The 59015-nt window shown below is 31.9% G+C and overlaps 6 protein-coding genes across 9 annotated transcripts in view; 4 read left to right on the top strand and 2 right to left on the bottom strand.

Moving 5' to 3' along the window:
- Positions 1–9187: 9187 nt before the first annotated feature.
- Positions 9188–15159, top strand: LOC146940395 (nucleobase-ascorbate transporter 6). Of its 3 annotated transcripts, none has more exons than XM_085754100.1 (15): positions 9188–9405; positions 9669–9788; positions 10747–10844; positions 10937–11113; positions 11393–11493; positions 11723–11798; positions 11885–11944; positions 12090–12274; positions 12816–12912; positions 13559–13645; positions 13805–13863; positions 13960–14051; positions 14158–14235; positions 14342–14502; positions 14713–15159. In XM_085754100.1, the coding sequence occupies exons 2-15, from the start codon at positions 9680–9682 to the stop codon at positions 14929–14931; spliced, it is 1599 nt and encodes a 532-aa protein (XP_085610226.1). In that variant the 5' UTR covers positions 9188–9405; positions 9669–9679; the 3' UTR covers positions 14932–15159. The 3 variants fall into 3 exon arrangements, with proteins under 3 accessions (XP_085610226.1, XP_085610225.1, XP_085610224.1); XM_085754099.1 differs by lacking the exon at positions 9188–9405 and adding an exon at positions 9483–9554; XM_085754098.1 differs by lacking the exon at positions 9188–9405 and adding an exon at positions 9483–9553 and having other exon boundaries at positions 9659–9788.
- Positions 15160–22572: 7413 nt separating this feature from the next.
- Positions 22573–23901, top strand: LOC146940396 (uncharacterized). Its single transcript, XM_085754086.1, has 3 exons — positions 22573–22973; positions 23066–23202; positions 23539–23901. The coding sequence occupies exons 1-3, from the start codon at positions 22667–22669 to the stop codon at positions 23656–23658; spliced, it is 564 nt and encodes a 187-aa protein (XP_085610212.1). The 5' UTR covers positions 22573–22666; the 3' UTR covers positions 23659–23901.
- A 1410-nt stretch (positions 23902–25311) lies between these two features.
- LOC146940397 (protein FAR1-RELATED SEQUENCE 5-like) lies at positions 25312–29232 on the top strand. Its single transcript, XM_085754101.1, has 3 exons — positions 25312–25747; positions 26524–28885; positions 28978–29232. Exon 2 carries the CDS (start codon positions 26527–26529, stop codon positions 28879–28881), a length of 2355 nt encoding a protein of 784 aa, XP_085610227.1. The 5' UTR covers positions 25312–25747; positions 26524–26526; the 3' UTR covers positions 28882–28885; positions 28978–29232.
- Positions 29233–45045: 15813 nt separating this feature from the next.
- Positions 45046–47757, bottom strand: LOC146940398 (succinate dehydrogenase subunit 7B, mitochondrial-like). The gene is made up of 4 exons (XM_085754102.1): positions 47584–47757; positions 47397–47465; positions 46787–46889; positions 45046–45307 (listed from the first exon to the last, which is right to left on the bottom strand). Exons 1-4 carry the CDS (start codon positions 47638–47640, stop codon positions 45249–45251), a joined length of 288 nt encoding a protein of 95 aa, XP_085610228.1. The 5' UTR covers positions 47641–47757; the 3' UTR covers positions 45046–45248.
- A 2797-nt stretch (positions 47758–50554) lies between these two features.
- On the top strand, positions 50555–54105 carry LOC146940399 (Putative thiol-disulfide oxidoreductase DCC). 2 transcript variants are annotated; one of them, XR_015031995.1, is made up of 9 exons: positions 50555–50736; positions 51075–51217; positions 51369–51476; positions 51750–51806; positions 52249–52314; positions 52430–52490; positions 52909–52952; positions 53508–53635; positions 53987–54105. XR_015031995.1 is itself a non-coding variant. In XM_085754103.1 (8 exons), the coding sequence occupies exons 1-8, from the start codon at positions 50577–50579 to the stop codon at positions 53544–53546; spliced, it is 678 nt and encodes a 225-aa protein (XP_085610229.1). In that variant the 5' UTR covers positions 50555–50576; the 3' UTR covers positions 53547–53909. The 2 variants fall into 2 exon arrangements, 1 of the variants encoding a protein (XP_085610229.1); XM_085754103.1 differs by lacking the exon at positions 53987–54105 and having other exon boundaries at positions 53508–53909.
- A 4533-nt stretch (positions 54106–58638) lies between these two features.
- The window catches only part of LOC146940400 (U-box domain-containing protein 38-like), a 2265-nt gene continuing 1888 nt past the window's right edge, over positions 58639–59015 (bottom strand). The window contains exon 1 of the mRNA XM_085754105.1: positions 58639–59015. This exon is cut by the window's right edge and continues 1888 nt beyond it. Coding sequence (XP_085610231.1) covers positions 58913–59015 — 103 coding nt within the window. The 3' untranslated portion in view covers positions 58639–58912.

Here is a 59015-nt window from a genome sequence, read left to right on the forward strand (position 1 = left end):
TCAGCAGTAGCTCGAGGAGTAGAAGTTATAAGGTAGTTTGATGGAGTAGAAGTTATAAGGTAGTTCGATTTGATCGTCATCCACTAGGATAGTAACACTTAACAAACTATAGGGTTGGTTTTTTTTCTTCTTCAATTTAATCCTTGATGGAACAGTACACTTGCACAGTTTAACAGCCCAGTTAAAAATTTCTGTTCCAGCGTCTCAATCACAGAGCAAGGACGATTGTTTACTCCCAGTTATTAGCATGAAGCGAAAATGAAAAGTACACTCTAGTACATTCTTAGAGTACATTCAATAGAAATAACATTAAAGGTGGCAAAACTGATTATATAAATGACAAATTGTGGCTTGAACCGTTCTCACGAGTTTAGTTCAGTTGGTAGAGATATTGCATTATATATGTAAGGATCGGGATTCGAACCCGAATTCTCCACTTATTACCTTAGGAGGTGAATTTCTAGTCACTAGGCTACTTGACCAAAAATAAATATGGCTTGAACAAGTGTAGAAGCCACGATGATAGGCAAAAAGAATTCAGGAAAAAAAATGACAATGAACTCTGGTTGGCAAACCAGTCAGTATTTCCAAGGTAGCCATAGAATCAAAGTTGCTGGCTTTGTTATATGGAGGACCAGGACTTTTTTCATATCTTAAAATGAATACACATATTAAGATAAACAATTAAACCCTTTAGCAAACACATGCTACGATAGTTAAAAGACTAAATATGAAGTAAAACTGGGACATTGCATATTATAGTATCGGGTAACCATGTCATACATATAGTTTATGCCGCCCATATATGTTTCCATATATTACATCAACTATGAGAGAAGAAAACTCTCAGCTGCCAAATCTTGTTGGTCGCTCAGCTAGTGTGCATTATTTATATATGTGAGCAATAGCAAAAGGAAATTTACATAGCATTTTAAGTTTTGACAAAGAAAAGAACATTATTATGCTCAGAAAATTGCAAATTGCTCAGACACCAAAAATTATCCAAAATACCGTCTGGGGTGTTTCTTTAAATCATTAGACCGATTTGAAAAGTGAATTAACCAATTTAAAAAGTGTCGAACAATATTTAACCACTGTTTTGCATCGAACAATAGTTAATTGTCGTTGAGTAAGTGCTTATGAACAATTGTTAGGTGTTTAAAGAGCAACCCCCTTATACTTAAGGCAATTCTACAATACCGTCCTACTGCTACATGATAAGAGAGCCAAGACTAGGAAGTTTTTGGTCCACCGCAGACACGAAACATGGATCCATATATATTTGAGAATTTCTTTTCCCACTGTGCTTACTTCTCGCACGCTCTCCAAATTCTCAATTTTGTCCTGTTCGGATTATATAATTTGAAACAATTTTTTATATATATAATTTTAGATTATATAATCTGAAAGCCCAGAAGACAATTTGTTTTGCCAGTGAATCACTGTAATCATGTTTAATAACCTTTCAACAAATAGAATTTGAAAACAATCTCCATATTTCGATTTGTATAATCTGAAATGTGTCAAACCTAAATCTGACCAGCTTTTAACAACAACGACAATCATTATATTGACACATTTCGAGTTGTGTAATTTTAATACTTATTTAATTTTTTATTAGATATAATGCAAAATACTATTTTTATTTTTTATTTTTAATAATTCTACATTTTAATACTTATTTAATTTATTAGATTAGTTTAATCTACATTTTTACTATAACATACGAGCGTTCAGACGGGCACTCCGTGCCCGTTGTCTGATTTTTTATTATGCTAATGCATGTAAATTATAAGCAATGTTTTTATTTATTTTTTATGGAAATTTGATTTTGGTTAAAATTATATGAATAGATGTTTGTGACTTTTAAATAGTAACAAAATAAGTTTATCTTTTATCAATAATATAACAAATATAATAAAAATTCTTATCTTTTTCAATAACATCAACAATATAACATTTTAAAAGCAATTTTTTTTAAAGGTATAATTGAAATAATGAAAAAATTCAAGCGAAAAAATATGTATTTTCCTTTATATATTGTTATAGATATTACATATTTAGTCATCGTGAGCTTAACTCAGTTGGTAGGGACAATGCATAATATAATATAATAATATAATATATGCAAGGTCCGGGGTTCGAACCCCGGACACCACTAAATTCTTTCTTAAAATAGTAGTTCACAACTCTTTTTACATATTTAAATAGTAGTTCACAGCCCTTTTTTTTGAGTTTGAACTATCTCATTCAAAATGCAGAAATGTCCTCTGGGAGGAGTATCGTTTGTCATAAATGAAACATTTCAGTATTCAATCAAAAATTCCAAAAGCTTTATGTGCCATGAAGCAGTTTGCAGAAATTTTAAACTTGACATAAGATCATTTAGTTGGAGTTTGTAGTATAGTATATAGCATTATAGCTACTATTTTCAATTTTAGTTTCTTGATAGGTTTATATGGCTTGAGGAGTTATCTCATGAAGAAATGACACAATTTGTTGACCAGCTACAATTTCGTTTGCATGTAATAGAATTACCATGTACATACAATTTAGCAATTGTTTGGTCCAGCCAGCCAGTCTAATATAATGCAAGCTTTTCAATTTAAACTTTCTTCAACCATTTGTTCTCTAGATGAGGATTGCCCCACTTGTAAACACTTGTTCAAGCTATCCCTCATTGTTTAATATGAGACTCGTAACAATATGATAGACTCCCATTACATGACGGTGTAAAAATATTTTACATTGTTTGTGTATAGCCATTAAAACTTTTTTTACTTTAATGTTGAGTTTTAATATAGTTGAAGACCCGATGGAATATTTACTACTGTGTGACACAGCAAATCTCTATTTGTAGTTTTTTGATAAAGCACAACAAATCCATATCGATTGAGTGACATTGCAAATCCATACTATTTCTTTATCTTTTGATAAAGCACAAAAAATCTATATCGATTGCATATGTTCTCCCTCAGCACATGGTGAGCACCAACAACCATATGTCCTTTCTCCAAAGACTGTAAGGTCACACACTCACATTGGCTTTGTGACTCGTGACCCTTCATTTTATATGGCCAAACCCATGTAGATGATTATCACGGACCTCTATTTTTTATTGCTCACAATGTTCTTTGTCATTTGTTTTGTTTTGTATACTACTAGTAACTAGTAAACTACTAACCAATTGGATGCTTCCACACCATATTTTTTTTGAAACATTAGTCTATTCGTTAGTTGGATCTAAATATGGTTGATGATAAAACACTACGGTGTAATTTGATGCCGACCTCGGTTAGTGGGATAAGATTTAATTGTTGTTGTATTTGTATGCTCATTACGTTTTAATTTGGTTGTTTTAGTGACTATTTTATCATGCTAAATAATTTCTATCTTTTATGATTATCTAATTAGAAATGTAATTCTCCAACCTATATGATTTTGACATGTCTTTAAGTGCAAGAGAAAGGTGATATAGACATATAAATATTGCTACGATAAGGACAATATGTTAGGCATCTCAAATTCCTATTAACTCGCTCTCAAACTTCAAATCAAATGCAAACCCCTTTTTACTTTTGTCTAATAGAGACAAGTTGTCAGGGGACCAAATCAATATATCCAACTAATCTTTCAACCTGGTATAATTGAGACAATCATGTGGGAAAAGAAATTAGTAAAATTAAAATTTCAAAAGAGTAGATGATTAGTCCCATGTGGAAGAGGTAACTATGAATTTTTGATTAATTGATTTTAATATTTTTTTGCAAATATAGCACAATCGATGCAAGAATATACAGATTTATGTTGAAGAGGGTTTGCAGCAGCAATCGCTCTATGTAAGATGCTAGCTTGGGTCGGTCTATTTAGCCCGAGTCTATGTCGGTCATTTCTACACAACAAACAATAATTAATGAAAATTTTATGAATTCTGCTATTCTCATAGCACAAAACATTCGCGACCAACTGAAATTACCAATTTACCCATGCGCTACTTAAGTAACGCAGCGTGGGTTAATTCACGCAAGATTTAATTCCAGTTTTATGAATTCTGCTATTCTCGTAGCACAAAACATTCGCGACCAACTGAAATTACCAATTTACCCATGCGCTACTTAAGTAACGCAGCGTGGGTTAACTCACGCAAGATTTAATTCCAGTGTGAGTTAACTCACACAAGTGTTAATTTCCAGCGTGACTTAATTCAGACAAGTGTTAATTCCAGCGTGAGTTAAGTTGCGCAGCGCATATTAAGATGCGCAGATTTAAACACTTACGTTACTTAACTAATGCAGTGGTATTTTCAGTATTTCAGTTGGGCGCGAGCAAAATGTGCTAGGAGAAGAGCAGAATTCAAATTTTATTGAGGCATTTATTTAATCAAATACTTGAAGCACAACTATGACGGACCTTTTCCTCAAAAAAAAAAAACTATGACGGACCTCTTCAAGACAGGCAAGCCTAATTTTTATTTATTTTTATCAATATTGCCCACATTTTCTTTCCTAATTTTCCTTAAAACATAGGAAAATTTACCTCACACCCCAACAATTGTACTCTACCCCTACAAATTATAAATAAAAAAAAATACCAATTTTAAACATTTTCAAGATCACACCAATTCACCCATCACTCATCAACTTCAATTGGCACTTGTTACATGTGTTAAGTCTCATACAAATGTTAGTGGGTTTTTTTTCCTTCCGGTAAGGTCAATATGGTTGTTAATTTCGTCCAATCATCTAAGTTTGGTTGTTACAACTATTTTTAATATAACTTATTACATTTAATATTATTTAATTATTTAACAAAAAATTGTAGTCTAACTGATATTGTGAGTCTAAGCCTGCCCCTGAGCACAACAAAAACAGACAATGTTCATAGTGTCATTTCTTATATTAAACTACCCACAATGCACAATACACTTATAATAAATCATCAACTACATTTACGGTAAAAACAACAATGTGATTTATCAAGAACTACCCAAAAAACACATCAATTTCATAACAGAAAACCCTAACATACGAGCAATTAAAAAAAAAATTAACCCAACCATAAAAAAAAAACTAACAATGTATATGATTTATTAGAGTAAATTATACTAGAGTAAAAAGATAGAAGACTATTGACAAAAAAAAAAGGATAGAAGACTTATAAACTAAAATAAAAATTCATTTTTAGCTTGCTTCTCTAAATATTTTATATATTATCACATCACATTATTATAAAAGTAAAGTTAATGAAAGTAAATTTTGACATAGAAGGTACATGAATTTCCTTTCTGTGACACTACAGAAAGTAAATTTTGACATAGAAGACACATGAATTTCCAACACTTATTGTTTGCTCAAAAAACTCTTAAAACAATTGTTTTATAAAAAAAATTAAAAGTAAATGTTTTTTTAAACTAATGTGGTGTTGATCAATTGGAAATAACCTCTTCTTTATGGAGGAAGACCTAAGAATGAGTGGGTGTATTTGAGATGAGGTTTTGGAGGGGAGGATTTTAGATGGCCAAATCTTTACTTTGAAATACATATCATATTTAAAAAATAATAATATCATAATAAATGATTATATAATGATTCAATGATTTTTATTTAATTTAAAAAAATGTTATAGTATTCATAATCTCCTTCTAAACCTTCTATCCAAAGAGACCCTAAGAGATAGAATAAAAAAAAAGTTTATCAAAAACAGTTGAAATTAGAGTAAATTACACTCTCCTCCCCTCAAAGATGCTTGAATTACACTCCTCTCCCCCCTTATATTAAAATATACACTCCCCTCCCCTCTTATTCAAAATATATTAGAAAATATTTCACTCCCCTCCCCTAAGAGAAACATGAATTACATTCATCTCCCCTCTTATGTTAAAATCTACACTTTACTCCCTCATTATATTTTTTTTTATTTCTAATAATCTAGCAAAATAATAATAATCTAACACACTTCGGAAAAAAAAATAGTATTTCGGGTCAATTTTAATATAATCAAAATTTAAATACATATTTTTTGCTATTTTTTATTCAAAATTTCATTAACATATAGTTTTAACCCCAATTATAAAATATGAAACAACCCAAAATAAAATTAAAATATGTGAAAAATTAAGACAATAAGTTATGGTTATCTTAAAGTTGATTTTATGTTCTAAATTATAAAATTAATAGCAAAATATTTAAATTTAATTATCATTGACATTTTAATTATAAAGAAATGAATTTATTTTTCTTAAATGGTGGTTCAAAATTAGTATATATCATAAAAATATGTATTTATTTTAAAATAGATTAAAGTGTAGTTCATATTTATTATTAAGGGATGAAGTTGTAATTCAAGCATCTTAGAGGGGAGAGGAGAATATATTTTAATTTTTAAGGGAGGGGAGTGTATATTTTAATATAAGAGGAGAGAGAAAAGTAATTCAAGCATCTTTGAGGGGAGTGTAATTTACTCTTGAAATTAATCAGATAATCGGTCTAATTAAATTGTGTTAAAAAACAAAACAAAAAATTGTTAAAATAACTGTTTGAGAGAATAAGCCGAAAAGGACTTCTAAATTAGTCTTTTTGCAGTTTAATATATTTGATAAATAATAGTCTTTTTGTCAAATTCCTCACTCCTTTCCGTCTTTGTCATAATCATGCTAACCAGCTAAATTACTAGTATACTGTTCTTTTAGGCTCTGGCTGAAATATAAAACATATATAATTATAAATCGTAAGTTGATACTCTAATCATATTATAGTACCTCATATGATTGTGAAATTTATTACAAGAGCACGTTCAATGGTGTACATTTGCTTAACTCATATTTTTGAGGATCCAATCATGCCAAATAAAGTTTGATAAATGTAAATGTTTGTATTTTAATGGTGCAAATTTGCAACCATGAAATGACTAAAATGGGCCCAACATATTAATTCTTACCTTTTAAAAAATATAAACTAAAACAATCATTCTTTTTTTTTTGACAAATAAAACAATCATTCTTGTAAAGAAAGTTATATATTTTCTCCTGACCTATTTATAAGAGAAAGTTGAATTAAGAAAAATTGATGTATGAAGTTTAAAACTCGACCAAATGCAACAATTTTTGTCGATCATAATTTTTCTTATCAATAGGACTGAGAAAACATTTTTTTTTGTGTGAAAATTTGTGGAAAAAAAAAAAGATTTACAGAAACCAGTTTTGTTGGGATGAGTTTGGTAACAGCTCTGCAAATTGCAATGGCAAATGTCGTACCATTGGAAGTGGCGGTTCTTGGCATCCCTGTCAGACAATAGTTTGTTTTGTTATTAACAACACAAATTTGGTTCTTAGTTCTGCTCCTAAAGCTAGCTCATAGTGTTTGGGACCATTACACTAGTCAGTGGACCGTCTAATTTTTTTATCGGTTACTTAATAGTTAATATAGCTAGTTCACTTAAAAGGATATCTTTGAATGAAGGTGCATAAAGTTATATAAGATTTGTTGAATTCAATTTTGTTTCCATGAGATACCAATGTTGAGTTAACAATGAAGATCGAGTCTTGGACGTTCTTTAAGACGAGATGTGGTCTGTTGATAAGTTCTTTCGTCGGAGTTGAAGATTGTGTTGAAAGTTGACATCCTATGTTGAACCATATTCATATTGTTCTTGTTTTTTTTTTATTTTTTTGCTGTCATTCTACCAAAAAAAAAAAAAACAAACGATGGAGGTTGAGATTTATGGAATGAGTTAGACTCCCACAACATTAGAATCAACCAAAAGTAAGACCATAAAGACAATCACCTCATTACTCGATAGATATAGAAATTTTACTTTTCTGTTTTGTTTTGAAGAGATCGATGATATTTTTACGAATATTTTCAATCATCGGATGTAAAAAATTCAAGCAACAAAGATCCCCTCCAATAAACAAACTTAGATGAACGAAATAGATTTGACCAATTTTACAAGTCAAAAATACGACCAATTTGACAATAGTTGTGCTTTTCTTTTGTTGTGACTTTGGCTATAGAGGGTTGGATGTTTTGTGATTTTATCATTGAAAAATCATTGTGTATTAGGTAGTTTTTATTTACATTTTTTGCACCTAATTCCATCGTAACTTCGCAGGAAAACGTGTTAGGACGAATGTAGTACTAATCTCTTGAAAAATCATTGTCGGTTTAATAGGATAAAATTTGATTGTTATTCTCTTAAAAATATTTACTAATATTCTTTTATTCTATTTCAGTACTTTTCTTTCTTATCCACCGAAATGAAACATATTGAACATGAACGTTCTTGAGTAGCTGTCTTTATTCCTTAGTAAGTGTACTAGTAGCTTACAATACAAACAATATACTACACCGCAATACCACGGGCTTGTCCTCGTCTGTATTAGACACAATTTATACACACACATTTGTGTTGCATTACATTAAAATTAAAATACTTTATACTATATAATATAATGGCTTAATGATGTCTTTAGTCCTTGCAAATAGGCGCCATTTAAAAATTGGTCCCTGTAATTGCTAATCCTGGCATTTTACCCCTGCAATTGTTTATCATTTAAAATTTGGTCCTTTGACCAACTTAATCAATGCCACATCACCAGATTAGCAAAAATGGCATGGGAATTGACGAAATTACCCCTGGTTTATTTTTTTTTCCTTAAAAAAAAAATCAGTTTTTTCCCGAATTTTTTTTACGATTTTTTCCCGAAAATTTTTCAGTTTTAATTTTAACAGTTTTTTTCCGAATTTTTTTTTGACTTTTAATTATTTTTTTCAGATTTTTTTAATTTAAAAAAGAATTTTCAAAATTTTGAAATTTTTTTTTTTTTGAAGGAAAAAAAAAATTAGACCAGGGGTATTTTGGTCAATTCCCATGCCATTTTTGCTAATCTGGTGACGTGGCAGTGATTAAGTTGGTCAAAGGACCAAATTTTAAATGATTAACAATTGCAGGGGTAAAATGCCAGGATTAGCGATTACAGGGACCAATTTTTAAACGCCGCCTATTTGCAGGGGTGAAACACACCATTAAGCCTTAAGCCTAATATAATTATACACATTTTATTTGTGATGTAGTACGTACTCATAACACATGGGTATGGTATGAGAATTGGAGCCTACCAAAACTAAACATTCCTACTACACAACAATATTTCACAGATGATAAAAAGCACAACACGGTACATAACATTAAATGTGACTAATGTTTGTTGGAAAAAGCAAATTTATAAGCCTAGAGAGAGAATCTCCATTCATTTCTTGCTTGTTTCTTTCTCTATACACACCCCATTGGAGTCTCCTTTACTCCACACAAATAACAAACACCTCCATTTCTTTCAGGGTGGTGTTTATGTGGGGCACTTCATTTTATTTTTGACTTTATTAAACTTGATTCATTTTTCTTAAAAAGGTACTTTTTTTTCTACTTTTTAATTAAATTATTCAATTATTATTATAACTATCACTTTTTTCACTCTCTTTAAACTCAACTCTTTCTAACTACACTATCATTTTCTTTTCTTTCTTTTTTTCAACACTAGTCATTCTCATTCATTATTTGTAAGGAGCCTAGTAACTATTATCTTCTTCATTAAGGATCTAGCTTGTTCTCAGATTTGAGTTTTATAGATAGATAGATTCATTGTAACATTCTTGTTTCTTCATTGTTTTTAGATTAAGAAGCTATGGCAGGAGGAGGAGGAGCTCCAGCAAAATCAGATGAACCACAACCACATCCACCAAAGGATCAACTACCAAATATTTCTTACTGCATTACTAGTCCTCCTCCATGGCGTTAGTCTCTTTTTTTTCTCTCTTAGATTCTGGAAAATTATTTTATCAAATATAGTATCTCTCATTATTCTTAATCTGGTTGATTAAAATAAAATAAAGGGTACAAGAACATTATCTGTTTGGTTTTGTATATTTTTAGTATTTTTTACTTTATGTCATTGGACCTAATTTGAGATTCTATTTGCATTTGACTGAGATTTTTTTTTTCTAAATATATATTTTTTGTTGTAATTAATTAATTAATTAAGCATTGATATTAAGGTTCTTCCCAGTTTTTTCTAGATCTAGATTGGAAACATTTTGATTGCTACTTCCAAATTTGTTTTATGATATAATCTAAGTGTGTGTTTGGTTCGGACAAAAATTGATTTTGAGTGAATTGATTGCAACTAAAAGTGAGTTGAAGTTAAAGTGACCTATGTTTGGATACATTCATGTTAAATGAGCTCAACAATAAATTTGAGTGTTAAATCAATTCTAGAATCAAAAGCTCTAATTTCTAGCTTAAGTATAATCAATTATGGAGGCAGATTTGATTCTATTCGAGAGCAACCAAACATGTGAGAATCAATTTTACACCTCTAGAATCAATTTTGATCCCTCCATAAATGAGACCAAACATACACTAATTTTTAATATTTTAATAGCTAGTGATAAGTTCTTTTAAATTAAAAAGTATTTTTTTTTTATTCAGGTTGTTTTATTTTTGGGGTGTTATGTAACATCAGTAAGGGAATAAAGTCAAGAATTTATGTTTGAACAATGTTGTAAAGGAATTTTGAGTAATTGGAATATTTTACCAATTTAAATGACATATTCCTTTATTTTTTGTAGTTTGTGCTGAAATTTTTAAGAATCTCCCAGCCTCTCCTTTTCCTTAAGATTGATTCACTTTGTTTTTTTGTTTTTATTTTTTCAACTTTTTTGATGAGAAATTTGGGGACATTTTTTGATGCAGCCGAGGCCATACTTCTTGGATTTCAACATTTTCTTGTAATGCTTGGCACAACTGTGCTCATTCCCACTGCTCTTGTTCCCCAGATGGGAGGTGGAAATGTAAGGACTAGCAAATTTTGATACGGAAGTGGAACATTATGAAAATTCACCCAGTTAAGCTGTATTAAAAATATTCCATTTGTTGCTTGCAGGCGGAGAAGGCCAAAGTAATTGAAACTCTGCTTTTTGTTGCTGGTATTAACACGTTGGTGCAAACACTCTTTGGATCACGATTACCTGCTGTAATTGGAGGGTCTTATACCTATGTGCCAACGACAATCTCAATTATTCTCGCTGGCCGATTCAGTAATGAACCAGATCCGATTGAGGTCTTATCAGAATAACTAACTATACTAAATGATGTGTGGTTGATATGCTTATTGTATTACTTGCTTTGTAATCAAACAACATTTACCAAAATAGACTAAGATTTGCAATCATGCTGTATACCATTTTTTTATTGTGTCTCCAAAAGCTAACAATCACACACTGCATGCATAACTTTAAATGCCACAATAAGACCTTAAATTTGTAGTTATTTGATTGGAACTGCTAGGTAACTTTTTTTCAACTCCTTTTTTTTTTTGCTTTATTTTCGATCCATTCAGAAATTCAAGAAGATAATGAGGGCAGTCCAGGGTGCTCTTATTGTTGCTTCAACTCTTCAAATAGTACTAGGCTTTAGTGGCCTTTGGCGTAATGTTGCAAGGTTGGTCTCACATTCTTACTAAGTGGCAGTATACTTTCTGCTAAGAGTTGTTATTCCTTCCGACTATTTGTGCAAATTTGCAACTTTTATAGAAGATTTTTCTATATATAATGCATATTTGTTTTGTCCATGATATTCGCCAAAAAAATTGTATTCAGTAAAATTCCTTTTTCAAATCTTTGGATTAGCCAAATGTTCCAATCTGATGTAAGTTTGATTTTTTCTGCAGGTTCTTAAGTCCACTTTCAGCTGTTCCATTGGTTTCTCTTGTTGGTTTTGGGTTGTACGAATTAGGTTTTCCTGGGGTAATCCTTCAACTACATGTTTACGGTTGTCATATTTAACAATAACTAACTAAAATTCTCAACATCGATGCTTGTGTTGGGTGTAGGTTGCTAAATGTGTAGAGATCGGACTGCCAGAGCTTATATTGCTGGTATTCGTTTCACAGGTAAAGTTCTTTAAAGTTGCATACACCTAGTGTCTTTTAATGTTTCTAAATCTTGCCTTGTGATTTTAGTTCATGGATTCTTTGTTCTTTTAATATTATGGTTTCTATAAATATAAGTGTTAACTAGTTAGTTGTCGTCATGCAGTATGTGCCACATGTGTTGCATTCGGGGAAAAATATCTTCGACCGTTTTTCTGTTTTATTCACAATTGCAATTGTGTGGATATATGCTGTTCTACTCACTGTTGGAGGGGCCTATAACGGTTCTCCACCGAAAACACAGACATCCTGCCGCACTGATCGTGCTGGACTTATAGATGCTGCTCCTTGGTTAGTTGTGTGATTTCATTAAATTTAACCCTTGATGGCATTTTGTCTATTGCAACTGCGTAGACTCTTTTAGTTTTACCATGCTTGTATATTTGATCTTGCGATTTAAAAGCTTCTGGTTGGTCCCCTGCCATGATAAGGACCCAATTAAAAACTTATTTAAAAATGAATAAATTTAAAGCTTGGTATTCTGTGTGTTCATTAGCAAATGAGACCAATTTTCTCTTTTTTCAAATCCATTCTTGTTATTTCATGTCAAGTATGCAATATATACTATTTTCACTAGAGTGATTTTTTTTTTGCCTTTATTGGGGAGATTTTGCTCACTGAAGTGGATATGTGTAACATCTATCACTCTTCAATCTTTTCTAACACTAGAACTTTTATAAACCTTAGAGCACAAACATAATAGATATTTCTCAAGAAAGATTCAGTTGGATCCTTGAGATATTGGTTTTCTTGATGGCAATCTACTTTCTAGGCTTAGCTTTGTCAGTTGAAACTTATTGAGAAAAATTTCTCTTGTATTTTGAGTTTGTAGGATCAGAGTTCCATATCCCTTTCAATGGGGAGCACCTACATTTGATGCAGGTGAAGCGTTTGCCATGATGATGGCATCTTTCGTTGCTCTTGTAGAGGTTATATTTTCCTTATGATTTTCTCTTTTTTAAATTGGAATAAGTTTTTGTTTCTGTTTAATTGTTATTCTCTCTCTTTAAAATTATTTTCATATATTGTATTATTCTGTCTTTGTTTTTCTGGAACTGGGTTTTATCAGTGCATTGAAGCTGGAGATCTAAGAACAACATATCATTGTTACATGTTAGATACATCTTTTTGTGCCAGCTGAACTTCAATGAAACTATCCCTCTTATAAAAATAATCAATCACAATAGCAGCTTAGTATCATGAATGAGTTTTAAAAATTACTGGTAAGGAAACTAAGTTTTAATCCTGAAAAAACTTTTGGTAATTGTTGGGCGTTTGTCATAAATGGTTGATTCTTTTCCTCAAGAGAGATAGAAACAGTTTGTGACGTATAATATATATAATAGTACTGTAAGGAAAGTTATTTTTATTTTATTTTATGTTCTATTCAATTGGCAGGGGCGGGGGATTGGTCAAATAATACCTTTTCAAGTTATTTAGTTAAAACTTAGCCTACACATAATGGTGTCACTATGTGCTCAACATCGTTGTTCTGATCGTCTGACTTTTCTACTTGATCTCGTAATTTGGTTACATAGTTGCTAATTTGGATTATATGTTTCTTTTTGTACACAGTCCACTGGAGCTTTCATTGCTGTATATAGGTTTGCAAGTGCAACCCCATTGCCACCTTCTATTCTTAGTCGGGGTATTGGTTGGCAGGTACGAAAATGACTAAATCTCGCGTGTATAAATGATAATCATAATAATGGTAAAAGTCACATGAATGATTTGATTGTAATGATGATTTTTCACCTATAAATCAAGTAAAACTTTTACTTTCAAGTATAATTCCTCATGCATCTGATTTATGCTTGTTAGGGGGTCGGCATTCTTCTATCTGGATTGTTTGGAACAATTAGCGGATCGTCCGTGTCTGTGTAAGACTGAAACTATTATGTTGTGTTCTTTACTAAGAGCAAGCAATCACTAACTCCTTTATATAAATGAAATTGGTTTATTTGTTTTCCGTGCAGAGAAAATGCTGGTCTTTTGGCTCTGACACGTGTTGGCAGTAGAAGAGTTGTGCAGATATCTGCTGGATTCATGATTTTCTTTTCAATTCTCGGTGAGTCAATTAAGCATGATAAGTCTGTGATTTGATTATCTACTTTGCCACATCCGAGTACATTTCTCCCTTTTTACTAATTGCCAACATTTCTATCACTGTGTAGGAAAATTTGGAGCAGTTTTCGCCTCTATCCCACCTGCAATTATTGCTGCATTGTACTGCCTATTCTTTGCTTATGTTGGTATGTTTGATTTAACATAAACTTGAACATGTATATATACTTTTATTTACCATGATCCTTAAAATAAGCAGCATATAATGTTCCCATTTTCATTCATCATTTGCAGGTGCTGGAGGTCTTAGTTTTCTTCAGTTCTGCAACCTTAACAGTTTTAGAACAAAGTTCATATTAGGCTTCTCTATATTCTTGGGCTTGTCTGTGCCACAGTACTTCAATGAGTATACAGCAATCAATGGTTATGGGCCAGTCCACACAGGTGGAAGATGGGTATGGATAAGTATATAAATATATTTTTTGCAGAGTCGGTCAATAACAAGCGTAATATCATTAATTCGTACTACTTTAAAAGTCACACATAAGATTAGTTGTGATTGATTGATATTGTAGAAAAATTACACAGACAATGCATAAGAATTGAACTAGGATTTGTTCTTTGGATGAGTTTACTTAACACTCGTTTTTTTATGTACATGACAGTTCAATGATATGGTCAACGTCCCATTCCAATCAAAAGCATTTGTTGCGGGTGTTGTGGCATATTTCCTAGACAACACTTTACATAAGAGGGATTCATCTATTAGAAAGGACAGAGGTAAACATTGGTGGGACAAGTACAAGTCATTCAAGGGTGACACAAGAAGTGAGGAGTTCTATTCATTGCCTTTCAATCTAAACAAATATTTTCCATCAGTTTAATTAATTGTGCAGCACAAGAGCGATAAGATAAAGCGGTTTTATCTTCACCAGAGTCTAGTTCTAATATCAGATTGAATCTTATTACACGTTATATATAGCCATATGAGTAGTCTCCACTCTATTAATTTATAGCATTTTGTAATACATTTATTTTCTTGCCCCTGTTTCTGTAAATTCTGTTCAAGAAAGTGGATTCATGTAGTAAATGTGCATGCTTAATTTCCTTCATTTGATTTTTGTCACGTTCACTTCAGAGTTTTCCCCATGATCAAGCAATGCATTATCTATTCTATTACTTATAATCTGCAATTCATTACATGATCTTGATAGTCACATATACATGATAAAATATAGAACTGAATTAAGATGAGATAGAGACAAGATCAGACCCGTGTTTACTACAAGAACCCATCCTTAGGCCCCCAAAAAAAATCATCTTTTTATGAGAGTATCTAATCATATTTCTTTAATATTGTTAAACTCTAATATACTAAACCTAATATGAATTATACATAAATAGAAATATAATAACCATAAATAACAATAGATTGTCATGCATGTTATCTACTTTTAGTTTTTTAGTTTATATAATCTGCTTAAACAATACATTGTCGTGCTATTTAAATAACAATATGTAAACTACTTTTAGTTTTTAGTTTATATAATCTCTTTTTAATGTTATATTTTTGTTTTCTTATTTTGATTATTACGATGTTTTAATAAATTTTAACTTTTTTTAAAAACTAAATGTGAAAAAATAATTTTTTTTTATTCTATCTTGTTGGTTTCTAATTTAGACCTTGTTCAAGATGATATTTACACTAGACTTACATAATATGAGAGTTACATGATTAACTTATTCTATCTTGCTTGTTTATCTAAATCCTATCTCTCTTGAGACAAATCATAGATTAAGATAAGATATGATTGTTTATCCTATCATATCTTTTCTTGACCGTGGTCATATTTTACTTTAGAGAGAGAATTGTGAAATCGAATACATAGAATTATATATAACCAAACGACTTTACTTTCTCTACACAAGGAGTGTTAGAGAGAAGCAAGGAGAAAAGTAGTGTTACATCATAATATGGTAATAATCACCATCAAGAAAGGAAAGAAAACAATCGCAGACATAAAAGAAGATTTAGCCACCAATTGTAGGATTACACCTTAATTTTGTCAAACAAGTGGTGGATAAAATCATGTTTATTCTTGAAGATTCTTGCATTTCTTTCCATGAAATCCAAACCGTTGAAAACCAAATTAATTGGATAATGTCTCATTTGTATTTAGAGAAGCAGCCGCCGAATTGAGTTAACTGATCTGAAATATGGTACGGAGTGACCATGACGAAGCCTAACTAAGCAGAAGCCGCATCCAAACTTGATGGAAATAGTCGCAATGTAGAAAAAGATGAACGTCTTCTAACTCACTACACCCTCTCATACAAGATTTAGCGTCTTCTAACTTACATTTCATTATTAATAAATTGAGTGTTGACGGTCCCCCTAAGTGCAACTAAAATGATAAAAGAATGTAGACATATTTGATGTGATGAAATGTGAGTTCGAACCCACGATATCCCTCTTCTATACGTCTGAGTCTTTCCGTTAGACTCTTTAAAAAAATATTCGAGTGATTACAAAGATAGACTTAATATATATCATTAACTATGTTACTAAAAAAAAATCATCAACTATGGTTAAAATTTACTGTGAAAATTGTAAAAAATAAAATAAAATCAGTTTAAGCCTTAATGTCTGAGAGCCTTTGAGAGGAAGGGTTTTTTTTTCCTTTTCTTTTTTATGGAGTCATTGCTATGAATATGGTTAGGTAGCTTGATAAATGAGAAGCCCAACATTATAATGTGTAGGATAAAGTTAGAAAAATGTCAGCGGTCACGAAGAGGAAGTTTTACCCTACACCCTTACATTTATCCTCTCACCCTAACATTTTACATAAACTACCCATCTTACCCTTTATATTAAATAAAAAAAACTTCATTTTTTTTCATTTGATCGACCTAATTTTTTTTTCACTCCTTTCCGGTATAATTGTTTCTGGAAAAATTCAAAGAAACCCTTTCTTCTTCTTCTTCTTCTTCTCCTTTGTTGACATCAAGATTTATCAACTATCATACTACAATCCAAAAAACCAGATCTCATCCACTACCACCGCCATCACAAATTCCGGATCAACCATCTGAATCACTTCATTTTGTTATTCCATCGCCGTGCCTTGGCTGATGTGGTCGTCATCGGCCACCGCCGCTCCTATTACATGCGACCTCCGCCATGCCAGTTCTGAGTTCAATTCTTTTTGAAAGTTCACATATGAATTCATTGGTTCATTGCACTTTTTTTTATCATATATATGAATGCAAAAAATTGAATCTTTGGGGTCAATTACTTTCTGGTGTGGATTCATATCTGTCTGCACTGCTTCCCTTCCCTGCACTATTTTCTTTTTACATGAATGATCTTAACATAATCATATCTTCTGCGGGGGAATGGAACAAACAATTTGCAATTGGGACCTAGTTGAATCCAAAATTAATTTTGTCTCAGAAATTAAAGTAACCATCTAATTCATTCCTAATCATTTTTGTTTTCAGAACCTACGTGTCTTAGGCTTACGGTATAGTTTCTGTATTCAAGTTTTATTTGTTTTTAGAAAATTAACTAAACCGGAAATGATTTAGAAAGTATTCCGAAATTAATGTGTAAATTAGAAACGTTTATCTGAGAAATATTGTATGTGGGGTGAACTCATGTTGTACGTAAAAATCTTGAAAGTGGGGTGAACAAATAAAGATATAAAAAGTTAAATGATAAAAAGGGTAATTTTGGAATTTTGGGTGAAAGTACGAACGTAGGGGTATAGGGTAAAATTTCCTCACGAAGATCTTTCTAAAAAAAAAAAAAAACAGGCTTGAAAAACAAGGTCTAAGACTAAATCAGACGAAACTCATAGTGGAGCTAATTTTTGTTAGCGTCTCTTACTAACAAATTTGTTTGAGAAGTGCTTTATGCAATGTATTTATTTGCATAGAACTCATATTATCAAGGAAGATACATTGATCTCACAATAATGGTGGTTCAGTAGAAAAAGTCTCCTGAATGGATGTTTTTGATCAAAATCCATGGCTGAAATGATATCCAATTGTGGGGTGTACCTCAAACACTCAAGTTAGTATAATGATTAAGGTGAGTGAGAGGTTTAGAATGAGATATACTTTGATAGGTGATGGTGCGAAACTTATATAGTATGTAGGAAGTGGTAATGGGTTTGAGTCATATCGAAAGGCTACTCTAAAACAGTATTATTGAAGGAAAATGTTTCTAAGATATCCCAATATGTATATACACCTTAAGATAGATAGATAGATATAAAAGAGAATGATGTGATAAATGTGATAAGTTAATGATGTGGTAAAAAAGAAATAGATGGAGAGAAAATGATATATTGAACGAGTATAAGAAAAATTTAAGGTGTCCAAATATTGTTATTGAGCCTTTGTTTGTACTTAAATGAGTATAAGAAAAATTTAAGATGTCAAAATATATATCATTATTGAGTTTCTGTTTTCAAAATAAATAAAATAAAATAAAAGTGAAGCCAAGATAATGATAATATGACATCACTAAGATTTGATACATTATGAATCTTTTGAACTGCCGTTTCAAATTTGTTATCCATGATGATTTAAGGTGCCTAAACTGAATGATTGTGTGAGTTCAGCGTAGCATAAGAGGGAAAATGCAGTAACAAAACGTGATATTTCGTGGGCCTTAAACAAGAAAGGGAGGGTTGGACCACTGTTGCATGCTTCTCCTTTTGGAACGTAAACATGCTTAATTGCCCAACAATGCGACACCTACTCATTATATATCCTCTCACAATTTCGGTGACGGTCTCACCTGTCCCACATGCATAATAATGAACTTCTTTCACATTTTCAATGAATAAGTAATACTCATTTGGATATCAAAGTGGACTCGGTTTATAAGAAGTTGACTTTCCATAAGATTGAATGTTCAACTTTTACTATCAATATGAGGAATTCTATGGTTGTTGATTTGTAAGTATATCTACGAACGTTTGCTGAGCATTGAAGTTGTCTGACTTGATGAATCTTGAAGTTCAACTCATATCAACTTTTACTTTTTGAAGAAGGAAAACACTCACCCCAATCCCAACTAAGTGATCTATTTGGTCCTTTTACGCACTAAGAAAATTGTAAATGAAAGAGGGAGAGTTGTCTTTTTACAAAATTATCATGAGCAAGTATTGATGTATTCGTCCACAAGTCATAGCTCAACCAACAAAAGATGACAAAATTGTTAGACCGGACGTCGTGACAGCCATTGGTGGTCGAACCTTGGTCTCTTGTGTGTGTGAGTTTCAATAATTATTTGCCATTTCATCTATTTGCAAAAAAAAAAAAAAAAAGGTTGAGATCTCAGGTTCGATTTTCTCCGGTGTCAATTTAGGTGGGTTAATTTAGTTTCTTCAAAAAAAAATATGGTGCTTGTAGAGAAGGGTGACTATGGAAACACCCTTTCTCTCTTCACTTTTTTTAGGTCTCTCTAATTTAATTTTTAGGCACCCACATTATAAAACAAATAATGATTTAGAGTTATCGGTGTGACCAATTTAATAATTTATTGCGAGGTGTTGAGTTGAAGAAATTTGTACAAATAGGACTCACTTAAACACTAAAAATGGATGCTACTTTGTAGATGGTCTAAAACACTTATTAACATTTGCATATGTCTTTAAAAAAAAAAAAAAACATTTGCATATATAAATATATACCTTGAACAAACAAGATTGGTTTCATATTCAAGGAATTTAGGAATATCGGGTAAGTACTCATAAAAACAAAACCAATATACGTTAGGTCAAATTTGAATACAAAATTCAAATTCATTTTATTTGCAACCAGAATGATATTTTTAATATTTTAAAAAAATTATATTCTTAATTATATCTTGTACACGCTGTCAATATAATATGCCATGTAATAATAGTACAATATAAAGTATATCCTTTTGTTTGTATTGATTGATTCCAATTTCAAGCATGATTATATAAAAACATGGAAAATAATCTCTAAAGTCTAAACAGTAGTGATGAAATTCTGAATCCTCATGCAATCCAAGATTGAAGTAATAATCATTGGCAATGGTGGTTGTGGTTGAAAAACATGGGATGCAACTCACGGTTGATTATAGCTATTTGACCACTAATGCACCATCCTTGTTCCCAAGTTTATGAGACCAAAAGCAGTAAGCAATTGATAGTGCCAATATTTTATATTTCCATGTTGGAATCTTTTGAAAGATTATAATACTAAAATTAAAAATTCGAGTTAAACCAAATTCAGCCCCATCATCAATTGTATCTCTAATTACGTGCAATTGCCTGTGTTCCACATGACAAATAAATAATTTACCATTTGTTCTATATATTTGATCTAATAACAACTAGTATTATATATTATCAATGACATATATAATCATAAAGAAATTAGATTAAATCAAATTATATATTGTATATATGCGTTGATATTTTCAATAGAAATTTGAAACATGAGAACTTCGTAACGGAACCGACAACAAACATATCTTAGGAAAATGGGATGATCACATGCATGTCAATATTTGATTACTCAGTGAATGAAACATATGGATCGATCATTAACTAAAAACATATGGTGGACCAAACTGAAGGGAATGTAACGTTTATGAGGTGCACATCACATCACTTCATCTACCATGGTCCCACTTTTGTTCCCTCGTTTTCTGATTCATCCAATCCATGCATGCCACGTGTACTTACTTTTGAGACCGTGCTAGTTTTCTTCATTCTTTCTCTGTCTTGGTCAAATTTGGTAATTGAGATGCCATGCCCATGTCTTTCTGTTACAATTCTATCTCACTGTCTAACTGCTTCTTTGTACTCTTGATCCTAAAAGGTTAAAAATAAGCCTTATATGTCACACATATTAATTAAAATTGAAGTCTTTGGACAATTTCTGTATTGTATCATCATTATTAGTGGTCCACTTTGGACCAATACATAATTTTTTTTGAAAAATATCAAGGAGGATTTATATTGTCATTTAGAACTAGAAACTTATAAGGTTTCCAATTTTGATTTTAGTGATACATAAAAATTGTTTAAACTACCAACGGCAATTAAAATTTCCCCATAAAATAGAAGCTTACAATTTTGCCAACCTTATTTAAGTGGTGATTTCATCTTAGTTGAAATTCCTACTCCTCCCTCACTTTTGTTTTGTTAGATGATGATCGAAGATTGATGTTTTTTTTCCTCGTAGTGATCCTTAATTGTTTGCGGTAATATTTCCTTTTATAAAATAAGAGACAAAGTAAGAAATAAAAGTTTACCTTCTTCTTTGTCCTCATCACTAAAGCAATAACTTTTATTTGACTGCAAGACAATAAATTGATCCACTCGTTTGACAAAAGTAAGAAAAAACACAAACATGCCTCTAGTTTTGAAGCAAGTATATCTATTTTATCTTAACTTTACAATAAGGAGAATTATGATCTTCCACTTTCGGAAGTTGACCTAATCATCATTGGAGTTTCAAACGATTTTTAAGTAGTTTTCATCAATAGACTATCTATCAAATTGATCCAACACATAACTTATCATAATATAAAGGGAAAATAACATTGACCCCCCCTAAGGTTTTGTTAAATGTCACATACCTCCCCTCTAGTTTCATAAAATGCAGTAACCTCCCCTCAACTTAACTCTGTTAACCATCTGTTAAGTTGAGAAAGAAACCTCTCAAGATAGTGATACTATGAATTACCAATTATGCTGTGCAACCAATTAATTCTAACAGCATTGATCTAAATTCTTTAGCGAATGAATATAGGCAGTTTTGCGGTGGCAGTGTTCATGTATATTCATTCCCAATTTTATCTTTGTACTCTGTAATCAATATCAACTATCACACAAAAAAGAAAATCAATTTAAGGTTCACTTTCCAAATCCACCAGAGTCTCCCATCCAAGATAGAGATTTGTCAAACATAAAATTAAAATTGAATTGGCTTGTGGTTAATTTGTTCATCTGCAAGTCCCCCTTTTGATATGTTTTAGTATTTTTATTTTTTGTCTTTAAATTGCCTTGTGTGCTTCAGATTCAGGGTGAAGCTTTGTTTCAAACTTTGGTTTGTGGAAGTTATCTTTAATAGTACATGAATGGCTAGAGATGGTGAGAGCTTTAAACTCATTTGTATTTTAACGGAAATATAACACTGTTAAGAGATGTTAAGTGAGAAGGGAGGTACCTATCTATTTAAAGAGAACTTAAGAGAGGTTAATGTTTATTTTAAAATTAAAGGGGGTGTTTGTGAAATTTAAAGAAAACTTAAGGGAGGTGAGTGTAATTTTCCCTAATATAAATACAAAATTTATGTGGTATGAGTGATAAGCAAATTTCGTTTCCTATGATCAAATAATTCTTAAAAGTGTTTTAAACTCGGCTCAAATGATTAATCTCTATTATTGCATGCAGAGAAAAAAAAACTAATTGAATAAAAAAAGGGAAAATAAATATTAATAAAATATCTTTTACTTTGGGCCTAAGAAGCATTGGGTGGGTGCTATAAAAGCAAGTGAGTGCAAGTGCTTTCAACATTCTCTAGCTCATTTTCCTCTTGCAATTCAATCATAGGAAGAAGAAGGAGATGGGAAATTGTCAAGCTATTGATGCTGCAACACTAGTGATACAACACCCAAGTGGGAAAACAGAGAAATTTTATTCTTCTCTTAGTGCTAGCCAAGTTATGAAATTGAACCCTGGTCATTGTGTTGCTCTTCTCATCTCCACTACAGTATATCCAAACAAGGACATTCAAAGTTGCTCCAAAAATAATAATGGTGACACCAAAACCAACATCAACAACAACCAAGTTCGATTAACTCGCATAAAGCTTCTTAAACCTAATGATGCTCTTCTTCTTGGCCATGTTTATAGACTCATCACAACTCAAGGTAGCAATTTGTGTAATTCTCTATTGGTCTTTTATTTTTATGATTTCATTCCAAATTTGAGATTGACCTTTTGAAATGTTTGTTGTGTTCAGAGGTTATAAAGGGCATAAGGGAAAAGAAACAAGCAAAGATAAAACAGAACATGTCTCGTAAACCAGATTTGGTGAAGACAACTTTGGGGTTAGAAATGGAGAAAAAAGCGAAGAGGTTTGACACACAAGACAATAAGGTAAATCTAAACCTTTTTTTTTTTTTTTTGTTTCTATTGTTATAGCAATCAAGTTTGGTAAATAAACATCATTTTTGCAAACAATGGATTTTATCATGGGGTTATTTTAAATGATTGAATTTGTAAATTGAATTCAAATATATTTCACTAATTATATACATGAAGGTTTGACTAGATTGTTTAGGAGTTTGATACAACATAATTTTCCTTTTATTTTAAATGTGGTCGATGCAGTCGAAATTGTGGTTGCAATGTTGTTCTAGAACCTCAAAATTCTTTATATCTATGTTTGAAGAGATCTATTATATACTTATTTGTAAAGTTCTGATTTTTCAGGCTACGAAACCGGAAAGATCTCAAGCAAGGACCACATCAACTAATAATGCCGCCATTGTCACAGCTAAGACAAGATTCTGGCAACCATCTTTACAGAGTATCTCAGAGATAGGCAGCTGAGAGACGAGAAGCAATCAAGAAACTCTTAGGACTAAAATCAGCCAATAACAGAACTCTTCCATCAATGATTGCTAAGTCATATTTGGAAATTAAATAGTGACATTGAGCTTTATTTAAGTGAGGCCAGAAACAACTCAGAGATGATAAAATTGTCTTATGGGTCCATTTGTGTATAGACACATCTTTATATCAGAGTTAATGTAATTAGTATTACTCTAGTGAAATCAAACTTTTCATCACAAATTATATGTGTTAGACTGTATCTTTGTGCTCTGTTGCTGAAGATTCAAATCAACTAATATTATAGTCATAATCAAGTAATCAACATATAAATAAGCTTAAATATGTTTATATAATTTTATTCCATTCAAATATGAGACTTTCTTCTTTTAGTTTTGAACGCTCTATTATCGTCACATATGATTAACAATGCCACTTTGACAGAATGAGCTCCAACTAACGGTATTTTAGGCAAGTTGAGTTTCGGAGGCTCACGCTAGAGAAGTTATCAAAATTGAGCTTATCATTTAATGAAGTAAGTGTGTAATCTAAAATCAAATAAAATGAAATGTTAATGAATGTTTTGAGGTAATTAGTTAAGCAAACAAATGAATATATTATATTGAAAAGTAACGTGATCAACTTTTTAAAAAGTTTAGCAAATATATTTTTCAACGCAATTTTTCGGCTTTCATAATTGGTGCAATTAGAACATTTGTTCCGAATCAAAAGTAGATTTGAACTATTAAACAAGTGATCAAGGTTTCCTGTTGCGTATGAAGAAAATTTGAATTCTTTGACGCCATTAAGCATCGGTAAACTTCATATCTATGACATAGGAACCAAATAATAAACACCTAAAATAAAAAGGATAATGGAACTTTATTTTGCAGCCAATAAAACTTTAGACTAAGACAAAATGCAAATTGCAGCCAGCTCACCCACCACTCGTGCACTTCCCATACTGCGCATGAAAGTTTGTTTCACTCACTGCACGACGAGACCCCATATATTAGAATTCCTTTTCACTTTTTCTTTTGTCACCAAAATCTTTTTCGTTGTGTTTAAAAATCAACAACATCATGCAATTCGTCATTTCATTCTTTATTTTTTGTTTGTCTCCCTTCTTTTTCCTTCTTTACTATGAGCAATCATGGAAGATGGCCATAGATAATTCAGCGCAACACATTTTTACTTTTTAGAGCTTTAATAGGGGTTTAGCCGGTGGACGGGGTTAGTCTTTCAGATTAGTCTGTTCTTAAATCGGATATTAAATTAAAAAAATATTAAAGATATACATATGATTATGAAGTTAAGTAGTTCAACTGATTTGAGCTAAGGGATAAAGAGTTGATGGTCTCGAGTTCAAAACCGACGAACGAGTAAAATATTATCTAACAACTAACTATTAACGTTTATTATTTAAAAAAAAAAAAAAGGAAAACAATATATAATGGAAGTCTCAAATTAATATTTGATATGTATAGACCTTGTCTTTATTTTTATTTTTTCTAAAAAAAAAAGCATACATGATCATATCCATTGTACATAGGCTTGATTTTTTTTGGGAGTGCAATACCTTACAACTGTTTTAATTAACGAGTTTCATCATTATCTTTTACGGCAAAGCTTAGACTTAGACTAGTTTTAAGGCGCCTTCTACCGTGAGAGAGGCATACAAATCCCCTATGGTGAGAGAGTTATATTGTACCGGCAAATACAAGTTAAGCAGGTATTTTCATTTAATTTAATAACTTATAATATATATTTTCCCATTTTTACTTTTATTTAATGAAAATTAAAATTAACACTTAAAATCTTCATCTTCATTACATACATCCATATCTTTTCTCCAAAAACAACACACACGTCCTTGTCCTCTTCTCATTCAACAACCAAAATTGAGTTTTAAGGAAAAAAAATATATATTAATTACAAAAATCAAGATATGTTCCATCTTCTTACAAACAAATATGCAACACATTCCTTATGAACAAATCTGTTCTGTTGTCTTTCAAACTGAGTTCAAGTGAAAGTAGCATCCTGAGATCCAAACCAAGCAAAGCTAAGGGACTCTTTGTGTTGTTAGGTACTTACCAAAATTAAGTTTTATTTTTATTTTTTTTATGTTCCTTCAAACTGAAATCTTCTGTTATTTATGTTTTTGTATCTTTGTTTTTGAAATTTAAGTCTAAATTCATGATTTTTCACCATTATATTTGACATTGATGGCCATATGTGTATGCGGTGCTTATTTATGTGTCAGATCTGTTCTTAGATGTAACTAGTACTAAGTGCAAATTTTTTTTGAAGATACTCAAAACAGCTTATATAATCTTAAACAGTTTTTTATTATTTTTCTTCCAATTCTCGCCATTTAAAAAAAAATCTGTAACAAATAAAGACAAACTTCTAAATTTTTATCTCGTAAAAACACTGTTACAATTTACAAAGAGACTCTGTGTTATGAGAACCCAGATTATTGATTCTAAAAAAAATAAATTGATGCTAATTATTGGTGTTTAGTGAAGACAAATTTTGTTTTGCTGACTTGTGTGCAGATTCCTTCATCCATGTGACAGTTCACCGTGTATGTATTGAAAATGTGGTATTGCAGTATTTTCAGAGACTATTTGTCTCCCACATTAATTAAAAAGAGATAATTTTATCTCTAAAACTTGTTTGTTTTCCCATTAACCTTTTTCATTCCTTTTCCTACTGATGATATTATAGATGACCTGATTTGCAACTACCTCAATGTTGTGGCACCTAGTTTGATCTCCTTAGACACATTTTCAACATTAAGATTTATAGAGTAGATGAAATTTCAAATTTATGATTGTTAAAATTATGCTTCTATTGTAGGTTATGGAGGAGGTAACAGAAAGTTCAGCTGACAGTAATGACAATATTAACATCGAGGAAATGGACGAAGCTTCAGACGAAGGAGATAATATGGATGACAATGGGGCTAATGAGTGTGATGGAGATTTAGAAGCGAGTAGCGATTCATCCGAGTCTAATGGGAATGCTATAGTCATAAATGGCATCGGTGATATTTTAAAGATGGACATGAAAAACATTTCTGTAGATGTAGTTGAAAGGTTTGACTTTGCTGATTTAGATGTTGCATATAATTTCTACTCATGGTATGCAAGGGTAAACGGATTTTCTGTTCGGAAGACCCAAGTTCTGAGGGACCGTTTGGGTAATGTTCTGCAGCAAACTTTTGTTTGTTCGCGGGAAGGTTTTAGAGAGGACAGGGGATTGACCTTGGAGAGGCGGAAGCGAGAACCCAGAAATGATACCAGGTGTGGATGTTCTGCAAAATGTCGTGTCCACATAGACATTGTTTCGAAGCGTTGGTATGTGACCGTATTTGAATTTGCGCATAACCACGAGTTGTTGGATGGTTTGCTATGTGGTCTTTTACCGGCACATAGAAAGCTAACAGCAACTGATTTGATTAAGATTGAAAAGTATAAGAATGTTGGTGTAAGACCATATCAAACGTATGGTGCAATGGCTAATTCATCAGGTGGTTTTCACAAGTTAGGTTTTGTGAAAAAGGATTTGTATAACCAATCAGGAAGACAAAGGAAATTAGTTTCATCTGACTTTGGCGGTGCACTGAAGTATCTTCATATGCTTCGTACAAAAGACCCTTTAATGTATGTTGCACATACTGTAGACAAAGATAAGAGGCTTGAACGTCTTTTTTGGTGTGATGGAGAAAGTCGTATGAATTATGAAATTTTTGGTGATGTATTGGCCTTTGATGCAACTTATAGGAAAAACAAATACAATTGCCCGTTTGTTATTTTCTCCGGTGTTAATCATCATAACCAAACTGTTGTCTTTGCGACAGGTTTAGTTACGAGAGAGACGGAAGAGACATATGTTTGGTTGTTGGACCAATTTGCGACTGCTATGAATGGTAAGGCTCCTTTATCCGTAATAACTGACGGTGATGTTGCAATGAAAAATGCCATAAAGAGTATATTTCCAAAAGCACATCATAGATTATGTGCTTGGCATCTTCTACGGAATGCATCATCGAATGTTGGGATTGCCGATTTCATGTCATATCTTAAAAGATGCATGTTGGGTGATATGGAGGTGAATAAGTTTGAAGAACTATGGGAAGAAATGGTTGAAAAATTTGGCCTGCAAGACAACAATTGGATCAATGAGATGTATGCAAAAAAAAGAATGTGGGCGACTGCTCATATCAAAGGAGAATTTTTTGCAGGTATACGAACCACATCTCGGTGTGAGGGTTTACATAGTCACATAGGTCAATTTGTGCATTCAAGAATTAACTTGACTGATTTTGTCCAGCAATTTCATAGATGCCTTACATATTTTCGATTTCGAGAGATTGAGTCCGACTATCGTTCCAACTATGGTCAACCCGTATTGCAAACTAGTTTGCGATTCATTGAGAGATCAGCATCGAACCAGTTTACAAGGGAGATTTTCTTCCTTTTCCGTAATGCTCTGAAAAAATCTTTGATGTTGAGAATTATTGAAATTCAAGAGATGTCCATGGGTTCTATCTACAAAGTTTCAAAGTACTGTGGAAATGGAAGTGTCTGGCACGTTACACATTGTGAAACTCCTGTAGATTTCAAATGTTCGTGTCTTAGGATGGAGTCGTTTGGACTGCCTTGCGATCATATTATTGCTGTTTTGATGTATCTGGATTTTGATCACCTTCCCAAGAATCTAGTTTTACACAGGTGGACAAAGTTCGCTACAGATACAGTTCGAGCAAGATACACAAATGGTTCACAATATTGGGATTCTCAAATTGCTTCAAGGTATGCGGGAATTATTCAGTTGTCGAAGGATGTGGCTGAGAGGGTTTATCAAGATGTAGAGGAGTACAACCGCATTGTAGATTTTCTTAGTGCTGAACTTTTGAGGTTGAAGAATAAACCAACAGCTGTTGGTATTGATGCTAGCACTGGGGTACACAATGTAGTCGTCGACGAAAGTTTACTGGACCCTACTTGTGTGAGGACTAAAGGGTGTGGATCTAATCCAATTGCCACGCCTGGTGGAAGTAGGCGTCCTCAATCATGTAGTCAGTGTGGTGTGATAGGACACAATAAACGATCATGTCCTAAAGGAGTCAACAACTTTGAAAATGCATGCACTTCGAGTGCGACAATTTATGAAATTAATGAAGATGATGAAGAAGGAGATCTTGAGCTGTGATAAAGTAAGTTAAATAACATTGAAGCATGATTATGATTACAGTTAGTTTAATTTAGTTTGAACTTATTATCTTATGAATATTATTTACTGATGCAGATTGGAATGAGCTCGTAGTTGATGTTGGTTAAAACCATATATGGAGCAACTGTCAAGACGGTGGACACCGGTGGGTTTATGGTTAATGTATTGTTTTGTTTGTAGTCTGGAAAATCATTTGTAGTATGTCTACTTATGTACTTTTGTTGTGTTAGTGATGTAATGTGGATTCCCCTCACCAAAAAGACAATGTGTTATTTATATGTGCGTTGATGTATTGTGGTTTAATGGTATCAATGACATTTTCTTAGGAAATATTATGTTGTTTAGAATATTGAATGTGTTTTATGTGTTGGCATATCTATTTATGGATGCCTGTTGCGGCGCTTCTGTTATTAAATGATACTTATTATGAATGGTGCTGGAGTCCTAGAGAGTGTCTGATTTGGTAATAGACTGGTTGGAAGTTTGGAGGTTGACACTGGGGTATGCGGTGCGTGCTGTGTGCAGTTTGTGTGCTGCAGTTTTGTATATGTTAGCCTCAGGTCTGTCTTCTGTTAGCAGTGTCTGTTTTTTTCTGGTTTTTTCCTTCTACAGGCTTTCTGTTTTGTGTTGTAGGAGTTTTTTGTTGTTGTTGTTAGTTGGGTTTCTGGTATTTCAGTGCCTGTTATTTTGTTCTTGTTCTGCTGCCGTTTCATATTTAATACGCAACAGCTGTAGTGGTGGTCACATTGGGGCTTATGATGTTGCCAATAGACAATCAAACAGAGGTAGAATATGTTTTTTTTTTTTTTTGCAGATGTTTTACTTCAGGAAATGCTGCTTAGGAAGGTTATGCTATGTATGATGCTAGGTTGTGTTTCGAAGGTGAATGAATGTGGAAAGCATAAATCTTCTTCGATTATTCTATAATGCATTATTACTATATAATGCATCATTACTACTTAAACTCTGTCATTGTTCAGTTTTTCAATTACTCTTGGTTTAGTTTCGAAATTAAGTAAGCATCTATTATTTATAGATTGCTACTCTGCCAAGTTGCCAATGAAACCACTTGGATTTTTTTGTTTCACTTGGATTATCACTAGTGAGTTTTTATCAAATCTAATTTATATAGTTTATAGCAGAAATCAAATGAAGAAGTGTTAGAACTTATCAGTTAAATGATAAGATGATGTGAATATTATTAATTAGTTAATCAGTATGAGAAAGGTATTTGGTTTTGGAGACTAAGAGGATGGGCTGCAGTGGCGGAGCCACTCAAGGACAAGGGGAGGCCACGGCCACCCCATTCCTTTTTTTTTTCTTTGTTTTTATACACATGAAATTTGTTGTGCTGCAGGTATTGTTTGTATCAGAGGTGGTTTTGTAGCTGTGTGTCGGTTCAGCGTTTTTTGCTCTGTGCTTGGTTCAGTGCTCCTGCTGTGTTGAAGAGCCAATATTATATGTGATAGTGCAGAGAGCATGGCACAATACATGAAGAGCCAATATTATATGTGATAGTGCAGAATTAGTGGCACATGGAGAGCCGTTGGAGGATTAAAGAATGTTTATTATATGTGATTGTGCAGAACTATTACACATTGCTTTTATATAAATTCCCATGACCAACTCCTGAATTGCAGCGTTCACAATTCTAATAAAATATAGAATCCATTCCATTCCTTTCTCCTATTTTCTTCTTTTTGGTCTTGTGGTTCGCTTGCTTTTGCTGGTTTTGGTGATTGGCCGCCGGTCTGTTGGGTAGTGCATTCACCTTTTGGATAGCTACATCTGTGTGTTATTGCTGTCAGCTGTGCAGAGCAGCTAACAGCAGCCTCTGAGTCGTCCTTTTGGGTGTTGTTTTTGAGCGTGTTAGCTGCTGGTTTCTTCTTGGGTGGGCAGCGCTGCTGCTGTTTGGCTACAGCTTCTGCCGGTTCCCTATTTAGGACCTTTGGGTTTGTTGTTTTTGTAAGGGTGGTTTTTAAGGGGTTTTTGTTTGAGCCGTTATAGGAGGAAAGCCGTTGCGGCCACCCCATTATTTTTTGTCTGGCTCCGCCACTGATGGGCTGCACGAAAAAGAAGGAACGGGAAAGGAGGAAGCAAAAATAAGGGAAGTCTCGTTAAGAAAAATGGAAGAAATAGAAACAGGTTGTAACCGGTTAAATTAGAGAGGTCCATCTTTGAACCCTTTTAAAAGGGTCCATATTAGGGGGATCCATATATATATAGTGCATAAAAGAAAAATACTTGTTCGATACAATCTTCTTCTATTTTACAATTTCTGAAGTTCTACAAGTAGGCTAGAGCTATACAATGAGACCTTGTTGTACTTAAGCCTAACAGATACCCTTTTTGAGCAATAATTTACAACATAAATAAAATTGAAGAGGAAAATTATTATTTGTGTATCTATGCTGTAATGTAGATCTGTTAGTGATGAGTTTGACTATATCATTATTATGCTAAAAGAGCAAGTTCAGCCCAGTCCAAATGCGACATTACTTCTGGCTTTTCAAGACAGTCTTTGGCCTGCAGCACATGTATACATGTAAGGTATACAGCACTGGAGTTCAGCTCTGAGATAGTGAATGGAGGTTCAACTTCTGTGTGCAAATACTTGAGTCCACGTGCAATGCCTATTATAATTTTCATACAAAGTGTCCATGAGAATTGGCATCCTTCTTCATCTGCGCAGTCAAAATTGTATGTTGAAGGAACTGAAACATTTGTTTAAACACACACACACACTAAGAAACTTGCTTACAACAATGTAGGTGCTAATGAAGGGTCCCATTTGAAGCATAATAAAAAACCAACATCCTTGAAAACGGATTTGGCTCTCTCTACAATATCCCAGTAGTTTTCCAGTATTCTCATGATTTAACCTTGCCAATTCTACCACCTGAATGGAAATAATAATGCTCCTCCTTGATGCAGAGAGAAATTACAGCAATCTCAGGTAAAAAACCGCAAATTAGCATCAACCGCGATATCTCGCAAAGATTAAATCAACAATGATAAAAAAAAAATTAACAACATACAATTCTTCCAAATAGGTTATTTCGCCTAATTCCTTTGCAAGAAACCCCTTCAATGATGAATCAACAATGCTTCATTTTTATTGAAATTAATATCATTCCCATATTTGAGTTAAAAATTTAATCTTTTTAACACAGAAAAGGATCATAAGACTAATAATTTCAATAAAAATGCAAAATTAATTCTACATTGTACAATTTCACAAACAAAATAAAAATTGAATAATTGAGATCTGAAAGAAGAAGAAGATACCTTCATTTGATGGTAGAGTGTCTGAGTTCACAAGAGAGATTGTTGAAATCAATACCAACAGCTATCAAACTCTCTGAAGAGGTAAAATTAAGGCTGCAAAAATAATTCAAGTAGTCTTTGGTGTTAATATCATAGACTAATCCAGGATCAGAAGCACTTTCTGGATTAACATGTCCTGAACCAAATGCAAAAGGGTTAGCAGGAGCTGAGTTATTTGAAGCAAGATCAGAAATTGGAAGCTTTCTATTGTTCAATGTGTGAGCTGTTGTCATAAGAGATGATTTGATCATTGCAGGTGACCAATCTTTATGAACTGATTTAATCAACGCGGCAACGCCGCTAACATGAGGAGAAGACATTGAGGTACCAGAAACAATGTTGAATAGGACTCTTTTTTTGTCAATTTTGATCATACTTGGACTAGTTTTTGATGGACATGCAGCTAAGATGTTAACACCAGCAATATGTGAATAAAAAAATTCACCCAAAACCCAACAGCAGCTACACCAGAAACCCTGCAAAACAGATCACAAACAGCACACAAGAAAAGCCAGCAACTTGGCTGCCACACCATCTGTTCAAGGCCAAAACTGAATGAATTTCAGCAGTAGCCAATATGCACCAAATATAGGCGGAGAAATAAATATCATACCAAGAACAGTTCCACAACCATTGCACATATTTGATTGACATAGTCTTTTTACAAACAGACAAACACACATTGTGTCCATTAAGTGAATTACAAACACACGTAGTATTTTCTTCAAACATAAAGCATAATAGATACTTTTCTTAGAGTAAGAACATACCATGTTCTAGTAGGAATTTAGCCAAAAAAAGAACATACCATGTTCCAAACATAGTAAGACCATTTGTCAAAATATATCCTTAATAGGATAACCTTAAAAATATGCTAAAGTAGGACAACCACCAGACCTTTTAAAACATCACAAGTTACTTAATATACTAGAGTTAACCTAAGTGGTTTCCATCCAAAATACACAAACTTGCTTCATTTGTTTGACTGAGCAGCAGTTCTTGCAGCCATTGCTTTGTTCCATAACTCAACAGCATTGTACTCCAACATTTCCTTGCAATCGTTATGACCCACCAACAGCAAACGCATAGTTATTTTCATCCTAACTTTGTTTTCATCCATCTGCATGTGAAAGAGATTTGATATTAATCAAAAGTATAAAAGGAATTAATAATATAACAGCTGTCACAGATACAAGTAACTGTGTTTGATGTTCGCTTACCACACCGTGAATCTGGCTGTTGAAGTTATTCTGCATGTTAATCCATTCTGTTACCCACACTCCAGAATTATCACTACAATCATGTTAAAAGATAGTGATTAGATTTATTTATCCACTATTTAACCTCTTGGTAATAATGAAACACATTTTCATGTTATTCACCTGGTACCACAATATGGAACGCCACGGGGCTCAACAATGTTCCACATGCTCAAGTCAGGTATCACACAAAAAGGAACTTCATTCCCATACACTCTCAACACAAGTTCAGACAACTTTTCAGCCTGCAATATCACAGTAAAAACAAAGGCTGAAATGTGTATTTTTTTTTATTTATTCAAAACTTCATATCCAATTCAGTTTAGGATTTCTTACAATTTTGTGAATTGTCAGCCGTCTACCACCCTTGTTTCCATCAGTGAGATTTGAATCCACATGATATATTCTCCTTTCCTCTATGTGGACCACCATAAGATACCAGTGGCCTTCAAGCACTTCTTCAATAGGCACATAGATCTACACATAAATTAACATAATTACTTAAAAAAGAATTATGATTAAAGACTAGTTTGATTGTTAGGAGGTTATGTAAATTTCATTACCAAGTTAAGTTTATCAAACTTAGGCATCCAATCTTGAATGTAAGTACTTTCAAGTCCATCAACACTAGTTTCCTTTGCAACATCCATCTACCAAATAATGTCGTAGGTAGTTAGTGTCATCACATAGTTACTTACAGTGGTAATTCCAAGGAACCTGTCATGATATACTTACCGCAAATGACGGAGGGAAGTACCACACAGTTCGTGATGTAGCATTTTTTTGATTCCAAGTCGCTTTCAAAGTCATCGTGTGTATGACCTTGAAAACATATAAAATGTTACATTTCCTTGTTTAACAAGTAATTTAATTATTATCTTTACAAAGAGATCATTTACCTTTTCATTCACCCTACCCTCAGGCATTAAGCATTGAAAATCAGTTCGCAATGCATAAAATTTTCCCAAACCAAACACCAAGTCACTGTTACATGTTTCAGACAAGCCAATAATAAATATTTTGTTAACTCCTTGCTGTCTAATTTAAAAAAACAAAGTAGTTTATATGTACCAAAACTAATTTATTGTGAGATAGTACTTACAAATCATCAGAATTCAGAGGTCGGAAAATGTAAGCACAAACTTGAGCTTCTAGCAATGACAATTGCATATCAACTTTTGGCCTAAACTCACACATCATATACTACATTTTTCGGTAAATAAGAAGGTTTTTCATTATTGAGGTTCAAATAGACAATAAAATAAGAAAAGGTTACAATCAAAAAATAAGATTCTACCTTTGGAACTGTTGCACCTGTTACTTTAGTCTTTTGTGATTTTGCAGCCCCAATTTTACCTTTCGCAGCAGGGGTGGATGACCTTGAGATATTTGACACAGATGCAACAGTCTTTCCACTTTGATAATTTCCAGGTGTTGAGTGTTTAGGTTTTTTGAACGTTGTTTGGGACGGTGAAGGTGTAAAAGACAGCTTTTTTGCGACCATTGCAGCATCATTTAGTATAACCTTCATGTTAAAGTAACATTTTTTTTGTTAAAGACAAAACAAATTATTACTACAATGGGAAGTAAGCATATGTATATTTATGGGAAGTAAACAAAGTATACCTTGTTTCTGGATGTTTGGTGGAAATCACTACCAACAAGTCTGTGAAAAGCAATATCGTCCATAACAGTGTCAACATAGGTCATTGGCTCTTTTCCTCTATCACTTAAGCCACAAGAAACAATAGTGCTAGTACTTGATATACCACGGTTGTGTGAGGCAGACTTATTTTGGTGATTTTCCGGTATGTTTTCATCGTCTATTACGATTATGGTTGAGACATCATTCACGTTGTTCATGAAATCATTGTCTGATTCGATAGTGTTTTTAGTTTGGATGGAAGGGGTTGTCCATTGAGCTTGACCATGAAATTTGCTCTTATCTTCAAACACTGACTTATGTTTCTTAGATTGAGGGTTAGTGTTTTGTTCTTCACCAGCTACAGCAGGTTTGATGTTCACTTTAACCATTCCAATTAGGATTTCTAGAATCTTAGTGTTTGTGGATTCAACTTGTTCAACTTTTGTGCTTAATTTCTTCATGAATATAACAAGGACAGAAAAAAGAAAAACAAAATTTAGTTTTTGATACATAATATAGCATAACACCAAATCATAAAAAATAAAATTCAGTCTTTCATGCAAAACAGAGTTTAATACCCAATCTAAGGTATATAAACATGCATAAAACTTGCCTTTAGCTCAATGACAACTTCTTCAAGTTTATCAGTTCTTGTATGTTCATCATTAGAGGTTGTCTGGTTGCTTTGAATGCAAGGTGGTATGACAACCTACATCAAAATTAACTCTCCATATTACCATATGACTGAACCAGTAAAAGAATGTTTCAATAATTTTGCTAAATAAACCCATGCTAGAATACCTTAGGGATGACAATTTCATTGACACTACTGAGCTCATATTCACCCTCAATGTGTTGTTCATAATCCATCCTATTAAAACAAGGAAAAGAATGAGTCAAGTTACGAAAAACATATTTGTACAAATCTTCTTTTTAATTAAAGAAAAACATTTGTAGGAAATTATATCAACATTTTTTGAAATTAAATTTATGGAAAATCATATAAATAAATGTATGCTCCTTACCCATACACAGATTGATCTGCTAAGTTGGTGTTTTCCATTTTCGGTTTGTTGCAGCAGGTGTTAGAAGTAACCTCTTGTGAAATGAGCTAGGACTTACTCCCACCCTTTATAATGATACAGTTTTATTATAATTGTATTTTTTTAGCAACCAAATAGCTTGACAAGTGATTGCTGTTCAATCAACCCACATGACGTTAATTGATACATACCTCTTAGCCTTAGAGTAGTAATGATTGGTTTTTGCTTTAATTTTGCCAAATTACAACTACTTTTATTTTCCTTAATGTGTCTAAATACCAACATTGGTATACGAGTAACTATCAAATTGGTCCCTGTCTTTGTAAGTGATTATCAAATTAGTCACTAACGTTAATAATATTTCAAAATAGCCTCTGTCTTTGTTAAAAGTTTATCAATTAGACACTTGTTTCTATGATTTTTTGCACATGACGAGGGACTTAATTGAAAAACTTTTGAAGAAAATAGGAATTGTTTTGAAATATTATTAAAGTCAGTGACATATTTGACAATCACTTACCAAAACAGAGACCAATTTGGTGGTTTGCTCGGAGACCATAACAATAAATAACCCAAGTTTAATATAAAATACATTTTATATTAAAAAACAAATATTTTTTATAGTTAAAAAATAAATTAAACCAACATAACATACTATATGATTGTTAAAAAAAACATCACATATGACACAATGGTCAAGAAACACATAACACGTGAATTTAAAAAATCAAAATAAACACAATACATTTGAACACACACATGCATGCATAGAAATTATCACATAAATTATAACACATTTGGCTAATATTTTTTTTTTCCTTTTCCCTTTGTCTTTGCTACATCAACCTCAGCTCTCACCATGACCAACTCCATTTTTAACTCTAAGTTTTCATCCTCAAGATTTTTAATAGTGTGTACCATATCCTCCAAGTTGTAATGGTTAAAATCACGAATCTTCCTACCACAATATAACAGCAGTTGTCGAATTAACAAAACAGCAACATCCTCTTTTGCATCATATTCTGTCTTTCCAAACCTACCCACTAATATAGTTCTTGTTCCTTTTGCACCAACTTGTAAAGAGGCACTATACTTGACATACTCAACTCCTCCAAAGCCATGAACCTCTTGTAGTTCATACGTAGGCAATGGTATCCTCAATGTATAACACATCTTATCAACCTCTTTCTGCATGCTTTTTTGGCTTATCCAATCCAAAGATGAGGTATCTTCAGCAAAGTAAGGTTCAAACTCTCCTGTAAATTTTATATGTTCGTGGAACACGTATAAAACTATCAAAAGTTAAAAAAAATTGACACACACATGTTACCCACATATGCAGTTGCTGAGAAGATAAAACTTACGTGTACAAGAGAAATTGTCAACGGTTTCATAATTAACCTGCTCAACGTGACGTTTAGCCTCATACTTACTGCTTGCTTCTTGCTCATAATGACTGTGTTGTGAAGATTCTTCATTGTTGCTGGAAAAACTAGAATGGATGTTGAATGCTTTCCCTTGATAATCATGGTGTATGTTTTGAGCTTGTTTGCGTGGTATACCTCCTTTGATATACTCCTCGTCGTAACCTTGGTTTTCACAGTACAATATCCATTCTCTCACAGCCTCTTCATAAGTGTTGTATCCCACATATTCGTTTCCTTTGTAACGATACACCTGCATGTGACATAACGGCCATGATAGATAAACACCAGGAACTTTGCCTCTAAACACAACATAAGCTGCGACCATTTTTCTGAAAATTTTAGATAACACAATTCACAGGTTGTGTGTATTTGTATGTGAATGTCAAAGCAACAAGATAAACAATATATATGTTGGTTGGTCTTGCATTAATGAACTCTTTAATGGTGCAAACATCTGCAATATCATTTATATGCGGTTGTTGAGTTTTCTTTAGCTGGTTTGCAATTAACTATCACGTGCCGTGCCTTGTGTTGAATAGACTATAACTACAATACACTATATTATCATTCAAAAAAATGACTACACTATATTATAAAATAAATAAATGATCAACGAGTGTATCCGATACACTCTTTAAAAACTCTAAATTATAAGTTTTTATGATAACTTATGTAATCAATACATTGAAAATTAAAATATTTGATTCTTTTAAAGAGTAATTTCTTATTTTCGGATACTCAATAAGTGTTTCGGCGACACTCGTTAACAAAACTCTATATAATAAAACTTTGATGTCTATAATTATCACCATATGCTCAAATAAAAGTAAAACATAAAAAATTAAGTCATTTAATCAGTCAACAAAGAAAATAAAATTATAAAATTTCCCACACAAAATAATAATAATATAAAATACTATGTCTGTTCCTTAATATTTGACACAGTTGACCTTATTATACATATCAATGCATAATTTTGAGTTTAAATATCTTGAATAATATATTATAAAAAACAATGAAAATTTGATATTTTGAAAAGACTTCTCGAGATAAATCTAACGACATCTTATATGATATTAATTATCTTTGTATATTAGTAGAACAATATGGTCAAAGTAAGTTAGCTCAAAATAACACATTTTCAAATGGGTCATCTATTGCGGGACAGATGGACTAGTTTATAATTCATTATGAACAGTGACTTAAAGCCACAAAATATAAATAAACTCGATGAATTTTTTAAAAAAGTTAAACACTGACATGTCTGATCATGTACATAGTGAGGCCTTAGGGAATGAACACGTGTGTGTGCTAGCCATGTGAAAAGACAAGACAAGGCGCATTGATCAGGCCGCTGCTTCATCTTTAATTTTGAAGAACCACTTTCATCCACATTTGCTTGCAGAATAAAAAATTCAGCGGTAAATTATCCCGCCAAAAGTTTAGTTCCAAATATTAAATTTAGAGATAATTGTCATTTTGGTCCTGAATATGTAATGAATAGTCACAATAAGCTTTGAATGTTCTCTCAAAAAAAAAAAAAGCTTTGAATGCATTGACATTTTTAAATAGTCTTTTTTTACAGTGGTCGGAGTTTGAACTCCGGACCTTGCATATTTTATGCATTGTATTTACCAACTGAGTTATGCTCATGAGGACTTTTAAATAGTCTATGATTATGCATTTCGTTAATCAGAATAATCTCTCGTAACAAAATATTATGTTAATACTGTCATATTGATCGTCCATCATATTTACATAATATTATATGAAAGGAAAATGTTAACGAGTGCCCTCGGGGCACTCTTTAACCACTTTAAATGGTAAGTTTTTAACGAAAAGTTGTGTATTGAATGCATTGAAAATTGTAATAGTTAACTTTTTAAAAGAAAATTTGCTAAATTTGATATGCTTAAAGACTGCCCTGCGGGCACTCGTTAACAAGACCCTATATGAAAATATGTAAGCTTTTGTTAACCAGTGTCGTTGGAGCATTGATTAAGGAATCCATGAATAAAAAATTTGTCTTGGAAAGATAAGGTGTTAGGTTTCACCAAATAATTATTGCTTCACTTTTTATGAAAACTTTATTGTTTTGGATGCTTAATCAATGTAGTTGGCCACTGTTTAGCAGTCCCTAAATAGGTATTATCAACATTTAAGATATATTTTTTCTTAAAAAAAACATTTTAGATATATTTTAACGTCATAGACTATTATGTTTAGTTAATGTTAGACATTCATCGACTCAAATCATTATCAACCCATTATATTTAAGGTTTAATGTGTTTTTTCTCCTTAAAAATAAGAATATATTTAGGGACCGATACTATTGATGATAGCTTTTTTTTAAAAATTTTAATGAGTAGTTTATTCAAAATAATTAACAAAATAATAAATAGACTATCCCTTTTAAAAAAATAAAAATAAGATAGATTATCGGTATTCAATTAACCTAGGAGGTTGAAACTTCAACCTAGAACCAAGTATTTCAATATTCAATTCACCTGGGAAGTTGAAACTTCAACTCATAACCTAGTATTTCAGTGACGAAGTATTCAAATCTGTTTAATTGACCTAAGATGTTGAACCGTCCACTGAGAACCTATTGTTTCGGTATTCAAATACAAATCAATCGACCTAGGGCGTCGAAACTTCAACTAAGAACCTAGTATTTCAGTATTCAATTCACCTGGGAGGTCGAAACTTCAACCCATAACCTAGTATTTCGGTACTCAAATTTCTTTAATTGACATAAGAGGTTGAATCTTCAACTCAGAACATATTATTTCAGTAATCAATTCACCAATGAGTCGAAACTTCAACTGAGAACCTATTATTTCAGTATTCAAATCTCTTCAATTGACCTATGAGGTCAGATATTTAACTGAGAACTTGTTATTTCACTTTTCAATTGACATAGGAGATCGAAACTTCAGCTGAGAACCTAGTATTTCAGTACTCAAATCTCTTCAATTGACCTAAGAGGTCAGATATTTAACTGAAAACTTACTATTTCACTCTTCAATTGACGTAGGAGGTCGAAAATTCAAATGAGAACCTAGTATTTCAGTATTCAAATAATCTATTCAGTTCATCTAAGAGCTTGAACCTTTCACTAATAACCTACTATTTTAGTATTCAATTATCTTCAGTTCACCTAAACAATTTTGTACATTTTCTACAACTTCTCCCACAATAATTGATTTTACAATATAATAAAAGTTCAATTCACTAAGATGTTATTTTTAATTTTCTACCAATTCTCCCACACAATATTTTTTTTTTTTAAAAAGTTTAAGTATAACTACAATTCATTTGAACAATATTTTAAAGGCTTAATAGGTCACCTTGATTGGTGTTTATGAGTGTTGAAATCAATGATGCAAGAGTGTTGAATGGTTTACTCAGAACTATTTTTGTATTACAGTTACTGGGAACTCCAATGAAGATTAAAGTTTGAACCTAATTATGAGTGTTTTTTTTTCCTTCCTGAAGAAGTATGTTCTTCGTGGAACATAATTGAACCTAATTATGAGTGTTTTTTATTATCCCAATTTTACCCTTATACAACTTTTTCTCTAATAAAGATTGTTGTTGGTGTTATTGAAATAGATAATCATGTTTAATTTGATTTGTTATAACTAGATGATTATGATCGGGGCTTTAGAAGATTTATTAGGAGATTGTGAATTTAAGAGTGATAATTATTCTAGATGATTATGATCAGGGATTTAGAAGATTTATTAGAAGATTGTGAATTTAAGAGTGATAGGCTTAATCGCATGTTTGATCTCTTATGTTAATTTTAGTTTTCAAATTGGTCCTTCATGTTTTAAAAGTTTCAAGTTGGTCCCTTACGTTTTAAAAGTTTCAAGTTGGTCCAAAAAGTTACTCACGTTGGAATAAGTCAGTCTCTTCCGTCACTTAAATTTAAAGATCGAGGTTGACAATATTGGTGATGGAACTTAATTTATTTAAAAAATCAGTTTTAAAACATTTTTTTAATTTTTTTTGTTTTATTAAACTCAATATAATGTTCTTAATACGTCTATAAAAAATTGCTCAAATTTGAATTTAATATGGACAAAAGCTAAGTGCAGAAATTTTTTGTACTACAAAAAAACTATTAACTTAGAAGGTCTTAGTTTTATAGGGATTAAAAACATATTTAATCCTATATTTTTTATAAATATAACTAGGGGTGTACATAACTCGGTTTGGGTTGAGTTTGACCAAACCCAAGACCTGAACCATATAGAGCACCACGATTTTGGTGAGGTAAAATAACCGCCCGTTATATTATTGGTCTGGTCTGGGAAAACCAACTAATTTTTGGTTTAGGTTGGGTTGGGTAGTGGGTTAGCCAAATTATTTTTCTAATTTTTTGTTAATATTAAATGACGAGTCATCATATTTTTCTCATAAAAAATACTAACTTTTTTATTTTCTAAAAAAATTGTATAACATATTTTCACTATATTTTAGCATAAAAAATAATAAACGATAATATCAAATAATTAATTTCATCGAAAAATACTTGCAACAAACTAAAGTTGCATTACATAAAATTGCATTATCTCTTTCAAAAAAATAAAATAAAATTGCATTATCATAAAAAAAACTAAAAAGTGCAACATCCAAATTTGTAAATCTAGAATGATTTGATTTCGAATATAGAGAATGTATTCTCCTTCTTGAAAATTAGACTTGATTTATGACCATAATATTTTGTATTCTCCTTCTTCTCAATGAAAATAGAAATAAAAATGTTGGCGTTATTTGGTAAGTGAGTTTATTAGATTTGAGCCTGGTTTTACCCTAAACCCGTTATTTTATTATGAGTTTTTCATTTTTAAAACCATACTTACCCAATTACCCAACTCAACCTATTTTTTTTTGGGTGGGTTGGAGATGTTTTAAATTTTCTACAAAATTCTACCACAATTTCTTTTTTAAATAGAACAAATACTTATTAACATTTTTTTTTTCAAAACTAAACATCACACTAATTTTTTCATTAATTTTTTTCAATAGATTAACTGAAAATTAAAGTCTGCTAACAATGTCAAAATAATAAAAATGTTATAATGGTTGTTCAATTTAATAAAAAAGTATTAAATTAATAGAAATAGCAATTTTATCATTCTTGTAAAAAAAAAAAAGCAATTTTATCATTTACGAAACAAGAATTTTTTTTCTCCAAATTTTCTATGAATGATACAATGTTAGATTGTCATTTCTTGGATGCTAACGTCGTAACGAAACAATGTTAAGATTATCTTTGAGTAATGAGTAATAAAATGTTCTTTGAATAATTCCAATATCTAACTACTCAAGTGCTAATAACCTAATAATATGAAAAAACCTTGTCCAACACTATTCAAACAGGTTGCCCTTCTCAAATCCACACCATTGAATTAAAAACTAATATATCTTATGGTTGTGTTAAACTATCTCACAAGAGGAGACTTGTTTCACTCTCTCACCGAAGCCTTGGCCCTAGTTTTAATTAACGAGTTTCATCATTATCTTTTACGGCAAAGCTTAGACTTAGACTAAAAAGCATGGAAGCATTGAATGTAATGAATCAATACAAAAGAGCAATACTATTTCATTTTTTTATTTTGAGGGAAAAGCAATACTATTTCATAAAAAAGCAAATAGCAACAGCTATAGTAAACAAAGAATCTATGCAATCAGGTAATGAAGTCAACTTGCATGCCATTGATCATTATGAAATCTTTTATCCGGCCGGCGGCCAGTATCATCATCTAAATCAAGTAAAATTGAAAAGTGTTTATGGTCAATTTCCACTAGCTAAAGTTAAGAGTTCTTGCGTGCTAAATCCCTCAACAACAAAAAAGTTGCGTATGAAGATCAATGTTGAGTCTAGGAATTTTAGGATCATTCGCACACCAAAAATTTGGATAGACCTAATATTATATAAAATGTCAATTTTCATATCAATCATCTAGCCTTATGAGCTTTATTTATCAATTTTGTTGATTCTAACCTACCAAGTAGATGCACTTAGGATTGGGAGAGACACTTTTAGGATTGGGAGTATTTTCGTGTCTGATCCATCAAAGTCTGACACTCGTGCAATACACGTCCGACAACTCATATTAATATCCTAAAAAAATAATATTTTCTTTGCTTCTACACACCTTAACGGTCCTTGGCCACATCTATGTGAATAAAGATGTGTCAAAGCAATGATGATTGATGAGGTTAAAGAAATTAATTTTGATTACATCATTTCTACCTTTTTAGTGGTAGATAGATGATTTTTTTTATTAATGAAACAAATTCTTCTATTTTTTTTTTTTTGGTTACATACAAATTCTTCTATTTAGATACACATATCTTTGATTCTTAATTTAGATAATTTATAGATAATATTTCTATTTTTTTTAATTATAATAAATAAATAAATATGTAAGCGTCCCTATGAGCATAACTCAGTTGACAAGGACAATACATTGTAATCTATAAGGACGGGTTCAAATCTCAGACACCCACTTATTCACCTTATAAGATGAATTCTAACCACCAGACTACTTGACAAAAAAAATATACGTTAACACTGATGTATTGTGTTTTTTACATTATGAGTGTTGACGTACCACCGTGTATGTGTCAGAATCCATTTTTGTGCGACTCTAACATTTCATTGCAGTATTAGAAAAATATGTACTTAACATATCTGCTGCCTTCTCAATTTCCAACCACAAAATTTGTCTCACAAAAATCATCACATACAAAAGGAACAAAGAGGATTATTGAATGAAAGTTCTATTGATGCCTGATATAGAATCACCATGCCACTGTAACTTGTAATAAGCTGCATTGTATTACTCAGTTTCTGTATTCTCAGTCACCCGTTGTATATTTTCTGCTTGTCAATTTTTTTTTTTTTTTGAAGAAATGCTTGTCAAATTGATTGAAGTTACCTTTCTGTTTGAACAATTGATGTTACCTTTTTCCTGTTTTAAAATGCTTTGGTGTTGTTAATACCAACCGTATCTTTTCACATGAAGGACAGAATCAAAGAGCCAACACCAAAATAGAACGGGGCCATCGTTAGTCAATTTTTTTATGAAAAAAAAAAAAAAAAAAACGTAAATATGATATGCATATAGACAATGTGTAAGAAGCATCATTATTCATTTACTCGCCCTTGTAATGAAGAAGAGTCATATGGAAATCTAGCCTCCCAGACATTATAAATGAGATGAGATAAAGAAACTAGTAGAAGGTCTTTGCTCAGCAGTAGTTACTATACGATCACCAAATTCATAGAGCATTTCAGTCAAACTTTGACTGTAGAATCACAGGAAATATCGCACAGATCTTCACAACTACTCCCTTGCCTAACTTGCTCCCCCTCACTTTCGATGGTGGAACAATTTTATATATTTCAGATCTATAGCCACAAATTTATGATCTGCCAATCAACATTATCATCAGAAATCACACATCTTGAAAGGTGAAAAAACTACCCGTGCACAAGTAATTTGGGTTCAAATGCTTTTCGGCTTATTCTAACATGGCTAACATAACATCCAAATTGCTGCCATTAAAATACAAAGTAAAGAAAACTATCATCCAAATGTTCATTTCATTCTAAACTTTCAGAATGCTACTGTTTACGGGCTTCTTCTCTCACAGCTGCCTTGACATATATTTCGTAACAGCATCCTGAAAGTCACAAAAACAAAATACAAGAACAGTAAGAAAATGGAACAGTAAGAAAACGGAACAGTAAGTCAGAAATTCAAATTCAATCTAAATCAGCACATATCTCATATTTAAACCATACCCTCGATATTAGACTAACACAAAAATATATCACTATTATTATAAAAGTGACACAACACAGATAAATAAAACAGAATACTCTGTCGGTACTGAATTGTCAATCACGAACGATGTTTTCATGTTCTTAATAACATCTATTACACTAAATTGTAGACAATTTTAAATACAGGAAAGGTATCCACTGTCCATCGATTAACATTAATTGAGAATCCACGAATTCAACTATAAGTTAAACTTATTATTGAAAAATAACAAACATTTGAAACATTTTAACTGGCCGTAAATAGTAGGTTATTTTGTCAATGGTGAAGTAGCGATTATAGGAATAGATTCCTAAGTATCCAAACACTTGCTCTTAGAAGCTAACTATTGAGGGGGAAGAACTAAACCACTTAATACTCTATCGAACATCTCATATTACTTGATGTGAGATTTTTTTTTTTTTTAATGTTGGTATATTCATTGTTATGTTAGTATTTTTCTCTATGCAAGGACTTGAAAACTTGACCTTTAATAACTCCTCAACTGTTTGGCTCAATCCAGTTGAACTACCCAACACTCCCTAATACCTTTACCTTGATGTAAGACTGCATTCCATAATATTGCCTGGTCAGCCCCTCTGGAAGTAGCCCTTTCTGAGCCACCGACAACCAACTCTCATACCAATTAATAAGGATTGTATAATCAAGACCATCCCTTAAAAACAAGCTATCAAGTGGGAAGAACTAGCCACTTAAATACTCCACTGAGTATTGCATACTACTTCATGTGGGGCTTAGGCAACCCGTAATACCCAAGTCCCTATCATAGAACTTCAAAACCAACTAGATGCACACTAAGTGATTATATAGCCCAATGTTAAAATTGCTAAGATATGAGGAATCATCAATGTACAAAGGAAACATTACACAATACGTGCTTGGTATTAAAAATGACCAACTGACTTAATCACAAACTGAAAGAGAACTATGTCCTCCCCATTGCATTATATTGCTGATATTTTTAGAAAATATCAGCAAATAAACTAAGAGAGGCACACTAGGTTTCAAAATTACCAAGGATTTTGCTTATGCCAAACATCTTATCTGGCTATCAAATGCCATTGATAAGAAATAACACTGGCCCACTCAAATGTTTTAGCTTTGGATTTCAGATTGCATTAGAAAACTTTAATAACAAACTAGAGTCAAAAGAGAGATGATATTTCAGCTCATCAAAAGTGATTTCAAGAGAGATAATAAAGCACCCATCATGATTTCATTACTCCACATCAAAATCATGCAACTTCTAATTACAAATCACAAATACACTAACCTACATTCTTTCCATCAAAAGTAAGATTTAAAAAAGAAGACATACCTGCAACAACAACAATAGTTAAAACATCCCCAATTTTTCTGAGCTTTTTCACACTCTGCTTGTATGATTTGAATGGCTTGAGAGCTGCATCTTCTGCCAAAAGCTGCAACATGATCCATGTAGTTCAATTTAATGCACAAGCAAATGAAAGTAAGAGCAAAAACATTACCAGCTGAGTGATACAAATATACTCAGACAGATTGTGCATCTTAAGTGAAGCTCTTCATTGGAATCCCAAAAATTCAAATAAGGGAAAGAAAAAAATAATCTTTGAACATTGTAATAAGTTCAAAAGTTTTAAACATGATTTTTAACCTCAAATTATTGTTACTTAAGTATATCAAACATATATCAGAATACAATCAAATCAGTTTCAATCAAATTCAATCGGCAATTTGCTCAATTCTAACTCCAAACTAAATCTACCAAACCAGGGGAAAAAAACTACCATTCTTATTGAACAAAAAATAAGATTAAAAAAAGCACAAGTTATTATAAGATTAAATCAAATTAATTATGAGGAAATTAGTAATCTACAAACCCTAACTCATTAGAATCGACTGAAAATTAAGCAATAATTAAAATTGAAAAGTAGAAGATTAAGGCTTACAGCTTTTTCACGAGTTCCAGGTTCAACGTGGAATCGACGGCGAGAGAGGGAAAACAAATCTTCAGTTTTCTGGTTTGGATTTAAGAGAGTAATGAATCATAGAGGGAAAGAGAAAACTGAAGCTTACAGTGAAATTGATTATGATAGGATTGAATGTATAGTCAAAGAAAACACGAAAAAATAATACCTGGGAGGTAGATCGAAGATGAGAAGCAAGGGTTGAATTGTTCAAGAAGAATGCCATGGTTTGGTTTTGTTGATTCGAAAATGATTTTGTTCAGAAGAGAGCTTTTGGGAAAGAAGAAACATGCGATTTTGGTTTGGTGCCTTAAGTCCTATTATTACAGTTCACCAATGAACTAAAGACACGTGTCATGTATTTATTTATTTTATGTTAAAAAAACGAAATGATGATAATAATTAAAATTCTTAAAAAAAAAAAACAGAGAGAGAGATAGTAATTAAAAACTCAAACACAAAAAAATTTGGTTTGAACCTTAGTTACAATGTTGGTACTAATAATTTAGATATTTTTATTAGTTGAATTATGACTTATAAACATATTTCGTATTTCTTTTGAATTTTTTTTTTAGGTTTTATGGAAAAAGAAAAAACCGTAAATTTTGGTTTTTGTTTTAAGGAAGCAAATTTTGGTGTTTAAAAGGTAAAAAATTAATGTGAATAAGTGAAAAAATTCATGGTTCGAAACTCAATCCATAGTCCCCGTATATTGCAATGTTCTTGACAAAGGACAAATAAACCAATACTCCCTCCGTCCCAGTTTAACTGAGCCAATAGACCCTTTCATACAGATTAAGAAAAGTGTATAAATGAAATAGAGAGAACAATGTTTTTGAGTGCCTTTGTCAAGTATTGGTGCATTCTTCTTTATCATAAATGTAAAGTAGAATATATTGAATTGGGAGTTGTGAAAATAATATTAATTAGAGTTATAATTGGAAAAAAGTAATTAATGTTGTATTGAAAAGTGAAATGGGTCAAGATTCCTGAGACAATATTTTTACAAATGGCTCAGTTATTAAGGGACGGAGGGAGTAATTTTTTTTTAAGGGGAAATAAACCAATACTTATTTGTAGATATTTTTTTTTTGTGGTGGTTAGGGTTTGAACATGAACCTTGCATATATTATGTTAACTGAGCTAAGCTCACGAGGACAATTATTTGTAGATATTAAACTAAATGAATTTGTACCAAAATAAAAAATTAAATGAATTAATCACATTAGATCCCACAACTTTGATTAATCACATTAGATCCTACAAATTAAATGAACTAATCATTTTTCACTCTAAGAGTGCAACTCTATACAACTCACATTAGATCCCACAACTTTATCTCACAAATTCATATTAGATAGGTGAAAGAATCTAGTGTTAAGGTCCATCGGCTACGAGATTGTTGAAACCAATAATTCTCCTCAGCTTAGACAATTAAATTACACTCTTTCCAAAATTCGTGTCTAAAATCTACTACTCCCTCCGTTTCAAAATGAGTGTCGCTTTAGCCAAAAAAATTTGTTTCAAAATGAATGTCACTTTCAGTTTCCAATGCAATAATAACTTTTTTTTTTCAATTGTACTCTTCAATTAATACTATGTTACACTACTTTCAAAGTATTATTCTTTCTTTAATAAAAAACAAACCAATAGTTGATTAGGATAATTTGGTAAAATTGTTATGTCATTTGACTACTTTATTCCATTCTTTAATCTGTGTGCAATTGGTTAAAGCGACACTCATTTTGAAACGGAGGGAGTAGTTGTTGGTTAAGACCATTCAACAAAACTTGATCAATACTACCAAGTCTCTTTCAGACTCGTTTTTTCTCAAGAAAGTATTGCCTAAAGAATGCACATTTCAATGCCTTAGATTAGAGGTTAAATTTGAGATATTGGTACGTCAAAGCCTTGGTGCAATCATGAACTTGGCTATCAAAGTCGGGATGATCAAGCCAAGCACCAAGGAATATGAAGTAGTTTCTAAGAGGAGGAGGATGATCATGATTTCAGATTCAACCAAAGACCACAATGATCGAATGAAGGAATGGGATGGCCATAGAATCCAAGATCAATCAGGCTACAATCTTCAATGCAACTAACAAAAGCAACAGAAGAGTATTAATAAATTGGGGTATCACCTGATTTTTCATGTGCAATAATCAGTGTTGAAATCTCCTCCTCCAAGGCACCAATGTGCATCAATTGGAGAGTGGAACTCACACAATTCATGCCAGACTTCAGCTCTTAATTCATCATTAAGACTAGCATAAGTCAAGGATAAATACCAACAAGAACGAGAGGTAGCATTAACCTTAATATGAATACAATACTTGGAAGATGAGATAATATGAATACAATACAAGTTCTGTGTTGATAAATTAAGATCATAATAGTTATATATTTATATATTAATGATAAATTATTAATGTCAATTTCTTCACAAGAATTTTGCATCTACATAGTTTTTTCACTAAATCTATGAACATATTTTTTATCTCGTCGTATCTTTAAATTTACAAATTTATTGTATATGTGTTTTTTCGTACACGTATTTGTACTAAATATCTGAACTTCATAGGTTATACTTATAAAAGATGAGTTTAATTAGCATGCTCTGTCGATGTAAAGTAATATCCACCACTTCTCGCAAAAAATAAAATAAAAGATTGTATCTACCAATCACAAAATCCAGAGATTATTTTTATGATTGCTAACAATTTTGTGTTTTTTTTATAATAATTAATTCTTTTTTTTAGAGAATCAGGTCTAATTTTCAGATTCGATCTTTCTCAAACAAAACTTAAAGCTGGAAAACCAAGTTCAGTGACGAATGACCATGATCGTGGGTGACCCAACAAAGTGATCGAGTTCAAGTAACTAAAAAATTACTTTTAGGATAAATTATTTAGAATAACTCGAGTTCGACTTTTGATGATAACAATTTTTTATTAGATTTTACTTATCAATCGGACTAACATACTCATTTTTCCTAAAACCATAGGTTAGCAAAAAAAAATGATGGGTGACCCCAAAATGGCCACGTATTAGTAACAGTTGCGGTTAAGAATGAAGCGCGAACACGCGAGCTTTGGTGCTTTGGTTTCTTTCTTTATACACAAACCTTCCATCTCCAATCCACAACCAAACCAGGGAAAAAAAATGTCTTTCAGAATCGCAGCAGTTTCTGCTTCTCGTATTGCAAAACCCCATAACCCATCATCACCACTCTTTTCACCTCCATTTCACAATCTTAAATTCCATCTCCGTCCTCATCTTTCACACGCCGATGCTTTTCCAACACTTCCTATTCTCAAACCCGGTATCCCCTAATCGAATATCAATGGTTTTTGTAATTATTATTAAGTTTAAATATAATTTTAGTCATGCAATTATAACGTTCTTTTTTTGTATTAGTCCTGCAAGTTTTGTTTTAGTTCAGTCCTGCTAATTTAAAATCTGATGATTTTAGTCCTTAACGTAAGCTTATTGGACTAAGTGATGCTACATGACGTGATTATATTGAGTCATGTATGACGTTAGAGACTAAAAACAATAGTTTTTGAATTTGCGTGATTGAGTCCAAACCTTATTATTATCATTGGTGGTTGAAAATCATGTGCTTAATTTTCTTTTCTTTCTTTGTTTTTTGTTTTGTAGGGTCTCAATGTTATATTCGAGCTATTAGTGATAGAGCTGTAGAATCTACAATTTCTAAGAAAGAAGAGGAGGGAGAACAGTCTCCTAAAGATTGGAAGATTAAAATGCTATATGATGGAGATTGTCCATTATGCATGCGAGAGGTACATTTTTGTTCCAAAATCAATGAACAAGTGTGGTTGTTTTGTTCATAACTAGCATATAATTCTCATGTTATATAGTTAGTTAGTGAACCTTGTTTCATGTCATTCATTGATAGAGTCTTTTGCTCTTTGTTGCTATTTGTCGTTTTAGGTGAATATGCTACGAGAGAAGAATAAGAGTTATGGCACCATCAAGTTTGTTGATATAGGCTCAGATGATTACTCTCCCGACGAGAATCAGGGCCTCGACTATCAAACTGTTAGTCCCTTCTCTATGGTCTAAAGCTGATTTATTTATTTTTGGTTTCATATCTCAATTACTAGGTCTTTGTTTGTTTTGTTCATTAATTTGTTTGGTTCATTAATTTTTCATGAACATCAACAAATGTGGTAATTTCATTTGATAATTCTGATTATGTGAAGAATTGCTTTACAAGCAATGAATTGATTGGTGCATGCATGTGTGAGGTTTTCAAGCATCTTTTGCTTTTGTTTAAAGATACAGTACAATGATTTTTGTTTTTCCTTTTAGGCTATGGGAAGAATTCATGCTATTCTATCAGATGGAACTGTTGTCACCGATGTCGAAGTATGGCTTCTTTTCTGATCTTCTTTAATAACCTATAATTGTAGACCCTTAATATCATTATCTGGATATGACTTCTTTTGTGAGTTAAAATACCATGTTCAAATTTTTATAGAATTATTGAGAATTTAGAAAACTTAGAACATTAGTTATTGTTACACAATCACAGTTCATTCTCAACCAAAAGATGAGCATGTATACTAGAATAGTACCAGTAAGAGTTAGATATAAATATTGAATTTCAACTTCTATGTAACCCCGGAATGGCTGCTGCATCTTTGAAATATTTGTAGTCTCTCAATAATTGATCGTTGTCAGTGCATAAAAAATGACATCCATTAATGCAGAGGACTTAAGTCCCTCAGTATTTGTACTCTCACTGTCATACGAATCTGTTCAGTGGAATATGTTTTTGCTCCAGTATGAAATTCTATTTTTACTGCAGGCGTTTAGGAGATTATATGAACAAGTTGGTCTTGGTTGGGTTTACGCCATTACAAAATATGAACCGGTTAGTCTTCCTACCATACTTTTAAAGGACGCAGAATTCTCTTTGCCCTTTAGCTTTACTGCAGAAAAATGGCTTGGTTCATTATGTTATTAATGGAGTTAAACAATATTCACAGATTGGGAAAATTGCTGATTCTGTATATAGTTTTTGGGCTAAATACCGTCTTCAAGTTACAGGTAAATGCAAAGCTCATCAATGATTTTGCACCAAAATTTCCATGTAGTAAGTAATATTGTAATTGTTCTTTCTATGGCTAAAAGTAATACCTTAGATGGGTTTTTTCACTTTAGTTGGACTTGGGCTGATGTGGTCATGCTTAGTAGAAATGATATGGTCACATTGAAAACCCGAGAAGCATAGAACTATTGAGATAAGAGTATCATCTGATTTTAAAATTGATGACAGAATCCATCATCAATAAGATCATCACTTTAGTTTCATTTCTTATTGCTAAGTATAATTAATTATTAACGTGGCGGTAATTTTACTACTTGTGACTTGTGAGCAAGACTTGCCTCTATGGTTATGCTAACTATAATGATTATGTTAATATCCTTTTAATTTATGCTTTAATTGTTCGTTTTTGGTTTCCAGGACGACCACCTATCGAAGAAATATTAGAAGCTCGAAGAAAGAAGGTATTCATATTCAACTGCATAAAGTATCATGTTAGTATATAATGTTTCTTCAGAATAAAATCAGGAAAATGAAGATGGCAATGAAAATTTAACACAAAAGGAATTTCAGTCGGAGAACCATCTGAATTTTTAAAGAGAATGATTGCTTAACAACATATACATTAGAATAATTGAGATTGAGATTGAAATTTTGCCCCATTGCCTTGATTAGTCTATCCCTATTAATTTGGGTATAGTTGACCTCATGTTGCAAAAATCAAAGACTTGTTATTTTGACCATGCCCATCTATAATAAACAAAAACAGCGAGTAATGCATTAAATAACTATTTATCAAATGCTATATGATTCATATATCACAGCAAAATGCTAAAATATGGTATACATTATTAGGCATAGTGTTTAGAGTTCTGGAATAAATTGACTCTATTCAAATATTGGTTCAGGCCAATGTTGGTAACATATTTTTCACTGTAATATGCATAACAATACAGGTTTGAGTACTGTTTGGTGCTGATTTTTGTTTTTATGGGTTTTATTTTCAATCCTTTTTACAGGGTGAAGTATGCAAAGACAACGATGCTTGCAAGATGTAAATTTCCATCTGACCGGTGAAAACTTTCAGAAGGCTTGTCACTGAAGCAGATTTATATAAGATCTTATTTACAAAATGCATTCGGTATAGGTGGTGTCGCGACATATGAATAGCCTTTTTTCCAAATTTTGCTGCAATGTGTATAATAAAAGAGTAATGATATTTTGACATCTATTTCATGACAACTTTGTTGACAACCTTGTTTTTGTCACTTTTTATTGGTCAAAAACAATGGAGAGAGAAAAAGGAAGAGAGAGGATAACAACATCATGTGAGTATGAGAGAGAAAGTTGTCCAAAAGTTGTCAAAAAGTGGTTGTCAAAATATCATTTCTCATAATAAAATGCACTGGTATTTTAAGTCATTTCTTTCTCTTTCATCCTGTAGTCTCCCTTAAGTCTTACCATTTGCAATGGTTGTGTTGAATCTGACATTCAACAGGCAAAAGCATTGCAATGGTGTGTTTAATGTGTGTTGAATGAAGACATGGATGAGAGAGATGATGAACCCATTCAACACAATTGAAACCTGCACCGGATGCCACGCGGCGCTGCTTCATTGGCCAAAACCTGGCGCGTGTAGCACACGCGCCGACAAGGAGCGTGAGTGTGCAGAGGACGGAGAGAGAAAACGAATTCTGTGGGAAGGAGGGACAAGTGGTGCAACATGATTGGCTGTTTCAATTTTTAATCTTCTTAATGCTTTGGACTCAATTATTTCGTTGCAAATAATTTTTTTATTTTTTTATTTTTTTACTAAAATTCGTAATTTTTTTTTCTCTACAAATAGAGACTTGGATCATTTCATTTGGATACATAAACAAAAACCAAGTTTTTCACTCTCTTAATCTTATTATTTGTGTGTCGCGTGCTTAGTTTGTTGTATTACATTTTAAGTTAAGAAAATAAAAATAAATTATTTTACAAAATTTTGTTTTTCCATTTTAAACTAAAAAATAAATTGTTAATTGTATTACTTTAATTTAATTATAATGGATAATTATAATTTTATGTAATTATAAAAACAAAAATTAAATAAGAATAAGAAATAAAAATTGGTGGGGTAGGGTGTTGAATGAAAACCATTGGAGAGTAAAAATTGAATGAGTGTTGAATTAAGAGAGAGAAGATGATGTGGAGTGTTGGAAATTGAAAAAGTTGGTGTTGAATGGTGTTGAATGAGAGTAACCATTGTACATTTAGGGTGTGTTTGGATCACCAAAGAAAGTGAGAGGAAAGATTGTAAGAGGAAAGATTGTAAGAGGAAAGAAAGTATGAGGAAAGTGAATGGAAAGTGAAATGATTTGTTAGGTTGTTTGATTGTAGTGAAAGTGAATAGAAAATGAGAGGAAAGAAAGAAGTATACTTATAAAATGACATACATGCCCTTAAGTAAAATAAAATATAAAGATAATTTTTTTAAAATATAATCTTAATAAAATACACATCTTTAATAAAATAAATACACATATATAGCTGAAATATATCACTAAATATATAGCTCAAATATATAATGATAATATATACTCTTTATAAGATACTATTCTCACGTTTTTCAATAAAAAATATTATATAATAATAATAATATAAAATAAAGATTATATTTTGACATTAGGTTGTTTTTGTCTTTTTGCAATGCCCCCCTACCATCGAAAACTTTCTTCTCAAATTAGGAGGGATGGGAATCTTGTGTGGGACCCAGAAAAAAGTGGTCTTTCCTTCCTCTATCTTGTGCAACCAAACCATAGAAAGTTTCTTGAAATCTGTGTTTCTATCCTTGATGCTTTCTTTCCTTAGATGATCAGCTGTTCCAAACAGACCCTTAGTCTCTTAGGCAGATTCTTCAGATTGTATTACACAGGTTACATGTTACCAATATCCATAGATCAGCACTTATCACTACTGAGACAGAAGAGACATAATATAAAGTATATTTTGTATATACCTACATAAACATACAAAGTAAACACATCTACTATCTGTGTCTGACGACCTACTCGGTGTGGCTGTTAGCTGAGTAACGATCCTCTCTATTACTCAAAAGAAATAGAGAACTTCATTACTAATGACCATAATATCTACCATTTGTATGTAACTAATTTACATGCTCGTTTGTGTTGACTGTGACTTTGGCTGAATCACATTGTGCAACCGTGATTTTGGTCATATTTACATTTTAAAGCATCAACAAAATCAAATCACTGCGGAGACGTGATTTCGGCAAGGTTTTAGAATTTATGATACGTGGATTCATTTTGGAAGAACGAAGGAAGAAAGATTTGAAATTGTGCTAGTAGTAGCAGTATTTATACATTCACCTATACTATATTTTAAGATTTTCAATTATATATAATCAGAATGGTATTTGATATCAATATGAAAATATAAAATTCTTCCATTTCATTATTTTACCGAATGTCAGAGAGGCAGAGACTTTTGTGTTACGTTACCTTCCCCGGGCCAGGTATAGTGGGAGTGGGTAAGGCTAGAACAGGAAACCATGCTTGCAACTTGCTTAATTTTCTGCAATCTGATATGTTCAGAAATTGCAAATAATTGAATAATGAGACTTTTAAAGTTTATGTCATGTAGGCTCTGTTTGGTAAACCCAAAAAAAGAGCTTTTAGCTTATAAGCTTATTTGACAAAAAAAACTCTGTTTGGTAACACAAAAGCTCTGTTTGGTACAACGAGCTTATAGCTTATTTCAGGAGCTTATAAACTATTTTTCAGAAGCTACTTCAAGTAGCTTTTGAGCTTATAGCTTTTAGCTTCTCATTTTTTCTTCTATATTTACCCTTATTATTCAAAGCAAAAGCTATCTGCTAATTTTATCAAACACTTCAACTAGCTTATCAGCTAAAAGCTATCAGCTAGCTTATCAGCTAAAAGCTATCAGCTAGTTTATCAGCTATCAGCTAATTTTACCAAACAGAGCCGTAATCTTTTCTAGTGTCACTTGAGGCCCTTTGCAGTTTGTACTTTTGCCCAGCCACGTTTTTTCCCAAAATTTTTGCATATACATAAACATATTAACATAAAAATAAGGTTGTAAATCCAATAATATTTCTTCCTTAAAACTAGCAGAAGTTTTGCAGGGAATGGAGTAATAATTTTATTTTGTTTGCTTTTTCTTATTGCATGAATTTATTTGTCAACATGTTATCATCTTTTTGAAGAGGTAATGGTTTAATCTCAGTTTACAAAATAATTTTCTAAATCTAGTCACATAAATTCTATCAAGGAGATATAATTTAATAAAAGTAGTAGCATCATATGATAAGATAAAATAAAAGTGGCAGCATGTGCATATCATGATAATTTGAATGGTAGGAGTAATTATTCAAACAATTGAACAACTTAGTGAATGGGAATGTCTGGTATGTTAGGGAAGAGGTAAAGATGCTTATGTCGATATATACTTGAGAGCTTTGATTGCATACAGCTGGAATAAAAAAGAGGAAGACCAGTTCTATACACTCAATTCCAAAGCACGTGAGATGTAAATCATGGTGATTTCACATGGTATATGTTACCTGCTTTGAAGTGAAAATATCTGACTATCAACATCAGATAAGTTCCAGAGTCAAAATTGATCCAGAGGGGTATATAGTTATTAGTTAATTTTGACATATATAAACGTTTTAGTATAAATTATAGTTTATTCCTCCCTAAAAAAAATTATAATTTATGTTTATTCTAATTTGAAGTTAGAATTTAAGAGCTTTTACGTAACAATACAAAAATTTAGAGTGTTTATTTCTAAAATTGATGTTAGACTCAATTTTATACGCAAATGTATTTAAATATAAATCATTTTACATTCAACTTGCTATTAGTTAGAACCAATTAAAGAAAAATCAATACTGTATTTATCATTGAAGAACCAAACACACTAAAATCCATGTTATGCTAATGCTTTTCTAAAACCTTACTTAACAAAAAAGCCAAGGTTGTATATCATTATAAAAGTGTTCTGTACCTAACGGAACGACTTATTCAGATAGTATTTTAATATAGTAGATTGTGTGCCGTGATTAAAATAATATTCTGTCGACTTTTTCCATTATTTAACCATGTTGGTCTACATAAATTTTTAAACATGGCCAATTTTGTCTTATCACTAAATAGATCATCACGATTCATGTTGGTTGGTCTATATAATAGGTTTTGTTATCTTAAAAAGGTTTATATCATTTAAACAAATAAATTACACTCAAACTTTTTTAAACTTGGTCAAAACTTAACAAGCAAGATAAGAATTTAAAAAAGACAATGGGTGCGTTTGTTTTAGCTTTAAAAAAAAATAGATTTTGTGTCAAAAGAATCTAGAGATTTTTTTTAGAGATTTTAAAAAAAATCTGAAGTTATTTGTGTTTGTCTACTATCCATAAAAATCCATTTTTAAAAAAAAATGAGTTCTAACATGCACATGTGTTATCTCCTTGTTGTTGAAAAAAATAGATTTTGAGAAAAGTTAATCCTAATAGCTTTTCATTTTAGGGTCAAAATAGATTTTTTTGATAAAATGATTTTTCTAAAAATCCTAAACAAACACTCATAAATGAAAAAAGTGATTTTTTTAAGGGAAAAAATAGATTTTTTTTTAAAAAAAATCTGAAACAAACGGACCCAATAGCAAACCTTAAAAAATCTATAATAACAAAGTTTAACTTGATTCCGTCTATTCTCACCTAGTCACCCTTATCAGTATCTACTAAACTTAGCTCTCAACAAAACGAAGTTATACTATACTACTAGTGAGTATCAAATTTACATTACCTTCCATGCTAAATCCTACAGTTGCAAAAGAATTTCACTATCTAGTTTTACATTATGTTAAAGAATAGAATGCCTCGAGGAAAATTACTGCGAATTTGCCTGCATAATCTCGAGTTATTAGCATTTTAATTTTCAAAGAAATCTCAGATTACAAAGAACCTTAGCAAAGTAAACTGTTATTCCTTCAGTGATAATCTTAACAACGGAACCAAGACACAAACACGAAGTCACCAATCATAGCCTACGCATTTCTGTGTTTTTTTTTGTGTGAACCAAAAGTAAATAATGCAGTATAATTATATGTACACACAGATAGGTTACAAACAACCATTCACTTAAGTCCTAAACCCTGATTATAGACTAAATTAATCCACATAAGCTAGCAGAATAGCAAGCTTGAAATGGCCACTTCCATGATTTACAACACCAATAAACTAGGTCACATTTCAGAACCATTCTCCTCTTCAATCCCCTTTCTAATTACACATTTCATTTCATCAAATAACAATGCATTCATTTTCCTACAGAACCTAAACCAGCAAATTTAAACTATTGAAAAAATAAATGGGGAAATCCAAATGAGAAACCTAAAATGTAGTTGAGTTGACAAGGTTATTGTTCCTACCTCCGGCAACCCGGTACCTCGTTCGAGTCATCCCACCCGATTCAAAAAGACTATCAAACTCGGAA

This window comes from Medicago sativa, chromosome 3, assembly GCF_051527215.1.
Source record: "Medicago sativa cultivar Bolivia chromosome 3, Bolivia_mono, whole genome shotgun sequence".
Classification (NCBI taxonomy): domain Eukaryota; kingdom Viridiplantae; phylum Streptophyta; class Magnoliopsida; order Fabales; family Fabaceae; genus Medicago; species Medicago sativa.

Bases quoted from the DNA above. Each gene is read 5' to 3' on its own strand.
- LOC146940395 (XM_085754100.1), top strand. From the start codon at position 9,680: ATGGCAGGAGGAGGAGGAGCTCCAGCAAAATCAGATGAACCACAACCA. The intron at 11,945-12,089 runs GTAAAGTTCTTT...GTCGTCATGCAG, and splicing joins TGCTGGTATTCGTTTCACAG to TATGTGCCACATGTGTTGCA. The intron at 12,913-13,558 runs GTTATATTTTCC...TTTTGTACACAG, and splicing joins CTTTCGTTGCTCTTGTAGAG to TCCACTGGAGCTTTCATTGC.
- LOC146940399 (XM_085754103.1), top strand. From the start codon at position 50,577: ATGTCTTTCAGAATCGCAGCAGTTTCTGCTTCTCGTATTGCAAAACCC. The intron at 50,737-51,074 runs GTATCCCCTAAT...TTTGTTTTGTAG, and splicing joins ACTTCCTATTCTCAAACCCG to GGTCTCAATGTTATATTCGA. The intron at 52,315-52,429 runs GTTAGTCTTCCT...CAATATTCACAG, and splicing joins CCATTACAAAATATGAACCG to ATTGGGAAAATTGCTGATTC.
- LOC146940398 (XM_085754102.1), bottom strand. From the start codon at position 47,640: ATGGCATTCTTCTTGAACAATTCAACCCTTGCTTCTCATCTTCGATCT. The intron at 47,466-47,583 runs GTATTATTTTTT...AATCCAAACCAG, and splicing joins ATCTTCGATCTACCTCCCAG to AAAACTGAAGATTTGTTTTC. The intron at 46,890-47,396 runs GTAAGCCTTAAT...ATCATGTTGCAG, and splicing joins CTGGAACTCGTGAAAAAGCT to CTTTTGGCAGAAGATGCAGC.
- LOC146940397 (XM_085754101.1), top strand. From the start codon at position 26,527: ATGGAGGAGGTAACAGAAAGTTCAGCTGACAGTAATGACAATATTAAC.
- LOC146940396 (XM_085754086.1), top strand. From the start codon at position 22,667: ATGGGAAATTGTCAAGCTATTGATGCTGCAACACTAGTGATACAACAC. The intron at 22,974-23,065 runs GTAGCAATTTGT...TGTTGTGTTCAG, and splicing joins TAGACTCATCACAACTCAAG to AGGTTATAAAGGGCATAAGG. The intron at 23,203-23,538 runs GTAAATCTAAAC...CTGATTTTTCAG, and splicing joins TTGACACACAAGACAATAAG to GCTACGAAACCGGAAAGATC.